The sequence below is a fragment of the Coptis chinensis genome, chromosome 9 (genome assembly GCF_015680905.1).
Source record: "Coptis chinensis isolate HL-2020 chromosome 9, ASM1568090v1, whole genome shotgun sequence".
In the NCBI taxonomy this organism is placed as follows: domain Eukaryota; kingdom Viridiplantae; phylum Streptophyta; class Magnoliopsida; order Ranunculales; family Ranunculaceae; genus Coptis; species Coptis chinensis.
The window spans coordinates 44,580,006-44,652,094 of record NC_141464.1 but is presented as its reverse complement, the minus strand read 5'-3'; the positions used below and the strand labels follow the sequence as shown (position 1 = coordinate 44,652,094).

The 72,089-nt window shown below is 36.2% G+C and overlaps 4 protein-coding genes and 1 long non-coding RNA gene across 8 annotated transcripts; 2 read left to right on the top strand and 3 right to left on the bottom strand.

Annotated features, from left to right (window-relative positions):
- Positions 1–7,897: 7,897 nt before the first annotated feature.
- LOC147476209 (uncharacterized) lies at positions 7,898–10,461 on the bottom strand. Its single transcript, XR_015207297.1, has 3 exons — positions 10,072–10,461; positions 8,831–8,915; positions 7,898–8,040 (listed from the first exon to the last, which is right to left on the bottom strand). It is a non-coding gene; the product is annotated as an uncharacterized LOC147476209 (long non-coding RNA).
- Positions 10,462–14,407: 3,946 nt separating this feature from the next.
- Positions 14,408–24,907, top strand: LOC147476208 (choline transporter protein 1-like). The gene is made up of 10 exons (XM_086582219.1): positions 14,408–14,893; positions 15,556–15,914; positions 16,226–16,371; positions 17,798–17,981; positions 20,930–21,003; positions 21,095–21,208; positions 21,624–21,980; positions 22,794–23,054; positions 23,597–23,824; positions 24,524–24,907. The coding sequence occupies exons 1-10, from the start codon at positions 14,712–14,714 to the stop codon at positions 24,716–24,718; spliced, it is 2,100 nt and encodes a 699-aa protein (XP_086438345.1). The 5' UTR covers positions 14,408–14,711; the 3' UTR covers positions 24,719–24,907.
- A 215-nt stretch (positions 24,908–25,122) lies between these two features.
- Positions 25,123–29,011, bottom strand: LOC147476207 (uncharacterized). The gene is made up of 2 exons (XM_086582218.1): positions 25,893–29,011; positions 25,123–25,788 (listed from the first exon to the last, which is right to left on the bottom strand). Exons 1-2 carry the CDS (start codon positions 28,864–28,866, stop codon positions 25,436–25,438), a joined length of 3,327 nt encoding a protein of 1,108 aa, XP_086438344.1. The 5' UTR covers positions 28,867–29,011; the 3' UTR covers positions 25,123–25,435.
- Positions 29,012–32,059: 3,048 nt separating this feature from the next.
- LOC147476206 (uncharacterized) lies at positions 32,060–33,244 on the top strand. Its single transcript, XM_086585657.1, has one exon. It carries the CDS (start codon positions 32,060–32,062, stop codon positions 33,242–33,244), a length of 1,185 nt encoding a protein of 394 aa, XP_086441783.1.
- Positions 33,245–37,683: 4,439 nt separating this feature from the next.
- SDE5 (silencing defective 5) lies at positions 37,684–49,166 on the bottom strand. Of its 4 annotated transcripts, none has more exons than XM_086582100.1 (12): positions 49,027–49,166; positions 48,183–48,742; positions 47,326–47,351; positions 46,410–46,487; positions 45,190–45,263; positions 44,765–45,000; positions 43,828–43,910; positions 43,628–43,684; positions 41,098–41,165; positions 40,853–40,959; positions 40,707–40,774; positions 37,684–38,334 (listed from the first exon to the last, which is right to left on the bottom strand). In XM_086582100.1, exons 2-12 carry the CDS (start codon positions 48,730–48,732, stop codon positions 38,215–38,217), a joined length of 1,467 nt encoding a protein of 488 aa, XP_086438226.1. In that variant the 5' UTR covers positions 48,733–48,742; positions 49,027–49,166; the 3' UTR covers positions 37,684–38,214. The 4 variants fall into 4 exon arrangements, with proteins under 4 accessions (XP_086438226.1, XP_086438225.1, XP_086438227.1 ...); XM_086582099.1 differs by having other exon boundaries at positions 48,183–48,737; positions 49,027–49,150; XM_086582101.1 differs by having other exon boundaries at positions 48,862–49,143.
- Positions 49,167–72,089: the final 22,923 nt, after the last annotated feature.

Below are 72,089 nucleotides of genomic sequence, written 5' to 3'. Positions count from 1 at the left end.
AAAAACCAAAGCTTCACTCTTTGTTAATGGTAGTTAGTTAATGGTAGATAGTTAGACCTAGATTAGATTTAGATTAGTTAGCCTCCATTAATGAATTCTAGATCTAGTTTTTTATGGAGATTAATTAAGTTTAGTTCCATTTCAACTATTGTATTAGATTAAACCTTTGAATCTTGTTCTTCATTTTGATTAGATTAATAAAGTAGTATTTTTTATCAATTTCGATTTTGTCATTTCCATTCCTAGATCTAATTTCAATTCCCTGCCTTTATTTCAATTGAGTCATTAAATTAGATTTCATTATTGTTTAATTAAGTAAATTTCAATTCTTTATATCATGTTTAGTTTAAATGTAATCGAAATGATTAGCGTAATGATTCTCGGCTAAACCTCCATTAGAGGGGTTGAGAAGCCTTGATGAAAGCTTGATTCGAATATCGTAGAATCGCCGTAATTTTCTTTCCACTCTAGAAACGATTAGTTCACCATGAGAATGGGTTTAATCGCTCACATGCTAGTTATGAATTGGTAGGAATGCCATGTGTAATTAGGGATTAGGAAGAACCACTTGTTCTCACGAAGCGATTCAATTCGATTAAAACGATTATTCGCGTTAATAGGATTAAGTCGAAGTTAAGGTGGAATCAATCCCCTCTAACTCCTTATCATCGAATCAACGTAGTATTCCCATAGTCGACTAGTTGCATTTTGTGGGTAGTTGCATCGTAGTCTAGTTGCCTCATTCGTAAATCTCTCATTGACTTTAAGTAGAGTACTTACACGTGAGAACATAGCATACGGAAGGACTAGGAGTGGAACGAATCACTCTACTCCACTATATCTCATAGGATTGAGAGTAGAATCTTTGATAAATTAGGCACATAAATTAGTTTTAGTTTTACTTGCGTTTGTAAGTTACATCGCTTATTTCGTAGGTAAAACTATTCATTTTACATTTATCATGCATTTTTGTCTTTTCATGTGCTAGAAAAAAAATATTTGGAAAGGTATCTAGCTGCCTGTTTTTAATTAGCAATATTTTAGTACTTGTGAAAGGAACTATATTTAATTAAAAAAAACTTAATATATAAAATAAGGGGATGAGAATAAATTACTCGAATTGACCTTGATGCTGCTGCTGGTATAACTTGGTTCTTGAAGTTGTGCATTGAACTGAACAAATTCATTAGATTCTAGTGAATCAAAGTCCAGAAAAAATGTTAATAGTTGTTTGTTTGTTATAAATTCATCTTTTTTGGATGTACATTGTAAAAGATGTATATGATGAATCATAAGAACCACTTTTACCTTATTGTAGTTGAAATGATCAATCGAATCTATTGGTTTCACGATTAAGAATGTCAAACGAATCTCACCTAACCAGCAGAAGCGTTGCAAGATGTTTGAGAGTTAAGGAGAAAAAAAATTGTGATTAGAGATGGTTAAGATGAAAAAATAAAATATATTTGCTAGGACAAATTATTGATAGTTTGTTCCTTGTGGTATATAGGTTTTTTTTTATGTTTTTTTGGTGGAGTTGCAAAAGTGGGCATAATTTATTGGGTCAATTTTTTTAGTGTTAATGATTTGGATTAGCAAAGGGAGTAGCATATTACCTAACCGCTTGCCTTCCTGTTACAGTCACGACTTTGCGCTTGAACAATAACCGATATGACAGTCTCTAAGATCCCTTACATTGTTTAAGCACACCATTTTCGACAACCTTGTGAGATCATCTAACATGGAAACATAAAGGAACTTGGTGTTTTGAGGGAGTAAAAGAGCATGGGAAGGCATGCGGCAGGAGTAGTTGCACATAAATACACCTCTCTTCTTAAATGGTTGGAAAACTTTGTTTACATTTTCTACATCAAAAAAGAAATTGTTCAAGCCTTTAAACTTGACAGATCCGACATATCTAGTGAATTCAGCCAAGTAACATAAATTGATGGAAAGATTTCCCAAGTGTGTTAGACACTTAGACTTAGCAATTCATCAACAAAGTTAGTTCCAATTTCTCCTCCAGAAATATGTACATCATCCACACAGTATAGTTGTAACTCTTGGAGTAATGGTAACTTCAATATTAATCCAGCGGCAATTTCTCTCAGTTTTGTATGTTGGATATCAAGGCGTTTGAGATTAACAAAGGCTTCCATCCCCTGTGGCAATAATGCAGATCGTCTGACTTCGTTATCTGCACCTTACAAATCTAGATCGAGTTCCTTTGACCGTGCTTAGCATATTGGTCCTGATAATGGGTTTCATTGGTAGCTTGCGGACCACGTTTCCAGTTTGGACATGCTTCATAGCATACCTTCTTTATCAATTCTCTTTGATGTTTGTCTATGTTCTTGATTACGTTTTTGGTTGGTCTTAAGAACTTTGAAATTGTCTATTAGAGTCAATTACTGTCAAATATTTCCTTTCTTTCTTAATAGCAATTGGAATGTGTGATATAGGCTATACATTCTCATTTCCATTTCAGTTGGTGACTTGGTGTAACTAAGATCATAACGTCAAATAAAGACACCAACAAAGGGCTTCATATACACTACCTTTAGGAGAAACATTTGCAACTGGCTCTGGTCATGATTAACTTTTCGTCAGGGTGGTGTGTCAGGATTGGAAATACACTCTTGAGTGTCAAGTACATAATCAATAGCATAAATATAGCATGCCTTTTAGTTTGTAGGGAGGAAAGAGAACAGGGATCTAAAAGGGTGTTTGCACTTATGGGTGTTTGGACCTATGGGTTAGTACAGTAGTGGAAAGCAAATTGTACAGATGGAGTCGAGTGGACGTTTCTTGTTTCAATGCCTCTTTTTTTAGAATCTGGGCTTGCCCTTCATGGAACAAAAACAGAATAGGCCAACTGGGACTCAAACAATCTCTTCAATCTGAACTCATACTGTCAAATGAGGAGACCAGAGGAGTTAGGCTCGACAACTGAAACTTACTGCCTAATATAGTTAGGCGCTGCCATTAGAAGTTCTTGCACAACGAGACCATTTCAGTAGAAGCTCTTGCTAAAGAGGAAGGCTCTGTGTAAGCATGAGGATTTGAGAAAGCTTGTGCCTTGGCACCTCTAGGCTATAAGTTAGGGAGGGCGACTACAAATTTACACTGAAGGCAGTCCCAAAAAAAATAATGAAGAGGATAAAAAATTTCATCAATCAGGACTCAAGACTGTCAGAGCAGCTTTCAAAATGAACAAAATCAATAAAAATAGTTGGAACAAATTTGAAATATTTAGAATGAACTAAAATACTGCTTCATCCAACAAAAAACTATCTAATAACCAAATATAGTCATAAAGTTTGATTCCAATTGAGTTGCTACCATCACTGTAATTAATAGTGCACAATTAACCAAAGTGAAAAAAGAACTTTAAAACACATACTGCTAGGGCCCTCATCACTTGAGAACTAATTCGAGTTCTTGCTCAGAGATTGATAAAGGCAAAAGAACCTATACCTACTAATTTTTGCAGACCTTTCTAATGTCTTTTACATTGTTTGTAATGAAGTCCGTTGACATGTTCCAATCCATCTCCAGACTTCAGTCCTATAACCACATATTCTTTGGTCAAACTTTGATTAAAACTAAAATTCACAATAGATGGAAGTGTAACAGTCTTTTGACCATAACTAAAGTGTCTTACCCGGTAAAGTTTGCGGATTCTCTTAGATGCGAAAGTCGTGTCTGAAGGTTGTATGGTTTCGCACGTGATTGGCGGAGGTCTATAATGTATCCAAATATTGAGGGCAGCTGCTAGTGGGTATTTACTAAAAGAAAAAATAAGTACGGTAAAGACTTTTACAATCTGTCAGTCAGGTAGAGAGTTTGAAACATGCTTATAAGGTTATTATTATGTCGTTCATAATTACGCAGTCCCTATTATTCAAAGAGAAATAAATCAAGAAAATATGAACATGTACACCTATTCCATAGTCCACATAGCGTGACACGTACAGTTTTCCCATAATGTTATTTGAGATGGTTGCATGTGCATAATGACTTCTATGTCAGTGTATTCTCGTCGAGTGGGCTCTGGAAAAAATGATCGAGTAGGCAGAAAACCATGGTAGATTAAAGCATGAATAAGTTTGAAGTTGTTATTCTAAAATGGAAGGCCTGCCATATAATAAATTGATAATAAGATGCAATCAAAGGTAATAGGTAATAACAACATAAAAAGTATATTGCAATTGCATTATCAACCCAGTTTTAAATACAATGTTATTCCATTAACTATACAATCCACCATCTGTCATTACAACTCCTCAATTAATATTTTTGGCAAAAAACTCACTTCAGTCATTGTGTCATGAATCCTTTTCACTTTGCAATCTCTGTCATGTTCAACATACCATAGACTTGTGCTCATCAACTAAGAACTATCCAGTGTATCACGAAGTCATCAGATATTAGCAACATATGACGAAGATAATAATATTTACTACATAATAAGCACTAAATGCAAATATCAGGTGAAAAATTAAGCCTTGTTGCTACATCAGTTGGTGGGGACCTAGTATGAAGCTCTTCAGGTTTTTTCTGCATTGCTTCTTTAAGATGGAGGGCTTTGAGCTGTTCTGATGGTACATGTGCTTCTTCATTCCCATATGTTTTGTTCTACGAAGAATTACACCTTGTGATAACATCACTTGATGGTAACTGAGCATCAAGTTCTTCCCGAATTTCTGAGTTGCTTCTTCATGATAGAGCGTGTTCAGCTCTTGAGAAAGTACAGGCGTCGCTTTAGTTTAAACTGTTTCATTCTGTAGATATGCAAGGGATTTTAATAGAAATTCATACATATTCTTAGCTCTAGATTCAAAATTTATTTTCTTACTTTGCTTGGAATCTCGGAGTGTTCAGAAGCTTCATTTGAAGAAATAGCTTTATGAGGAATGCTTGTTGGTGGAGATTGATCATAAATCCCCTTCACAATTTGATTTGGTGTTTCTGAAAGATGGAGTCTTATGCTCTTGCAATGCTTTTGCTGTACCACCGAGGAACTTTTCTTCTTCTGGCAGGTCAACTGCTGTTAGAATCCATTCTCTTCCATCTACTGTTTTCTAAAGAGATGCAGGGTATGTTAGAGAAATAAAGAAATGCACTTCAGTATAGCTTATCAGCAAAATACAAATGTACTGCTCTTCTGTTTTCAGGCCCGGATTCTTGATCCTTTTAGTGATTAATATCAGTTGACATCATATCCTTTTTAAACTGAAAGCGAATAAGAACTAAGCTAAACATCTGCTGAAGTCAGTGGACATCTACAATGAGTAAGCACCCACTGGAGCTTAATCGGGCTGTTCTACGGCGAACCAAGGAGAGCCACTATCTGACCAACCTGGAACAAAAATCTTCGGTTACTTGGAGATCAACTTCAGTGACATCCATATTTGATCCTTTTTTAAACATTGTGTTTCAGAGTTGTTTTTTCTTTGAAATTTCTCTTAAATATCTCTTCTCTATCATTTCTTTTAACCGAATTTGCTTTTCTTATTTTGCAAAACCAGATGGCTAAGGTTTTGCACCTTAAGCAAAACAGTTGTTCTATGATATACCTAATGGGCTATATATGCTCGTACATCATAACTCTTGCACAACAAACTTATCAAACAAATCATGAACCAAAGCAACACACCTTGGAAAATACATAATCAAAAATTAAAAAAAAAAAAAAAAAAAAAAAAAAAAAAAGAACATAAATCCCTAGTTTACCTCTGTCGTGCCCTTGCCCTCGTCTCACCAGGTTTATTTCTGTTCTCCATTGCAAACACAACTGTCAGGTCCTGGCCATGAAGAACTTGTCCATCCATTTGATATTTCACTTCTGAAGCATCATCAGGATCCACATATTGTACAAAACCAAAGCCACATGGCTCCTTGCCACAAAGTATAATTTAGCAACAATAAGAAGTTTGCATAACCACACACATTACTGAATCAACAATACATATGAGCACCAAGTAACTTTTCACGCTAAGTTCACCAGAATAAGCTTGGAATATGGGAGGGTCCAGAGATGCACAGTCAAGCTATTGGTATTTTATTATAAGGTCAAAAGTAAAAGCGGTCATCCAATCATGACCTTGCAAATGCAAAGGTTTAAAGATAACTTCAAGTTCTTCATGACATGAACATCTTCATAACCCTTCTTCTCATCTTCACATAATTAACATCATCACCAACAAAACTCTCACTACTCACATTTCGTCTTGAACTTTATTTTCACCCAATCTAAAGATTTTTAAAAATGCATCCAAGTAATAACACAAAAACAAGACTCCATTAAATAAAAATTGTTATGTGAAACCCCAACAACCAAAAATAACAATGTATGTGGGTCCAATGTTCCCTTGGCATATGCGGAACACTTATTACATATTTACCTACAAAACCGGGATGTGTTGATAAATGTAAAATGAATAGCCTAATAAAAAAAAGTAAACTATAACTATTTTGATTGCTATCTTGTTTATCAAAGAATTCTACTCTCAATCCTATGAGATATAGTGGAGTAGATAAGTTCCCAAGTGCTCTAGCATGGATGTTTTCTAATCTAACTATAACTTTTTAAGTCTATGAGGGTTTTACGAAGGAATTATACTATGATGCAACTACCCACAAGATGCAACTAGTCTTAATAATTATGGGAATGCTACGTTGATTCTATGATAAGGAATTTGGCACCTTAACTCAACTTAATCCATCCACGAATCCATCGTCATAATCCATAATCGATGAATCGCTTCCAGAACAATTGGTTATTCCTAATCCCTAATTATACATGGCATTTCTACCAATTCATAACTAGCATGTGAACAATTAAACCCATTCTCATGGTGAACTAATCATTTCTAGAGTGGAATAGAAAATACGACCTTCAAAAGTTCACAACCCCCCTCTAATGGAGGTTTAGCCTTGAATCATTCCGAATCATTTCCATTGAGATTAAAACTAAAAGTTTACTTAACTAACAATAATGAAATCTAATTTAATGACCAAATTGAAATAAGGACATGAATTGAAATTATATCTAGAATTGGAAATGACAAAAATCGAAATTGATAACAAATACTACTTTATTGATCTAATCCATGAAGAACAAGATTTAAGGTTTAATCTAATAAAGGATTTGAAACTAATTAAATAAAACAATTAAATCTAGATCTAGAAGCTATTTTAATGGCTACTTTCTATTCTAAGCTATCTACCCTAATTCTCTACTTCTTAATCTACCATTAACAAAGACTTAAGCTTTTGTTCTTATACATTCAGATCCAAAATTCGTGCATGGGCTTGGAGCCAAGGTTTGGGCGAGAATCGGGCCCAAAACCCATTCTTGAAAAAGGCCTCTTCAGCTGCAGTTGACTTCCACAGACTTTTCGTCCACTTCTGCTCCTCTGATTGGGTCAAGGCTTGGACCATTACAAAGCTCTTTCCGAGCCGGTCGTTTTGACATAAGGTATGCCCAATTCGAGGTCCGAAAAGATGTTTTGCTCCTCAGATCTCATTAAAGTGGTACATTTCTCGCACCTTTCTTACTTATTATTCACATAATTGGTCTAACAAGATGATTATTAAGGGTTAAAACTACAGTTTTGGGCTCTTATCATGTGTGCATTCCATAGCCTTCAAAGTCTCTTGGCGAGTCATAATCAAAGTTCTTGGATATGTTTATACCCCTTTATTGAGTCCTTTGCTAAAGGACCGAGCCCCTAAGAGCTTGAAGTTGCAATTGGAAAGGCTGAATGTTGTTCCAGACATTACCTTTCCATCTCATAAGACCGTGTGTCATTGCTCTGTCATTGAAAATACATCCCCTTTACCAAAAGCCGGTGTCAAGTAATCTGATAATGACATCTTTACCATATGAAGCTGCAGGCCATAAACCAGGACTGTGTTTTACAGTGTCCGTATCCATCCTCTGCGACACCATTGACTCTATTGGCCTCTTCAGAGTCACAATTGATTGTTAATGTAACAAAAGTCAGACGTGATGACTTGTATATCTTCAACAAACTGCGCAAGTTTAAAAGAAAGAGGTAAGCACGTGATAATATCAGGAAAACTGGTAAGATGATGGGGCAATAGAACTATACTCACTTGAATTTCAAAAGAGGTTCGTCGACAGATCGAAGGGAAAATGCATAAATGAAATCCAAAAACAAAATAGACTTGTACAGATTTAAATTCTTAAATCCTAATCTTATATACTGCCGAACCCGACAATTCTTCATCCGTATACTCTTGCTGATACCTATTTCCAACTCCCCCTCCTTGTCCATTTCTCTCATTACCATTCCCTATTGTCTCCCTCTACGAGCTAAAATATGAATAAACAACGTCACTAAAATAATGTGGCTTTTTCGATATTGAATTCATATTCTTCTTAGCTAAACCATTAGTAGTTATACGTAGTGTATCATTCTGCGGCGAAGAATCCAAAGAATACCGACCACCATAAACTTCCTCCTCTGAGTCTGTAGTCTCATCTACATCACTCCCAAACTCACTATCATCTAAATCCTCAGGTACAACACGAGTTATAGGAATAAACTCCGGGGGCAAATGCCCACTTCTAAACTTTGCAGGGGGTGGTAAATTTGAAGTTGCTATTCTAAAATGGAAGACCTGCCATATAATAAATTGGTAATTATATGCAATCAAAGGTAATAGGTAATAACAACATAAAAAGTATATTACAATTGTATTATCAACCAAGTTTTAAATCTAAGGTTATTCCATTAACTATACAATCCACCATCTATCATTACTACTCCTCAATTAATATTTTTGGCAAAAAACTCACTTCAGTCATCATGCCATGAATCCTTTTCACTTTGCAATCTCTGTCACGTTCAATATACCATAGACTTGTGCTCATCAGCTTACAACTATACAGTGTATCACAAAGTCGTCAGATATTAGCGACATTTGACGAAGATAATAATATTTACTACATAATAAGCAATAAATGCAAATATCATTTTGCATAGATATGGTACAATTTATAGTAGAAATCAAATGCTGAAAATAAATTTATGTAACATACTCTATCAACATTTTTATAAACTACAAATTTTTTCCAAAAATGAATATTATTATTATTTGAAAAGCCTATATATTTCGTAGTACGCTGGACTCAACTAAGAGTATGTTCATAAGGTGATATATATGTTGTCAATACATAGCATGATGACATTTTGTTTTTCCATAACATTCAAAATCTGTTGAAATTTTAAAGGTCATGTGTGCCGTAGTGGAAGAGTGTAAAGGAGGTAAAAGAAACTTGCAAAGATGTGCATATAATAATGCTTTATACACCTAAAAAATTTTCTGTGTTTTTATCAATTCAAGTAGAATCTTGTTTCGTCCACAGTTCACGTTGTTAAGTCATGTTGAAGGTGATTGCACTAATTGCTATACTTCCCTTTTTGTAAGGGTGTGTCTTGATGTTAGCAGTATTAAACTTGTGCATGAATCATTCAATGGCGGCAACTTTGATATCGAAATGGTTACTTAGGGATTGGGGTTTGGGCCTACTTGGAGGGCATTTGCATTTTTCCTTTCTCAGATCTGTTGAGTTTCGAGGGAAAAAACCCAAAATTTTCCACAATGGAAGTGTCACCGGTGAATGTTCTCGTGTTGTGTTGTCGCCATTTGGCGGTGTGTATCCCTACCAAGACGACCTTCTTTGCATGAATAACTCAAGCAGTGTGTATGCCTGGAGTTGTTGGGGATGCTTGGGCCGACGGTATGAGCGCCATCCTAAAATTTAGTAGTCCTTTAAGTTTATGTATGTCAGATGGAACACTTCTATGGACATGACTGATACATTCCTAAATCAGTTGTTAGTGGTCACTTGCCCGTCAAACTAACTAAGTCAACAGCTGTGACATCTCTTAAGCTGACTCGACAGTTGTGATCTCTGTTGGTGACCACTGATTAAATAGGTCCTAAATGATTCATAAGATGTCCATGTGAATTTATAGTGAGAACAGAAAAATTGCTTTGCCCTTCAAAAATGCAATATACTGCAAGTTGACTTACGTTCTCAGTTTAGGGATGTAGCCTTTCGAACATACTTCGCTGCTTCATAAGGTTCATAATTTGACATTGGTGGATCACCTTCAAGCATCTACAAAGAGGTTTAGGAAGCCATAAAATTAACGGAAAACCTATGCTGCTTTTTCCCAGAAGGCAAACTAAATGTGGAAAACATCAACCTTCTTGTCATACTTTTGATGTTTGAAGACCTCAGAAGCCATGAAAAAGAAATATGATAAGATTTCAAACATGCAAAAAAAAACTATTTCCTTCACGAGAATGTTATAGATATTACTCACAGCTTCCAGTTTCTCCAGTCAGTTTGTAGACATCATCACAATTTTGAACCCTGATGAGCTTCCTTAATCCAAGTCAAAGCAGAAATAAACGTTCAAAACAAAGCAAAATAAAATATGATTGTTGAAAACACCTCTTGCATTATATATAAGATAAAATAAATATTTAGTAAACTAAACGAAACCATATCTATGATTTACAATCAATCATTCATTCAGGGTAAGGTCAAGAATGGAAAGACAAACCTTTTCTTTTTTCTCCAATTAGGATAATCCTAAAGTGGTGAATAAAAGACAAAAAGAGGGATAATGGTGAAGTCTTATATAACCATAGAACCGAAGAAAATAAAAGTTTTAAATTGTAACTTTTTCGATTAAACGGTAAATAATTTGGTAAGTACAATGACCAATATACCCTTTTGTTTAAAGCTCTCCAAAAATTTAATGGGTGAAACATATCTATGCCCTTTTAGATTAAAAAAGTTTGGTCTAAAAAGAGAATACAATCAATCATATAAGAAGTTCAATTCCCTTTTGTTTAAAGCTCTCCAAAAATTTAATGGGTGAAACTTTTGGGGTACCCTTTAATTAAAAAGTTTGGTCTAAAAAAGAATAATAAAACGGTGGAGAATAATGACTAAAAAATACATTTACATATATTCTCACAAAAATCAAACTAATTTCATTCCCAAAAATTACTATGTAAAAATATCATTACACAAGAATAATACAAAACCTCTTTTGACTAGATGTTTTAAAAAATCTCCAACTAAAAAACATAACATATAAAATCCAACATCAGGAAAACAAGTTTAATCTCTAAAGAAAGCAACATCAAATACTATCAAAGAATGCAAATTCAAAAGATAGTCAAGGTTGCAAAAGGCCGAGGTAAAATGTATGGTTCAAAATGGTGAACAAAATTCCCCGCACATCTATAAAACCCAATCCTTGAAGGTATTTGTGATCTTGGTGCCGATGTTGTATAACATCATAATCTGCGTACAAAACCTTCGAAACAATGAAAAAATAAAAGTAGAAAACATAATGTCGGGTGTTAACATCCCGAGTTTTAAACAGTTAACTCTAAACTATGATAAAATTTAAAAGCGAAAAACATAATTAAAGTAAAACCTAATTGAAAAATGAGAAACCACCAAAAAATCAAAATCAAAATACCTAATTGCATGCGATTGTTAGGAGTGTTTGTGTATCTAGCCCGTCGACGATTTGGTAAGACGCGATTAAACAAATGATTGTCATTAAACAAAGACCTCCACCCACAAGAGAATTTGATTAAAAAATTATGTTGTGTGAATTTGTGGTGTTTGAAACCGCTAACACCGATTACAATGAACAAACAAAAAATAAAATGATATAAAATAAACAAACCTTTAAGTTTTAAAAAAAGACATGTGTAAAACTAACCCGAAATAAGAGGTAGAGAAGAGAATATACAAAAGAGAGAAGATAAAAATGAAATTGGAGTTTGTAATGGGAGTTAGTAATGGATTTTAAAATATGAAAATGAAATTGGAGTTTGTAATGGAGTTTTAGAAGTTAGAGATGGAGAAGGCAGAGATGGGAGATGCGGTTGAAACGGTGTATTTTGGCTCGCGCATATTTTGAATGGAGAAGTTACCGTGTTTTTCCGTTTTTTTTTTGGTTTTTTAAGTTTGTTGTTGAATGACAAAGATACCCTTACACTTAAAGCCTTTCTAAGATTTGGTGGGTGAAACTTTCGGGTACCCTTCCAATTAAAAAGTTTGGTGTAAAATGGAGAATACGGGGACTAATAACGGGGGCAAGTTTTCCCATTATATATAAGATAAGATAATGACTATGTAAAAATACATTTACATATATTCTGTCAGGTGTCAAACTAATTTCATTCCCAAAAATTACTATGTAAAAATATCATTACACAGTAATACAAAACCTCTTTTGATTAGATGTTTTAAAAATCTCCAACTAAAAAACATAACATATAAAATCCAACATCAGAAAAAAGAAAACAAGTTTATCGACATCTCGTTTTTTATATACGAGCAACATCAAATACTATATCAAAGAATGCAAATTCATCGACATCTTGCTTTTATATAGGAGCAACCATAAAAAAATAGATAATTAAATCGGTGCAGAGCATGTTGTAGGAGTGGAGCCCACTTTTGGGCTGCGGTGGCCATAGCAAGGGAGCTTGTTCTTTTGCCTACCTCTTGCAACACCCATGCTTTGCTTCCGTTTCTTATCTGGTCTCCTTATCTTCCTTTTCAAATCCGGAGGTAGTAAATCAGACACACTTGGTATCTTAACAAGTATTTTACTGTTCTCCACAGGTACTATAGCTCTTGAATAACTATCGCGGAATGTCAGAAAATAGAAAAAAACTATCATAGTAGGTATACACATTCAATCCATCAGCCAAAATGGAGCGCAGTGTATGCACACAATGGAATCCTTCGATTCTCCACCAATTATAAGAACAGTGACTTATATTCAAGTCAACCAAGTGAATATGGGTAGCATGCACCACGAAAATACATTCCCTTGACTTGAGAACCACCCAACTTCTCCCCACCTCAATCCTCTTAGCCAATAAAGTTTTTATAGATGAACATAAGATAGTAGTCTAACTCCTAGATGACTCCCACCGATCAGACATCATTTTCATACTTTTCCCATGAATCTTGTCCACCATTGCAATGATAAGCAAGTGGTGTTCTAGCAAGATAAATGGCAACCAAATTTGTAGAAATATAAGAAGAAGCCTGAAGAGAGACTTTGGAACTAGAACCAGCGTCGCGCAAAGCAAAAAATTCTCTCGACGATGTCGTTATCAAGAATGTATCAAAACCTTTAACCAAATTGAAGCAAACAAGGGATTGAAGCTCCGACTCAGTATTTATCACAATACGCTTCGAATCCTTTACAAAAAAAAGTTCTATAGACAATGGAATAAGGTCATATCACTTTTTAGAAATTGTACGCTTCAAATCTCCAATTATACCATTAGTCCCAACACGAACACTCATAATTTGTGTCTCGTAGATAATAACAAAAATAACAGTCTCATCCATGTCTGCATTTACAAAAAACAACAAAGAAAAATTGATGAATATATGTAAATGTATTTTTACATAGTCATATATCTGTAAATCTATATTTGCATAGGTATATATGCAGTAATTTCAGCAGTCATATATCCGTTAATCTATATTTACATAGGTATGCAGTATTTTCAGCATTTAAAACATGATAATATCACCAATTTAAATTTTAATGGCATGAATCTAACGAAGAAGATATAAAAAAAGTAAAATTAAAATAACGAAGAAGATTAAAAAGAGGATAATCAGAAGTTCAAAGAAGTGTATTGAAAATAGGTTAAAACAAAAGTTAAAGGAAGAAAATTTATCTCATGCCGAACCTTATTCTTGAATGATGTGAGAATAAAGAGATAAATTCGTGAAAATCGAAAATATAATTCAACTCCGAGCTGAAATTGGTGTGTTTTTTGTGTCCTTGTTGGTTAAAATTGGTGAGAATAAAAACCTCAAAACGATCAGTTGTGTGCTGGAAAAGAAAAAAGATAAAAAAGAAAATAAATTTCATTTGAAATTTAGAAATAGACCGAGATTTTATTACTTTTACAAAAACATGGAATTTATTTTATAAAACCTTAAAAGTAGGGGGATTAAATGGGTTGGGCCGACATGGAGAGATTTAGAGTAATCGGTTAGGAAAGCAGGGGTGTGAGCCACATTTCTTGGTCATAAGATATGTGTTTCTGGCTTTCTGCAGATGTCCTTACTGTATTAGGGACTTAGGGACCACTGTTCCACCACGAGTCCACGACCATTCCTGCTACTTACTTTGAACCGAATACCAATGTGTTTAAACTAAGACAAGCACTATATCCTCTTGGCCTGTTACTCTTCCATTCAACCCTGGTACGTCATACTCCCACATTATGACCCGTTGGATACATACAATAATTTAGCTACAGGACACAAGGAGATGGTGAACGGGTACATTACAGTATTACACAAACTGATTTCAGCGCGTACACAAACTGATTTGCGCTGAAATCAGATTTTGTATATATTCTAAAGGAGACCCGTGATGAATAACCCTCCAATATCTTGATGTGCATCAGAACGAGCTTCAAAAGCGTGGAGCCAAGCTGAGCTGAGCTTTAATAAGCTTAGTGTAGTTAAAGGCGGCTTAAAGCACCATCAACTAACTTTACTAAATCTTGTCTTTACCTTGAAAAGTCCAAAACTCCTTCACACTTCATCTCTCACTCTTTTAAGCTCCACACTCTTTTCATTGCCCAGAGAAATAATGAAAGAGACATGCATAGGGAAGAAGAGCTCAAATGAAGATGTTGTTGAGAGTAGTAGTCAAGTGTTAAGGAACAAGAACAGGAAATGTAGGGACATAGTGTTCTTAGTCATTTTCATTGCCTTTTGGATAGCAATGATAGTGAACTCTAGCTTTGCATTCAACAAAGGAAACCCATTAAGGTAAAATTAACAACTTGCCCCTTTGTTTATTATACTCTCATTTTATCATGTTGGGTTTGTTGCATTTACTGTTGTAATGTTGTTTCTCTGTGTCTTTGAAGCAGTTATCTGTTTTATACCTGAGTGAATGTTAAGGAAATTTTATATCTTTTTTGTTTTAAGTAGTGTGTAGAGTTTGGAGTTTCTTGGTAGTTGAAGTGATTTCTCTTGAATGTGTTTAAGAAAGTAAACATTTTTATGCTTTTTTTGTGTCTCCCAATTTTAGTTCTAGTTGTTTATATATTTTTGTTCTCATTTTATTCTATCATAAATATACCTGGCCTAGACTTAGAAGCAGCAAGAAACTACTGATGCTTTAAACTTAATGTCAAGACAATCGAAAACAACTGCAATAAAATGATGAATTTATTATTACTATGTGTCTGGGCATATTGGAAAAATGGCAATGTACTTGTCTGTTTTCTTCTTAATTGTTATTTGGCATTCTGCAAATAAAAACTGTAAATGATGTCTTACGAATTTCAGTTTTACCCTTTTACAAACTTCAGTTGTTCTTGTTCCCTTTGTTTGCTTAGAGTTTTTTTATATACGCCATGAGCAATTTAGTTTATTCTCTCAACCATTCTCTCTTTTGATGGAAATCTAGTCTTTATTTAAAGCAGGTTAACATATGGGCTGGACTACAAAGGAAATGTTTGTGGGAACAGGCATGCAGATCCTGATCTTCGTGAACTGGAGCTGCAATATTGGTTGAATCCCAACCAAGTATATGAAAGTGGCCTAAAGAGCAGTGAATTTAAGCTCAAGAATGCCAGGAGTATCTGCTTGATGGAGTGTCCTATCCCATCTGATGACGCTCTCAATTGGGTGTGTGACTATCCAGAGGGTGAAATTCGCATATCAGTAGATGACTGGATTGATAGGAATTATGATTATTTTGAATATCTAACACCAGCTATGAGAAATAGTTCCCTTCAGCTTCAAGGTCCTTGTTATCCTGTCATATTTCCAAGTGTAAATGGTAAGTGGAGCATATTTTTTCAAACTGTAGCAAACATTAAACACGATAATTACATGCTTCCAGCTGTTTGTTAATCAAGGGTGTAGCTAAAACTTTTCATAGGGAATATGAGTGTATGACCCATGGAGATGAACCTTTATCTCTTATACTGTTAAAATAGTTGTTTTTCTTGTCTTTGTGATATCATTATCTTGTGTCCTGCATCCTGTGTGGCTGTACTATTAATTTCTCGATTTTTATATCCAATCTTATGGTATATTTAGCCTCTTACACTTACTTTATGTGTTTTCCTTTTTCTTTTGTTCCGCCAGTTCATTGGAGCTGTCAATTTATTGCACGTGCATCAAACATGTCATTGAAGCATTGGGAGCAGATGGGTGGTGCTCATATAGTTGAGGACATCAGAATAGATAAAGATATTCACAGATATATCAACTCCCGAACAGCCGTTTTGAAGGTTACAGTCTTTTAATTTAAGTTCCCTGTATCTTTTTTATTTGATAAAACAAATCTTACGAGTAGTCGATTATAAGATCTCCTGCAAGAAGTGGGGTAATATAATCCCCATTGTCTCCTGTATGAACTCAATATCATTTGGAGCCGTGAAGTGGACTTGAGCTATATTTTAGTCAATACTAGACACAGATAAATGACTAAGTTACATTGACACGGATACATGTGTCCTTATCTGACACGGAGACGAAGTGTTTGACGTGGCGAAATATAAAAAATCAAGGTATACTAGATTAACTGCTAAGTAGTGGGGAGTGAGCGGAGCTTGGGGAGAGGGAGAGAGAGGAGTTTTTGAGGAGGAAGAGTTTGGGGCGAAGAAGAAGATGAGTGTGTTAAAGAAAAAACAGGATAGACAGACGGGGCCAAGTTACATTTTGGACCCCCCCCCACACACACACACAACCGTTCACTCCGCTCATTCGATTACATACAATGTGTCTGTGGCGAGTCCGACATGGACACGTGGATACATATCCGACATGGATAATTTTATAAAATATTGCGTGTCCATGTAATATAGATAAAGGATAGATATCAGCTGAGGAAGGTTCTCAACATGTATGTACGTTTAGTCAAGACTAGAATTTAACATGGCTTATGATAGAGGAGACTGGAATTAGAGAATTCATGTGTCCAACCCTGTCTGTACAGGATTAAGGCAATGATGATGACAATGACTAGACAAACTTGATGCTCCTACAATCTTCAGTCCTTTTTCTCGAGTATCTATGTGTATCTCATGATCTCCATGCCAAACTTTCTTCTTCTCTTGCACTGCAATCAATCTGGAATCACCACCAAGTTAGAAAATTCAACCATATAGGTCGTAGGCTCGTAGCACTCATAGTGAATTGGGGAATTGTGGGAAGGTATTTCCTATCAGCCCTATCTTCATTGTTGACAAATCACAGGAAATGGGCAGAACAAGACTGGAAAGCTCTCATCGAGCGGAACTTGTATCTAGGGTTTTTTTGCTTCCAAGAGCTTAGTCTCCAGAAATCTATGATAAACACATGAACAGAACTCATCATTGAAAACTGTCTTACACGGAGAGGGTCCCAAGTGGTGGTGTTTTCACTTTCTCTGTTTGGTGTTTTTGATAGGTTGTTTGTAGACTGTATAATAGTTGTGTCTTGCATCTAGGAGATCTCCAAACTCTGTTAATTAATCATTCCAAACCCAAATTTAGGTGTGCATAGTCAAATAGGCGCAATGGTTTCCCATTTTCTCTTTGTTTTACATTTTGGACGATTCTGTAACCCCATATAACAGCTCCCATTTGTCATGCATATTTTTCTTGTAATAGAACATATTGGTATGTTTATGTAGGCTAAATTTCTTGTGATTGATCATATACCTATTGTTTGCAGAGGTATGTTGCTGATGTTGGGAAGTCTTGGCCAGTATTGATTGTTTGTGGAGGAATCCTACCACTACTTTTGTCGATCACCTGGCTATTGATGATTCAGTTTTGTGTTGCTGGAATGCCATGGATAACAATAGTAGTTTTTGATATTCTTATAATATCAGCGACCATGTTTTTCTACCTAAAAGGTCAGGTTTTTGGAATACATCATTTTGATCTCTGACATTTCATATACATCTTGTAGATGACACCCACATTGTTATTAGGTCTGTATTGCATATACCTTTGGTGGATTTTTCTTTCATTTTTTTAATTTTAATTTTAATTTTGTGTTATTTTTTTGGGCATGACTTTTTTAGTTTTCTATTGATTCTGAAGTTATGTTGTTAGCTTTAGGCATCAAAATGCATTTCATTGGGGAAAATGAAAACAATAAATCCAAAGGGGTGAGATGAAAAGTCCATCATATAAATTTTTGCATGTGCCTAGATACAAATGGTGGACCACTTAATAAATTCGATTGAGAAGGGGCTCAAAGCACAAGTTTTGTGAGTTGAACTTGTAGTTTAATATCCAGAGCTCTCCAATCTGGTAGCTTGCTAATGAAAAGTCCAATATATCACAACCATTGAAATTTCATACCATTAGTAGCAACTAGCAACAATGGACCAAAGATGAATAACTCTTCAGTTATTTCCTAAAACTAATATGGCTATTCTAATACATTAGGTTCTTTTTTATCTTGGCTTGGTCTGCCAGGTGTGGTACAGTGGTTTCGTACTTCATTTGGTTCTTAATAAAGTTATTAAACCTATATGTCATGGGTTCAATTTGGTTTATTAAATGTTTTGGGAAGTATGGGGAGGGTGGGAGTGCTTGGAGTCCTAAGATACCAAGGAGGCCATATGGATTCACTTTATGGAGAGGCATCACATGGGATGGAAGAATTTCATAAAAGGAGTCAATAACCAACCAGGGTATGGGAGATCTCTTTAGTTTTGGCACAATACATTGTTGGTGTTAGGCCACTTCCTGAACAACTTCCGGTATTGTAGGATATTGCTTCTAACAAAAATGTTTTGATTTCGTATTATGTAGTAAGAGAGGAGAATTGTAGTGTGTGAGAGGTGACTTTGAGGAGCCTAAATGATTGGAATGTGGATATTTACCGAATCCTTGACACTCATTTTGCAAGAAGGTGAAAATTTTGGAGTGGTGGATAGTAGGGAGTGGCTTTGGGGTCATTCTAAAGACTTCTCGATGAAGTCTTTTTATCGGGTGAGGCTTTGGGATCATCATGATTATGCTATGTATGACAGTATTAGGATATAGGTCACCTCTAATCCATTAAAAGTTGCGTTGTTTAGTTGGATAGCTTACCTAAGGTGGACTCACTATTGACAGGCTCAATGCTAAACGTTTGGAAAAAGCTGACGAGTGTGCTCTATGTGATGTTAGGAGTCAAAAGACAGACCACCTTTAAACTCAATGATTGGTAGCAAGACAGGTATGATAACTATTCTGTCCTCTTTTAACCAGCCATGGGACCACAGGAAAGCGTCAATGATGCACTTGATAAAGATATTATCACACATTATCTTTCAGCAGGCGCTAAATGGCTCTTGGAAGCGTGTGGACGAATATCCAAAAGAGAAAGAAAGAAAGAAAGAGGAAGAAGAAGAAGAAGAACATTATAAGAATGTGGATCTCACCCAAACAAGTACCGAGGCCTTTTAAGATAAAACCCCACCCCTAAAGCCCAAGGTGGTTAAGTTGGGGACAATATCAGTGCTAGTGAGATCCATGGTCCTGAAGTAGGCCTAATAATTGGTATCATAGCCAGGTTGGCTGCCATGACTCATGAGACTCAGGTGTAGTCCAGTTGACTTAGACTCAATTGGAGTCTGAAGTTGGACATAAAAATGAAGGGGAAAAAAAGAGTTTGGTCCGACAACCATTTTTTGGGTTACCTTGAATGAACGGAAAGGAATGCTCTTTGAGCTAGGCGAAGGAGACACAAAGATCATAGAGTAGCTCAAAGAAACATTTTTTGATTGGACAAGGAAAGTTGCTATATCAAGAGGCTTGAGATACCAAAATTTATTGTGTAATTGGGATACTTCAGTGTCGTAATTTTCTTTGTTCTTGTGTTTTTCGAGTTAAGACAGTATTCACTCTCAGAGTCTTGCTAAGGGTGGTCCATTTTTTGTGTACTTGTAACACTTATAACCTATACAGAAATTGCATTTTATAGATACTAAAAAAGGTTCTATAGGTTTAAATCCAAATTTGTTTGACCAGTTAGCTGTATTACTATGCTTTTGTGTGTTGCTGTTGTGGTTTTCTTTAGAGTTGGGATGTGAAGAATCTGTGGCTTTCCAATTAATAAACTCATAGCCTTCTGATGTTAATTTTCATTCCCAATGAGACATGTTGTTTGTTTGTTTTTTAATTTATAACCTCTTTGTATAAGATGCCATTGTGTAGAATCTAAGCCCCCCCCTATCCCCGTGTAAGTGGGTACCGAACCCTAGAGCTCATTGTACAACCACCAGGGTCCTGATCTGCCAAGCTGCTAGACACTTACTTCCGACACAGCTTAAATAGTTAAATCTGCAACTCCTCATCCCACTTATGAGTTAAGGCGCTGAAGAAGAATGATGTGGAGTGATCCTTCCATTTCACCAGGGAGCCGTGAAATCATAACATCTTATTTTTATAAATTTTAACTCGTGCTAGAAGAAGGATGAGGTAAGTTATGTCAACTGATTCGCAACAATTAGGTGTACAGTTAAAGTCTTTCTTGGTTGATATTTGATAATTTACGAGTATATAACTATTGGTTTGATGAAGTTGATAATACTAGTTAGCTGTTGCCTGTTGGGTTAGGTCCTAAACATGATTAGGTTGTGTCGACCAAACCTTCAATCAACACCCGAGACTAAAAGGAGTTCAGTGGTGATCAGTATTGTGTCTCAGGTTGTCTGCCATTTTTTATTCGTTAGTATGCGTATACTTTAGCTGTGGTATTTTAATTAAGAGACCTGTTTTTCCAGCAATTTAGGTTATGTGAAATGTCAATAAATGCATGATAATTATCTTAATACTGATTTTATTTTCCAAAATTTACATTCAGCTGGATGGATAGGAAACAATGCCATCACTCCTATAATTGGCGAGCATGATCCGTATGTTCACATATCTGGAAGGGTGAGTGACTATCTGTAAGTCATCAACTAAGGGATGTACATTTTCGAGCTTGTAATTACTTTATTTAGTCGGTTATTGATGTTTTTTTCAGGAACAAAATCACCTTCATGCCATTGCGGTTCTTATGACTGCTGTAATGATAATTGCTGTCCTCTCATCTATAGCTATTGCCCGTCGCATCCTTATGGCAACATCTGTACTCAAGGCAAGTAGTGATGTCAACTGATTATTTTTGAAAATCTGATTTACTTTAATGTGGAATTGTGGGTCAATATATGGCAAAGGTTCACTTTTAGCCACGGGATCACCATCAGTGATGCCACTGCTAAGCAGGAACCTAGTGACACCAGTACATATGCCTAATTGTGAAATATGTGACCACAGCTAAGAAATCATGCTAGCCTACTCTTTCCATGCACATGGGCCATGTATTATATTGTATCTTTGCAGTCTTGAAATTTCATTATTAGGCTAACTTTATATTCACTTTTTTGATGACCTCTAATTTTAAGTTCTAGAAATGGTCTGCACTGCTATTTTGATTAAAAAGTTAGTTATCCTAATAACTTTCGATAAGAAGTTACCTTATTCTTACATCACTTTTTCTTCCCCACATCCAGGTTGCTGCTAAAGTCATTGGAGAAGTTCAGGCTCTAATACTTTTCCCTGTTGTACCATATACTCTCCTTGCAATCTTTTACATGATCTGGTTTTCAGCAGTTCTTCATCTGTTCAGTTCTGGCCAGATCCTGCGGAATAACTGCAAGTCCAATTGTTGTGCCTATGACCTTGGCTCTAGGTTGGTGAATTGTGATATGTGTTGTGGTTACAGCATTCATTACACTCCTCATATCGCACTATCCATCCTTTTTCACCTATTTGGATGTTACTGGGCTACTCAATTTTTTGTTGCATGTTCTTCAACTGTGATTGCGGGATCTGTGGCTTCTTATTATTGGACTCGCGGCGAAGCATTGGTAAGCAGTAGCTAATAGTGTTTATGTTGTGAACACATTATAGATTATTTTTAGCCACACCAATAGTTTTACCATTCATTCTGGAGAGTAGGAGTTGCATGGTTACTAAATTTTGCAGTTTCTAGTCTAAAATGTGGGTTCTAACATTTCATACTTGCATTCATGACAATACAAAGCGCCATGGAATGCAATTTCCAATTTTTTTTTTCTTTTCTCCTCCCCCCACCAAAAAAATAAAATAAAATTGGGGAACATCTCCTGCTTCACAATTTTAGTTATTACCTATCGTTTTGGTGTTGGAAACATTATCATTTATTACATGAAAATTTATAACTAGAACTAGGTATTGATAAATGTGGTTTTAAATAGGTTTATTCTTCTCTGAATTGTGTGATTTCTTCGTAAGAATCAGCTAATTTTGGTGGGGAGTAGTTTCCCAATCACACTAAAACTCGTATGTTGTAGGGAACCAAGCAAAAAAAAAGTATGTTGTAGGGAGCCATAATGCATTGTCATGATTCATGAATGAGCCAGTTAGGATGACTTTAAACTCATTTTTTCCACCCTAGTTAGACAATTGATTAGTATCGACAGACCATGATGCAAACCTGCACATTCTATCAGGATCGATGGGAAATAACATATGGTCGCAAACTTTACAATTCACTCAAATTTTGTTTGGAAAAAGATTTGTTTGTCTTCTCAAATACAAAATCCCCTTTGAAGAATCGTCTTGTTGGTTGGGCTAAATTGATTTTAATAGTCCTTGGGGTACTCTATGAGTCTGATATGTTTTGGAATTTTTTTTTACAGAAGGAAATTACGTATCTTCCAGTGGTTTTGTCACTGAAGCAGCTCATGCGCTACAGCCTTGGCTCTGTTGCTCTTGGTTCCCTGATTGTACCATTTGTCAAATTCCTACGATCTCCACTTGACTCAATTCGCCTCAGGTTGAAAGGTGCTAATATTACATCTGAAAGTAGGGTAGGGAAGCTGGCATCTGGTTCTTCTCGGTGCTGTCTTGGTTGTGTTGGTTGGACAGGAAAATCAGCAAATCACAATGCTTATATAATGGTAATCTTATGCAACAATTCTTTAACTATAGATATTAAGTAACAAAAATAATAATTGTTTTTGGATCAAGTATCTGACCCATGCTAGGTAAGGGTGGCAGGATAGAAAATGATATCCTCTCTGTCTCTGTTTTGTGCACAGCTCATAGACTGTCATAGTAGCAATCCACCATTTGATAGGTCACATGCTAATTTACTACAAATGTTCCACTAGCAATTAGTTGTAACTTTCAGATTTTGAGAATATTCTGGTCGTTTTGATTAATCTCTTTAGTCAAGAGAGAAAAGAAATGGAAACTGGAAAAGAACTTATGCAGCTTTTTATTAAATACAAAATCAGAAATTCAATCAGTAGTCTTCATACAAAAGTTTGGATGGGAACCACCATTTGGCCGCTGTCTTATAGCATGTAGTAACATCATAGGCTGTAGTGTTGATTTTTTCACATCCACCCAACCTAATTCAGAGTAACTTTTGAAGTCCCTCCGTTTCTTGGTTGATCACTAAGACTAGGTTACTGAATTTTCATCATTTTACTTGCAGATAGCCATTACAGGTAAAAGCTTCTTTAGTGCTTCTGCACTTGCAACAACATTGATCATAAATAACATTATTCGGATAGGGAGGGTAAATGTAATTGGAGATGTTATTCTCTTTCTCGGGAAATTATGCATCAGCCTTTTCAGTGCTGTGTTTGCATTCCTAATGTTGGATACTCATAAATACAGTTCTGCGCATAACAAGATCTCCTCCCCGTTATTCCCAGTTCTGGTAAGTCCTAAGTTATCTTTCATTTTTCTCTGCAGTTAAATCGGAATCTTAGATTCATACTCAGTCGAACTAACTGATTTAATAAACTAGGTCTAAACTATAATTGCAACAGCAGTTAGTTTTGAAACTAGATCGAGCGTATACAATAGTTGCCTTGATATAATTTTGTTCGTACAATGAACAACCATTTATACCGTTCAACTGTCCTAAAGATGAGAGATGCTTCTCAAGAAAGAAAGACATAATAACCTAGGGCTAGTTACCCCCTATTTCTAGTTGTAATTAGGGATGACCACCCAGTTGCAAGATCCAACGGCTATGAGATGAAGTTCTTTTTTCAGGTGAAGAAACATGACTCTAAACTTCAGATCCTTGTTTCTTTTAAAATCGATTTTTTGGACAGAATCTTGTAATTATTATTTATTATGGAACTTTGTCTATGCTATATATAAATGAAAAGCTCATTAAAGAAAATGTTGTAATTGAAGATGTTTATTTGCAAAAATTGGACAGGATCTTGTAATTACTATTTGTTTGGTAGGTCGTCAACACCTAAACTAGATCTATCTATAAAAGACCTTTGTGAACCATGTCTCATCTGAAGTTGAAATCGGATAGAATCTCTTTAGTCGTTGTTAGTACTTTATACAAAACAAATGGTATATAAATGATGGTGACGTCTGATACTTCTATATGCAGGTCTGTTCGGCTCTTGGTTATGTTGTAGCCACCCTTTTCTCTGCGGTAGTGGAGATGTCCATTGACACCATCATCCTCTCCTTCTGTCAAGATTCTGAGGAGCATCAAGGGACTGCCCAATATGCACCTACCCTTCTCATTGAAACCCTCAATGATCAAAATGATACACAAAGACTTATCCAAGGATCGTCCTGAAGCAATACCTCTGTGTGAATGTTTTGCCATATTATTTAGGTCAGAATGCAAAAAGTTTATGTAAGGTTTTGTTTCAATCCATCTCTTGTATCGTTCAAAATTTGAACTGTATATAGCATAGGCCATTTAGAAGTTTTATGAAACTTTTGTGCTTTGGTTATCATCAGAATATCAAAAAGTTGGAACCAATTATCTTGTAGTGACACGCTTAAGCTGTCTGCATATTCAGCTTGCACAGCCTAGATGGAAGATATAATTATATAAATAATTTGACGAGGTGTGAAATATTATCAATGAAAAAGCTACCACCTCTTTAAAAATACAATATCGGCCTCATACTACGAACATGAAAATAGTCCCCTGAGAACCAGAAAGGAGGCAACTCGAGCAAAGAGAGTGTAGAATGGTAGATAAACATTCGTATTTTTTATTAATCAACATTCAGTACATGATTTGAGTTAAAATAATTGTATACTCGTATTTATAGTGCCTACAAAGTACACCAGGTTCTCCACTAGTCTTTCCATTAGCTCTATATCTTTAGGGCATATGATCCTCCAAAACCATTAATTTAATAGGAATAAGTTGGACATGACAAAACATACCATGCCCTTCAAGTTCTTCAAAAGATCGGTTTCAGAGAACAATTTAGACTACAAAGCTGTGCAAGTTTCAGACACGACCACAAAGTTGCAAATAACCACACTTGACAAGAGTTCAGACACCGGCTCTGTTACTTCCAGCTCTGGCCTTTACATCTACTAGATGCTTCACCACATCTCTCATTGTGGGTCTTTCTGTTGGTTTTCTTGCTGTACATCTCAAAGCCAATAAGAATACTTCAATCACTTCTCTCATCTCAGTCGATTCAAAGACTTCCATTAGACCTGAATCCACGATCACCTCAATCGTTTTGCTCATGTCCCAGTTGAAGCAAGCCCAACTCACTATGTCCATACCTTCCGGAAATGAAGAACTTAAAGCTTGCTTTCTGGTTAGTAGTTCGAGTAGGACTACCCCATAGCTGTACACATCCGATTCTTTACCCCATATTGTTGTAAATGCAGTCTCTATATATCACAAGTGAATACAAATTAAAATCTCACAATAGTCCAGATGAGAACAGTGTTAATATGCAAAGTAACGTCAAAAGAAGGACTAATGTATTGCATACCTGGTGCAACATATCCAATGGTTCCTACAACTGAAACCGAATCAGCCGACGCTGAAGACTGATCCATGAGCTTGGCAATGCCAAAATCAGAAATATGAGGCTCCATTTCTGAATCCAAGAGTATATTCTTCGGTTTGATATCTCTGTGAACTATAAAGGGATCACAATCATGGTGAAGATATTCCAATCCTTGAGCAATTCCCAGTGCAATTCTATAACGAACTTCCCATTTGATAACTAGTGCCGGAACGATCTCATGTAGAATATCGTGAAGGCTACCATTCTGCATGTACTTGTACAGGATTAACCCATAATCCTTTTTGAACCAGAAGTCTTTCACTTTCAAGAGATTGCGGTGCCTGATCTTTCCAACAGTTTGGAGTTCTGTAACCATGCTTGCGCTTGCTCCTTTGCTGTTTTCAAAATCAAGCTTCTTTACAGCATACAATTTATCTGGGCCTAATGCTACTTTATAAACTGTTCCATGTGCTCCTCTCCCAATAATAAATCTCTCATCCAATCCGTCTGTGGCCTCCATTACATTTTCTAGTTGAATAGATGAGCCTAATCGAGCAATATCATACTCCTGATCTTCTGCACTTTTGAATGGAAGAAACTTACAGCTCAACACAATGCAGACTATAACACATAACAGGAATGATCCAACAGCTATACTCACGATCATTACTCTATTGACACCTTTCTTCAGCTCACTTGATAATTGTGTACATGGACTGAGACCCTTGTTCTCGCTGCACGTTAAATCATTTCCTGACTGACAAGAAAAGCAAAGACCTCTATTACCCAGGAATGAAAATGGAGAAGAGTTTAGAAACTTCAGTAGTGTATCTGGTATTGGGCCTCCGAAAAGATTATATGAAACATTCACTTCAAGTAGTGAATGGAGTTCTTGAAGTACTGCTAAAGTTCCTGTCAAGTTGTTTCGAGAAACATCAAGCCTCTCTAACATAACTAAATTTTCCAGTTCCCATGGAAGTGGCCCTGTTAAATTGTTGTTGCTGAGATTCAATGCATAGTGCAGGTTCCTCAATTGTCCAAGAGACGTTGGGATACCCCCACCAAGAAGATTCCCCCCAAGTTGTAGCTCCCAAAGCCTATTAAGTTCCGAAAAAATGTCAGGGATTTCCCCTGTGAACTGATTTTGTCCCAGTATCAAAACTGATAAATTCGTTAAGTTCCTTATATCCGCTGGAATCGAACCATTCATCGTGTTGAAACCAACGTCTAGTGAATACAGTTTTGCACATTTTGATATCTGTGGAGGCAGAGAACCTTGCAAATTGTTAAAAGAGAGATTCAAAACCTGTAATCTGACAAGATTGCCAAGATCTTCGGGTATGAGACCTGTAAGATTATTCTTGGAAAAATTAATTGTGGAAAGACTAGTACAATTCCCCAAGCTCGATGGTATTGTTCCATTTATACTGTTTCCACTGACGTCGAAGAATGATAAGCTTGAACTTTTGGTGAATTCTGGAATGAACCCTGTGAGACTATTGTGTCTGAGAATTAACCTTCGCAGGGTTGAACAGCTTCCAATATCTGAAGGCATGCGACCATGAAGCTGATTCAGACCCAAATTCAAGAATCTCAATTGTTTTCCAAAGCAAAGATTTGGTGGGATTTCGCCGATAAACTTATTGCTGGTGAAGTCTAAGTTCTTTAAACTACTGTTAAATCCCAGTCCTTGAGGTATAGCTCCTGAAAACTGGTTTTCATAGAGAAGAATGATATTTAGTTCACGAAGCTCAGTTATCTCCGTAGGCAATTCTCCAGAAAGATTGTTTCTATAAATAATGACACTTTGTAATGTTGAAACTGTCCAAATGACTGCAGGGAACTCTCCACTTAAGCGGTTAGAATACAACAAAAGTATCCGCAAACTCTGCAACATACCAAATTCGCGGGGGATCACCCCTTCGAGTTGATTTTCATATAATTGTAGTTCTTCTAACGAACTACAGTTTCCAATCTCAGGCGGAATTCTCCCCGACAATGAGTTCCCAGAAAGATAAAGAAGTGAAAGTGTGCTTAGTAAGCCAAGTGAAGATGGTATCTGGCCTGTTAAGCTATTATTCACTGCTGCAAAATCTTTCAAGCTAGTACAATTACCCAACCCTGTTGGTATCTCTCCATCGAAGCGGTTGTAACTCAAAACCAAGCTACTAAGCTTCTTGCAATCACCCAAACCCAACACGATCTCGCCATCTAGACCATTGGAGCTGACATCCACATCTGAGAGGAACTCAAGATTGTTCAAACTAACAGGCATATTTCCAACTAACTGATTATCATTCAAATACAATTCCTCCAAATTAGAACAATTCCCTAAAGAACCAGGGATTGTACCTGAGAGCTTATTATTATCCAACCACAAAGATATAAGCTCTGTCATATTACCTATATTTGATGGGATCAAACCTGTGAATTGGTTTTCATGAACTAGAATATATTCTAAATGAGGAATCATAAATAATGACACAGGTATTTCTCCCCTTAACAGATTACGATACAGTACTAAGCTTCTCAATCGTCGAAAGTCTGTTAAATAACCTGGCATCTCTCCTGTGAAAAAGTTCATGGACAAATCCATGTTAACAAGCTTACTACAATTTCCTAACTCAGGTGGAATCACACCAGAGAAGTTATTGTTGTTGAGATCGATGTCCTCAAGATGTTGTAATTGGCCGATTTCTTTGCCTAGGATACCGACAACATTGTTACTTGACAAGTTCAAGGAAATGACATTTTGTTTAAGATCACACTGTATGCCTTGCCAGTAACAGGGAGTGGAATCAGATGAATTCCAGCTCGATACGATCGATGGAGGTACCGTTAAATGCTTTAAGAGTAAAAGTAGAGTCACCCCATTGGCATTCAGAGTGAAGACTAGAGGAATAATATCAAAGAAGAAGATATGAAAGAACAAGTACTTGAAAAGAGTGGTCCTCATTACTCAAAAACTAAATGAACAGTAGAGATGGAAAAAGATATGTACCATTTTACGCTTTGTGAGCAAAGTAAGTGAAAGAATTTTGCTTCTCATAATTGCTTCTTTTTCAGATGAAGAAGACGCACGAAACTGGGCTATGTTTGTGGCGGCTGTTCTTCCCAGTTTTGGTGAATTTTTTACTTCAATATTCGTTTACTTTGCGTAGTTTGACACTACTTTGACATGCCTAAAGTACAGTTATCCGCATTGTTTGCTTTTAATATATAAATATATATATATATATTCGTTTACCGATGACTCATTTTGTCAGAGCGGTCATTCTATAATTTCCTTTAACTGGTGACCCAAAGTAATACTAATAACTTCTGCGGCTTAAAGCAGATCTTACTTCTCTCCTCCCCCCTTCTTCTCGAAGTCTGAAACTGTGAACACCATTTGTTTTGGCAATCTTGGTAGTAATAATTTGAACCATATATAGAATACATTTGTGAGAAAGGTAGGCTGTATACAGCAGTTTGCCGTTGGTGAGCTGTTAGTTTGGTGTACTACCACCCCCCTTTAGCTTATCTCCCCCCTCTTGTTCTCTTATTTAATTTTCTTAGTTTTCTTACCTTTCTTTTTGGCTTTGAGTTCTCCTCCCAACCCCCTCTTGTTCTCTTCACTTAGTTTTTTTCCTTTCAAGTTTTGTCCTTTCTGTGTTTGTTGGGATCTTTACACGGAGACATGGCAAGTTCTTCAGTGCAAGGAGGACCAACTAAAGAAAAGATTGAGGAACTCCAGTTTGAAATGCAAAATCTCTTCTGTTCTAAAGAGAAAAAGGTGGTGGACATTGGCTGTAAAAATATGATAGAAAACATAGGAGAAAGTACTACACTGCTCGGTAAACTGTATGGAGGTAAACTCATCTCTTTACAAGACCTTGCTGATGAACTACACAGGGGATGACAAACTAGGGGTAACACAAAGGTGGAACTGATATCAAAAGGCTTCTACAAGATGGAGTTTGAAAATATGGAAGAGCTAGAGCATGTCAAAGCAAATGGCCCTTGGTTGATACAAGGGTTCATCTTCTCAATAAAGAAAGGGAAACATCTACAGAATTGGGCTACATCACAGAAGTTCGATCTGGTGGATTTTTGGATACAGATTCATGGACTCCCAAGTGACCGTATAAATGAGGAGAATGTTAGGAGTGTGGGGCAAAACCTTGGCAAACTCGAGGTTGATCTCTGCTACAGAGGGGAGTTCAGAAACCCAGTAGCTAGAGTTAGAGTTCTAATGGATATTAAAGAACGGCTGCTGAAAGGTCTAGACCTCCGGACTGAAATGGGGGAAGTTTTCCCAATCACTTTCAAATATGAAAAGTTGGAAATTTTCTGTTACTTCTGTGGTTGCATTGGACATGATATCCATTACTGTAAACAGAGGGATCAATACAGCATGGATTTGCACAAATATGGAGGATCCCCCAGAGACATAAAGAATAACTTCTCGTTCATGTTGAGAGCAACGGTTTGTTTCAACGGAGTGGCCAACTTCGTAATAGCCCTCAAGAATAATATCGAACTCCAAAACCAAGATCCACCAAATGCCTAAGAAAAAAGGGGTTCTCCGATACGAAGACTATGGGCTGGGACAGGCTTGTTATCAACCCCGGCAAGAGATACGTCGGTTGGAAATGTGTCGGATGTCAGGTATTGGAGTACAGAAGAAAGAGAAGCCTCAGAGTTAGAACGGCTAGAAAAGAATATGGGGCTGGTGTGTCAGTTACCGTTGGAGGTTCAAATTTGGGTGGGTCTTTGCCCCCAGATAAAGTACAGAGTTGGGTTGGACAGGGAAAAGGCCAAGGTTTGGGTCCCCAAGGCTTTTGTCTGGATAAACGTGGTGGACCTGAGGCCCATGGAAAATCAATTGTGGTTTGGACCCCAGTGTTGGGGGCTGCAAATATGGATCTAGATGGGGACCCAAAGGATGTTGAGATAAGACCCGAACCTATACAAGATGAAGTTTCTGGAAATCATCGAGATATAGAATGGGAACAAGTGGGCTGCAAAGCTGGCATGCTAGAGACAATAGCTGTTGGAGGTGGGTTTTTGGGAACTAGGGAAAATCTATTGAAGGATCACGCCGCGACCGTATTTTGGCTCTCCCTCTTCCCAGGCCATCATTCCTTTTCTAGAAAATAACGAGACTGATGGGAGCTATCAAGCCAGATTACATGTTGAGGGTGGAAATCCCACTTTTCGATTTCTTGGGCTACCAGCACGTGGTAGGGGGTATAAAACCTTTGCCTCTCGAGGATCCAAAAGAAGAAGAGCTAAGAGAAGTTTGCAAACAGAGAAAGGTTTAAGAGTGGGAAGCAAAAGGAAACAGCTGAGTTTAGGAGGAGATTTGGAAAAGATGGATGACGGTGGCTGGCGTAGACACAGTTTGAGGGTGGCTGAAAGACTCTCAAAGAAAGCAAAGAGAGAGGCAGATGACTTAAGGGCAAAAGGATTGGGACACTTGTTGATTCCAGAAGAAGCTCAGATTGTCTCCATCTCCAGTGACTCTAGGAACTCAGTGGAACCATCAATTTCAAATTAATCACTGGACTCAAGTGTTCACTCAGATCAATGGGGACCAGAGATACCAGAGGAGGATATCCCATAAGATGCTTTCACTGATGAGGAAGAGGAGGATCCTTCAGAAGAAGAAGACTTGGACATGGTGGTTTTTAATGCTGACTCTCAGGAGGAAGTATCAGTGGGTAATGCGCCTTTGGACCTCAGTCAAGGTAGTCATGATGAGGGTGAGTTTGATTCTGATGTGAGTATCTCTCAACTTGCACAACCCTGTCCTCCGCGATTGATGACTCAACAAGAGTGAAACAACAACAAGCAAACAAAAAAAAGCAAATGGGTTCCGAGGTAAGATCTAGGAAGAGGAGAGGTTCCCCAAGTGGGTATAGTGGTGATGGAAGTTCTAATGGTGAGAGTGGTAAGTCTGCAAGCAGTGGAGGTCTGTGTGGTCTTCCTCCAGGGTTCGCGGCAGCTGTCCCCAAACAACTGCCTCAACAGAAATGATACACGCCTGGAACTGCCAGGGAATAGGTTCCTCCACGGCAGTTCAAAATCTAAAGAATCTTGTGAGGCAACATCAACCGGATATCATCTGTTTATCTGAAACCAAAGTGGGGGAGAGTAAAATTAGTATGTTAAGCAAAGTGCTAAAGTTAGATAACCATTTATGTGTTCCTACTGCTGAACATCGAGGTGGGCTGGCACTTTTCTGGAAAACAGGAGTAGACCTTGAGGTGCTGGGAGCCACGACAAATCAAATCACAGGTAAACTTTCTAATTATCAAAGTAATAATCCTTGGTTTTTCAGTTTCATCTATGGAGAGCCAAATGCTAGTTGTAGACATAGATTCTGGGCTGAGATAAGAGAAACTGCCCCATATATTCCTGGGCCTTGGCTGCTTTTTGGGGATTTTAATGCCATTAGATCCCTAGATGAGAAAATTGGGGGTCGATCTTCTTTTAATAAGTGCATGCTTGACTTTAATAATTTGATTAATGAGCTAGGCTTGGTTGATCTGGGGTATAGGGGACCTAAGTTTACCTGGAACAATAATAGGAAAGTTAAAGATAATATTCTTGAGCGTCTTGACCGTGCTCTGGCCACAGCTGATTGGCTGAATCTTTTTCCTAATATGCTTGTTAAAAATGTGGTAAATGCTACCTCGAACCATTTGTCTTTAATGATAAATCTTATGCCCAAGATGGAGGTTACTGATAGGCCTTTCAGGTTTTATAATATGTGGCTGAGGGATAAGTCTTGTAAGCCTGTAATTGATCAGGCTTGGAAGGCGGTCACTCATGACCTTCCTGACTGGAGAGTGGTCCATAAGCTCAAGAGTGTTGAACAATGCCTGAAAACTTGGAATAAGAAAACCTTTGGTAATATCTTTTATAGTATAAATAAAACTCAAAAAGATCTTGATAGAGTGCTCCAGAAACCTTTCTCTTACCAAAACCATGAAAAAGCTAAACTACTTAAGACAAGGCTGTTTGATTGGTATGACAAAGAGAAAGTTTTCTGGAAACAGAAATCAAGTCAACATTGGATTAAAGAGGGGGGCAGAAATACCAAGTTCTTCCATCTGTCCACTGTGTATAGGAGAAGAAAGAATAACATTGATAGGATTAAAGATAGTGTGGGTGTGTGGAAAGAAGGAAGACAAGGGGTGGGGTATGCTGTTAAAGAATATTTTGATGATCTTTATGCTTCGGATAAGCCTTCTAATAATGATAATATCTTTAACTTGTTTTCCCCTTGCATTACTGATAGAGAGAATGAGATCCTTACAGCCTGCCCCTCTAAGGAGGACATCTAGCATGTGGTTAAGAAGATGGGGGCCTTGAAAGCCCCTGGACCAGATGGCTTCCAAGGAACTTTCTATTAGAATTGCTGGGAGGTGGTTGGCCCAGCTATTATAGATTGTGTTAAAAATTTCTTTGAAAAAGGCTGCATGAACCCTAGATTTAATGAAACCTTTCTAGCTTTAATTCCTAAAGTTTCTAATCCTGATCATATGTCTAAGTTCAGACCTATTAGTCTGTGTAATTTCTGCTATAAGATTATTGCTAAGATCCTAGCTAATAGGCTTAAGGCACATATTAATAAGATAGTCTCCCCTTTTCAAGCAACTTTCATAAAGGGTAGGAGCATAGGTGATAATATTGGGCTTGCCAGTGAAAATTTTCATAATATGAAGAGCATGAAAACAAAACATGGCTTTGTTGCTTTGAAGATGGATATGACAAAAGCCTATGATAGGGTAGAATGGTCTTTTCTTGACAATATTTTCAATAAGTTGGGTTTCAGTGCTAAGTGGAGACAACTTATCTCCCAATGCATCTCTACTGTCTCTTACAAAGTTTTGTTGAATGGTTCTCTCCTAGAGAGCTTCAGTCCTGACAGAGGGCTTAGACAGGGAGACCCTCTCTCCCCTTACCTGTTTATCATTGTCTCTGAAGCTCTCTCTAGAATGATAGCAAAGGCTGAAAATAATGGGGAGATTCATGGCATCAAAATCAGGAGGAATGCTCCCCCTATCACTCATCTCCTATATGCAGATGACCTTATCTTATTCACTAAGGCCAGTTTGGCTGAGAGTGGCAAGGTAAAACACATATTGGAAGAGTATTGTGTAGCCTCTGGACAGAGGATAAACTATAACAAGTCTAACATCCATTGTAGCAAAAATGTGCATAGAATGCATAAAAAGATTCTTAAGAGATTCTGGAAGATGAGAATCTTTGACAAGAGAGATAAATACTTGGGAGTACCCATTGTCATATCTCAGAGCAAAAAGGATGACTTTGATTACCTGATAGACAAAGTCCATGGCAAAATAAAATGCTGGAGAGCAAAAGTCTTGAGCCAAGCTGGGAGGAAATACTCTTATCCAAACTGTGGCTCAAGCTACCCCTCTCTATGCTATGGCAACTTACAAAGTACCTAAATCCACATGCAATAAGTTAGATAAAGCATACAGACAATTCTGGTGGCATGGTACTGATGACAGCAAAAGCCTCCACACCATTGGGTGGGATGACATATGTAAGCTTAAAGCCTTGGGAGGCTTAGGATTGAGGAAAACTGGGGACATGAACAAGGCTATGCTTTCTAAGCTGGCTTGGAAAGCTGTCAAGGACACTACATCTATATGGGCGAAGACCTTTATAGCTGTGTATGGAAAATAGTGGTTTGATAGTAAAGAGGAACCCCCACCCTGGGCCTCCTGGTTCTGGAAAGGGGTGCATAGAACTGCACGTGGCATTCTCCCAGGGTTTATATGGAGTATTGGAAAAGGGGACAAGGTGAAAGCTATGAAACAACCTTGGCTTCTTCAAAACAAAGCCCCTATAACACTGCAAGAAATGCTGCCTACCAGACCTGAGTTGGAGGATCTAAGAGTAAGAGACCTAATGCTAAGGGATGGGTCAAGTTGGGACTATCAAAAGGTGGCGTCTCTATTTCCACCTGAGATAGTGACTATGATCAAACAAGTGGTGATCAGACCTAACAGTAGGGCTACTGATGAGATCAGATGGGTGCACACCTATAATGGACTCCTAACAGTCAAATCTGCCTATAAGTTTGTCACTAGAACTAATTGGCAAGGAGGTACCTCCTCTTTCAATACCAAGAGTATCAAAACTCTGTGGGGATTGCAGATGCCAGCTAACACACAGATGTTCCATTGGAAGATGTATATGAACATACTTCCCACAGGGGATGTGTTGGAAAGCATAAATATTCAGGGGGACCATACTTGCCCCTTATGTTGGTCGGCCCCAGAAGAACCCATCCACCTTTTCTTCCAATGTGAGTAGACAAAAATGGTTTGGTTTGCTTCTGAGTTGGGGTCTAGAGTTGAAGAACATGCTGACCATACTATAAGAGACTGGCTGGATGTCTTCCTAGAGTGGACACAAACAGCTGACCAAGGACTTGTAGAAAAGCACGCGCTAGCGTTCATATTTTACAAGATATTTGGGGAGTAAGAAATAAGGCTAAGTTTGAGGGTAAATTGCCCAACAGAGATAGCCTGCTGAGAAGGGTTTATGCTCAGTGGAACAGGAGCCTGGAAGCATATAGAGAACCTCAGGGAGTAGTTTTTTCAAACTCTTACCTTTCTAAGACTTGGCTTGATGAGAAAAACAATCCTATTTTTCCTATTGTGGAAGTAAATATCAGATTAATCCGCTTTGATGCGCCTTCAGAGGGAAACAATGGTGGCAAAGAGCAGCAAGGACTTTGGCTTGGGATAGAGAAGGAACTATGGTGGGAGCAATGCATTATGGCTCTTTGAAGTCGGGTCCGAGAGGCAGAGATGGTGGCACCGAAGTGGTTGTTAAACTAGCTAGGACCACGGAAGCACATCGGCCTGTTTGAAGGAGAGATCCGTCATCAAGTTATTTTGGCTGCACAAAACTTGAGTGAGCAGCAGTTGATAAATTGGAAACTATATTCCATTAGATGTAATATTCAGGAGTTATGCCATATTTTCACTTTTTGTAGGTTTAGTTGGATTAGTAGGCAAGTGAATGGTGAAGCTCATGAGCTAGCCAAGTGGGCTTCTAGATATCAGGATCTGAACTCTCTCCCCGGCTTTTTGTTGGACACCAGTACTGTACCCCTTATGCTTTGAATTTTATAAGACATATTTTCAACGAAAAAAAAAAAAAAATGACTCATGTTGTCGTCATAAGATATGGGTTGACTTGGGAAATAAGGGAATCAAAATCAAAATAGTGTTTATGGAGTATGGACTAGTCTGAAATCTGGCACTTTGCGTGCAAATTGGTTAAACTTGTCAAAAGTGTTTCGATTTCTCTCCTCTCCTCGCCAAAATGACAGTGATAAAACCCATCAAGAGAAAAAGGAAACAAAAAACAAAAGAAAAAGGAAACCAAAAAACAAAACCCAAAATCGAAATGTTGACCCAAATCGAGGTGATCGAAAAAAGACTTGATCGCCGATACATTGAAATGGTATATGGTGTGTCACAGATCACTGGGTCTGGAATTTATTTTCATCTTCTTTTGTTTTCACAAAAAATTGGTCCAAGACTCATTTTCAAGTGAAAACCACTCTCAAAACCAACGATTTTTTCCACTCTCAAGTACAAATTTCGGGTGAAAATAATCTGGAAAACTAATTTTCGAGTGAAAATAACTTTTAAAGATAAATAACCTATATTTGAAATAAATATTTTCGATTTTACCCTTTTCTGTCGTTTTGTTATGAACCCTTTCTGTCGTTTTCTATCGTTTTGCTATGAACCCTTTCTGTCGTTTTGCTATGAACAATGAGTGTTCATATTTTATGTTGTCCAAATAGATGAACGTACCTCATACAATATATTGATATATGAACAATGATTGTTCATAGTTCATGTTGAGGTATAAACAATGATTGTTCATATTCCAATAGGTGTTCTTACTAATCATACATTATGTTGAGGTATGATTATTAATTGTTCATATCCTAAATAGGTATGAACAATAATTGTTTATAGTTTATGTTGATGTATGAACAGTGATTGTTCATACTTGAATAAGTGTTCTTATTGATTATACATTATATTAAAGTATGAACAATCATTGTTCATATCCTAAATAGGTCAATTATTGTTCATAGCTCATGTTGAAGTATAAACAGTGATTGTTCATACTCCAATAGGTGTTTTTACTGATCATATATTATGTTGAGGTATAAACAATGATTGTTCATACCCTAAATAGGTATGAATAATCAACAATGAGTGTTCATAGCTCATGTTAAAGTATAAACAATAATTGTTCATACCCCAAATAAGTATGGACAATCATTATTCATACTATATACACGGGGTCGTTTCGGTTGGGCCAGACAGTTTATTATTTGGTACCAGGAATATGCTTTACCTTTCATCTATCCGAGCCATTTTTAATTTTGCATCAAGAGTATACTCGACTTTTTATCTACCCGGTCTTATAAGTGATTAAAAAAAATATCCTCTAGAATTACTTTTTCTCTCGATCTGTCCTATACAGATTCCTCTAGAACAAGATGTAATTTCCCATTGGAAGAGAGTTGGTTTAATACCAGTCAACCCAACAAAGTATAGGTAAAATAAGGATACATTTTAATGGTATCTCAGGTATGGATCCACCTCCGTTTGAAAGGAAACTGTAGCTGTTAGCCTTCCATTCTTTATAGTCTGCTCCACGTTGAGAACCTTTTTACATATGGTAGTGCATTGAATCAATAAGTCCCTAAAGATAGAATAAACACCATCCCCATTAAGATGGGAAATTCTTTTCTTGCATCCACAATTAGAATGAAAATGCCAAAAGATCAAATTAGACTACATATTGTAAAACCATAAAAGACACATGCTAAATATAGGATGATCTTTTCTTTTATGGTTTTACACATATTACACCATGATTCTAGTACGGTCAAAAATCAAAATAGCAGCGGCAGAACTGGCACCAGAAAAAAAAAAATGGGGCTGAGCTTAGACACTGCAAAAACTAAAATCAAAAGAGAGATTGCATTTGCCACCTTTCTTTAATTTCAAGTGAACCCACCCTCCAAAATCTTAAGCCTATCTCAACTCTAAGGAGAATTCACAATCCCAAAACTTCACTTCTTTTATTCATTTTCCATTAATCTTCTTTTCACTTTTTTCCTGCTGTTGTTGTTGTTGTTGTTGTGTATGCACTGATGAAAAGATTTTCGAAGGTTGGTCATTACAGAAAATGTTAGAAACCATTTATCTATTTTTGGTTAAATTTGCTCTGCCAACAGTCAGTCATCTGATTTTGGTGCAAAACTCAGGAGGTCTGGATCAATTTCAGCCAGTGGAATCGTAATCGTTCCACCTTCCTCAGTCCACTTGATGGATTCCCGCTCTAGAAACTTCAGGACCTGTTAGAAAGGATTCAGAACGTAATTAAATTTGTAACCATGGTCAACCAAGAGATATACTACACAACTCTGGAGTAAAAAAGCTTGTAAGGTCAATCCAGAAGATTGAAGCTAATACTTTGATTAAGTACGTTTAAACCAATTGACTGGATGAGTAGAAAACTTGACCACCCTGGAAAAAAAAAGTTCAATCCTAAGGGCAATGAAGACTGTAATCCAATTATGCTATAAGACCACATGAGTATACTTCCTTGTTGGAAATACTTCTCACAGAATTCGCACCTAAAGCAGGGTGCTTTTTGTTCTTTTTTCTTGTTCACCTATACCTGGGTGTTGCAGACACTCCAAATGACAACTACTTTCTTAGCAAAATATCTAGAACTTTAATAATTTGAATAACAGTATCCCAGTCTATTTGGATAGCTTCAAGATAAAACCTTCCTACGTGAGCCTTGCAAACTTACTCTCTCTGGAGTTCTTCATCAAGAGAATTTGATCCGTCAATCTTCAGAAATAGAAAGAGAGGGACTCTTTCTATAAAAAAAGTTACAAGATCCTATAGAAGGTTTCTCTTAAACAAACTGTCTGTTAACGGACATGTTATATAGTGTCTTGAGCAGCTTATATAGTGTCTTGCACAGTTTATATAGTGTCGTATATAAGTTGCCCACGAACAAGTTAATAAGCGTAAATTAAAAAGTTGTTCAGCCCCACGAACATGTCGGTTTAAGAGAAAGCTTGTTTAAACTAATAAGTAGTTCAAAAAGTGGGAAAAAAGAAACCTATGTTACTTGGACAAGCCATAATTTAAAAATAATTCGTATCGGAAACGTATCCATGTGTCCGACACTTCGTATCCGTGTCAGAGACGGACACACATATCCGTGTCAATGTACTTATAAAGAAACAGGTAAACTGGACTATAACAGCTTTAGAATAATATATATACAGCCTTCATTTTATAAAATCTTTGTTCAGCTACGAGCTATTTAGAAAAGCTTGCAGCAGTGTAAAGGTCTTTTGTGGAGATATAGCGTTTTACCTGGCATGTCATTTTACAACTAAAGGAAAACCATTTCTGTTTACTTCCTAGTTCCTACAATAATTACACGTTTTATATTTTTCATAGAATAAGGTGCGAGAACGACCTATGCCATGTGCAGTTGTGCACAATATATACTAATTGGGGAATATATTATTTGCTAAACTAGTAAACTTTTGCAAGGTAAGTATCAAATGCACAGACATAAGCACACAGAAAAAGTAGTTACAGAGCTTATTAGTTATGGGTAGCCTTTCTTAAACTGGTACCTTTTCTCATTAAAAAGGTTTTAGAAGATAGTGATCTCAAAATTTTAAATGGAAAACTTAAAATAATAAACCAAGGTTGACATTAACTTAAGGTGAAAACCACCAATAGTAATTACCCTTGGAAGACCCTAATTTCTACCTAGTGCAAGGTATTTAGACACACTTTGACACGATGTGGAAAACAAATTCAGGGCAGCTCACCATGTGACACAACTAAAAAAGAATGTTGTGAATCGGCACCACTCAGAAGAAATAGAAAATAAAATTTGAAAAAGTAAAAAAGGAGAAAGTTACAGAGGAACCAAAACTGGAGAAATCAAAGACAATTCAGGCATTGTTATCTAGGACGACTTCCAAAGATACAACATCTAGACTCTAGCTTCAACACAGGAAAGACACCATGAAGGAAATGAAAAGGGAAACCAGGCAACGCCAAAAGTCAACAGAACAAAAAGTATTTATATTGTTCAAAAAATCAGCAAACACAAATGACAAATCCTGAAATCCACGTTCCAAATGGGTAAATTGTGAAAACATAACACTTCAGGCAACCCCTTTCCTACTTCAATCCAAATTAAATTAGATCTCAAGATGCATCAATGGAAATGGCACTTGCCTTCTTCTGATTATGTACTTTAAGCTCTTGCTAAAGCAAAAGAGCGAACCGTTAAGGACCTCTTGAAAGTTGGAACATTAACTCATGGAAAGACAACCTTATCTCGTTAATCAATTCTAAGGATTTTAACGATTTCAAACATTACCCTGTACACTTTTTGGTAGAGGTGTCAATTGCAAAAATAATGAAACCATCTTGTAGTAAACTAGCGGTTGATCGTAGTTCACCAAACTAAACTCAATAGAACCATTGGTTTACCACCTATGAAAATTACAATATTGTTGGTGTCAGGGTTTCAGAAAAGAGTCAAGTTTAGGCAAAGGAAAAAGTAATTATTCTAGCAAAGAAAATAAGTTTATTGCAAATACCAAAACGTAAATAGTCAATCCTATGTAATTCAAACAAATAATATAAAACTAAAACAGCTCATTTAACTAGGTCTTACCCGTCTTTTTCTGGACCCTTGAGTAATATCTTCACCAGTCTCAACAATGACCTTGAGTTTCTGAATAGCTGAGTAAGGAAATTGGTTCAGTGTCATGTCATATAAATCAGTTCAAGAGTATCGCAAAGGGCAAAATATTAACATACATTGAATACCAGAAAGCGAAGAAAGATGGACTTTCATCAGGCGTATTGCTTGTTTCACATCATGATCATGCACATCAAGAACCACGTCATCTGGACTCTCCTTATTACTAATTTACAAATGCAAACTAGTTACAAATATAGACATTTCGAAATCAAGTAGGAAAAGATGAAGAAACAATAAGAAGAGCCAAATGGGTAGGAAGTTCAGACGGTAAACCAATAGTCTAATTAATACAAAGACCAACCTGCATTCGAAAACCTTTTGAGAAGATTTAGCATCTGCTTCTCGGGCCTTGTTATTGTAAAATTGTCCCTAGATATCCAACACAAGTTATCAAGTTAAAAACATTCAAATCTATTAAGACAGTATTAATTGGCTGAAACATTGGACCAAGACTGAGGTCAACAAATGCATCTTAGTTCACCAATCTACCATGTCATTTAGATATTTCCACCTGCAGAAAATTATTGTTTTCTCTTTATTTTAATTTTGATTTATTTTGATTAAACTAACATGAAAGTTATCAAAGATCCCAAGCAAAACACAGAATTGTGGAACTGCCAACAGAAGCTGTCCACTATCTGTCTTTTTTTTAGATAATCTTCTTACATCTGTCACCCCTTAAACCCAAGTACTGATTCTCCGAGACCACATTGATGGCTACCATGGACATTTGGAAAATTATTGCTTAAAAACAAGAACATCCCAACATGAAGGGGTAAAACTCCGGGAGTAAAGCCCTACATCACAGCCAAATTAAAGCTGCTCAAATCAGGCCACGAGAGAGTTTCACAAGAAGATCAGGCCTGACATCTTATCAAAAATGATCTCCATTGGTGAATCCTAATAAATATCTTTGATATTGAAATAACCGCCAATAAAGTTTTGCACCAACTTCAGAGTATATGTAAATATTCAATATAACTCCTTATAACAAGCACAGTGTTATCTAGATGTACCTTACTAAGATTCTAGTTTCTACTTTATTGTTTTAATACCCTTAGAGTTGTAACTTTCATTCATATCATCTCCAAAGGGTCATACCTATTCCCTCTTTTCATAAGCATCAAAGTTGTATGAAACAAACAAATCCAATTACCATGCTTTCCTTGGAGATCAAAAATTAATATATTATACACCATCCAACTCCTATGTCTCCAGTTACCAAAAACAAAAACTCTATGTCTCCAGTTTAGGCAATCTCTAATCAACAACTACTATGTATCTACCTTCAATTCAAGGGAACACATGCAATTATTATGGTTTTACAGATTCCAGACTTAAGGCATCACAATTGCTTTCCTAACTAACTTCCCTGTCATTCCTACCCAGTGTCCATCTTCTGTTCAGCCTTTTCATCATATAATGATAGATGTATGGAAGATGACAAGGAAACTGTTACCTAGGAAAAACCTTACCATCTATTAGTAACCAAAATCAATGGGAGATGGGAGACAGTCTAGATGTCATCATTTGTAAAAAGTAGGGAAGGCTCTGTGAAAACAAAAACCACAAGTTACAATAAAATGCAGGTTCTTTTTAAAATCGGCTAATATACGCCGCTCTACACCTCAACCAGCCAAGTTACCCTAACACTAAAATTGGGAAGTCGCAGTATAAACAGAGCCTTTCGAAGTTGCTGAACCATCTTGCTACTTTTGTTTCCAGGAGCCTATAGGAGACAGGATCATCTGACCTCCTCTGAAGTGGTACACCTATCTCACATAGGTCAGTACAGTCTATAAAAGTAGGGACTACCATTGGACTCTGCTACACCTACTAGGCATACCATAGTAAGCCATGGGTATATCATAAGAGCTCCATAGAGTGACACGATTGTAACATTTTTCTTATCAATGAAATGTTGCTATGATCCCTCCATAGGCATTACATGGGTTGTCACTCCACATGAGAACAAGCCAATTTCAGTTATAATCCTATGATCCCTCACTTGCAAATTAACTTACCATCCAAGGCAAACATTTTAATACTGTGGTACTTGGCTCTTCGTTAAAAGAAATTGTTTCTATAATAACTTACATTGTTATTATTCCTTTTAAAAATATTTCGTGCATACAGGATGCTAGTGAAGTCTTCAAATCTAAGTTCCCTAATAAGATTGACACTCCTGGACCAAGCAAACAAAAGCTTCTTGATATCCTCCAAAGTCTTATAAATTAAATACTAGTTTAGAAGATTTTTTGTTTTTTATTTTTTTTTTTAAAAAAACACCTTTTTTTCATTCCAAAGTTTAAATTTACCTCTGAAGTACAAAAATAAATGGCATTGTATTTTTCTCATTTATGGTTCAAACGTATAAAACCATAGGCATACCCACCTCATGGAAAAAAAAAACTTTATTTCACAGAATTTACCGTCCACATTTCACAATTTTTACCAAATTAACCATATGCCAATTTTTCCGACTTTGAACAGCACCACCATTAATTCATGAAACCTATTTCCGTACATCACAAGACCAATTGACAAAGTATTGAAACTATCTCATATTTAAAATACCTTGTGTCATTCCTAACTTCTAGGGAAATGTAACTGCATTGAATTCTAGCTAACCACCACGTAAGTACACAAAATCCTGGTACATCATCCACCTTCAACATTTTGAGATCAATAACTCCTACTGATATACCACACCTTGTAAATACCAATAATATACTACTTCCCAGAGATAAATATTAAGGTTGATGTTTATGCTACTAGTAAGGTAGTTGTATCATCTGGAAGGTCCAAAACACAGAACTTCATAACCTTACCTGTTGAAGAAGCTTCTCAGCTAGAGTGTGATTTCCTTTTGAAAACGCCTCTACAGCCTGTGAAGGTAATGGCATCAGTATATATCATCTAGAATTAAATATTTTAATCTTTGTTTCTTTTGTATTGTGTGAGTGTCCAAGTGTATGAAGAGGGAATGATGTGCATGGGAAAGAAAAAAAAAATGGAAATTGCTACTTACAGCTTTATAATATTCCTTCATTGTAACCCAATGCTCTCTGGCAGTTCTCCGAAGGACCTGATAGCTATCCTCTTCTTCAACATCTGTTTAAATGATAGAAGAACGTAAAAGAGGTCAAAAAGACCCTAGTTACAGTCTATTCAAAACTGTTATCATCCCCATATTTCAAAATTTCCCAAAGTAAAATCCACATCCTCCTTATTAAAATCTGTCACGTTGTAAATTCAAAGATGCAAAAATTGTTACAGTAAGTATTAAAGTGTGCTGATGAAAGAATGGTCAAACTCTTGGAAAATGACAATTCCAGTTCTCCAACCACGTCTTTCTTTCTCACTTTTTCTCTTTATTGGTAATCTCCAACCCTCTCAAAGAGGAGTTGCACAATGAACTTTCAAAAAATAACTCTCCAATTTTTAGAAATGAAAGACTTGTATTCCTTTTACACACATCCTTTGAAGGATAATGAGTACTATATCCATCTGCCTTTCTTGCATTACTTGACTTCAGATTTCAATATATAGCTGAAACTTAGAAATTTAAATATAGGACGAAGTTTAAGACTAGGGACAGCTAAGATTTTTTTTTATTTGACCTAATTATGAGATAAACTCACGTTAAAATATTCTAATTTATTTTGATTTAAAACATCAAGTTTTAATGTGTTTCTAGTACATCTTGAGTACATTAATTGGCACACCCACCTATGTTATTATATTTTTGAAATTCCCAGTGTTAATATGTTTTGTTCAAAAATTATTTCCATGTGTTTTAATTCACAGATTCTTTGGAGAAAACTCTCACACTGCGATGGAGAAACTGACAGTAGAGGGAGCAACTTAATAAAATGTAACCGAATGTCAAAGCACATGAACTAAGTCTACAAATTTAAATATATATAAATGATCTAAATTGTGTTATCCAAGATAAAAGTCCGCACCGTCGTCTGTATCTTTTTGTGGTTCTATAGAATATGGCAAAAGTGATGGAGTTCTGTGAATTCTGTCTTCTAGAGGTTCAGACACAACTGTTCCATACGATCTCTTGTTCTTCACGGCTCTACTTAGCAGGGTTTTTCTTGGTTGTTCTTCAGGTCTATCAGGGGCACTGAACAATGAAGTTAACACTTCCCTTGACAGGTTCCTTCTCTCTTGGGCAATTTGTTCTGCTTCATTTCTGCATACAAATGTAGCCCCACCAGCATAGTGTGAAAATATAGAATAAAAAGAAAAAAGAACCTATTATCAGATAATGTTAAGAAATAAAAATCAACTTCCTCTAGTTCTTTTTGAAGAACCTATTACTGGTCAAGTAGCAAGCTCAAAATTTCTTAAGAAGCTTTCAATTCAAATGGAGGAAACATACCGCAGAGGTAATCCTGTTGATTTGGACGCTTTTTTAGGAGAAGAATATTGTTGATTTGAATCCTCTTCTGCAAACTATATATAAACTTAGATGAGAAGCAAAAGAGACAATCAAAAGACATCCTATCTTCATTTAATTCAAAGTGGACATACAATGAAAACAAAATAAGAAATATGATAGTAGACAATCTTAACAGCATAATAGACCTTATAGGCTCATACTTCATGGGAAAAAAGAACAGTGGAAGATAAAAGATGCAAAATTGAAAAATCAAATATAACATCAGCAGACCATGTTTCTTTTCATTTTAGTTAATCTCTCTGAGCCCTAAGAGCATCTCCAACCCCTCCCCCTCCCCCCCCCCACCCCCCCCAAACAAATTGCATTTTCTTTTGCTCCACCACCACCCTAGAAGGTCAAAACAGGCCCTTCACCAAAAGTTAACGTATAAGAAGACAAAACTATAAATGTATAATCTTAAACTGTAACAAGCTGGTGGCATTCTACACCCTTAGGAGTCAGGTCTCGTATAGTCCCTTAAAGTTCACAAATGCATGTTTTGCTTCATTTTAATCATCATACTTTTAGTTTTTCACAAAGTTGAAATCTAAAAACATCTGACTCCCAAACACCTCTCCCCCCCCCCCCCCCCCCACACACACACAGTCCCTTTACAAAAAGTTCATTCAGATAAAGGACAAAATTAAAACTTAAACTGTACCAAACTAGCACATTGCATTACTAGTGCCTCCCTCGTATCTAAAATTGTCCCTTCTTATTTCACAGAATCCTCATGTAGCTTATGGTTTTAATGTTTTATGTAGGACAGCCAGTCAGCCAGATTCAGATTTTTGGTTTGTTCAGAATTTGTGATATGATTATGTGAAGCACATCTGGAGATGCCCTAATGATGAAATATGAGATACTGTAACACTAACACCAGGAAGACCTGTTCTACAAAACTTTGTTAAAACATATTAGGACGAAAATATACTTCATGATTTTTATTTAACAATGATAAAGAAGCACTGAAACCAAAAGCTTCATGTTTTCAATTTTATTCATACTTATCCAAGAGAACTGAACACTCAGTAATCACTAGTAGACAGAAGTAAAGGAAAAGGAAAGAAAGCTAAAATAACATAGCAATTTTTTCCCATTCATTATACTATTTTAGGAAGAAAATACAATCATATTTGTGCCTATTTAAGAATACTTACTTTTTCTGCGAAACCACCAATAATGTCATCACTTTTGTTCAATGTTGAAGCAGATTGATCAACTAGTTTCTCTATGCTCTGAAATGCAAAAGAATATCATACAACTATTAGAAGTATTACCCAGGATCCATAACACGTACACAAGCAAGGAAACTTTGTAATATATATAATGAAAGCAACATAAATTCTCAACCCTTGATCAAAGAGAACTACAGAAACTATTATTTGTTTGCAACTTCAACTTGCAGCAGATATCATAGAAAAAATTCAGGGAGAGTTCAGTATCATCTTTTCCCTTTCTTTTACTCTAGAGCAGTTATATATTAATAGCACACCTTAAGTAACTTGCATACCCCCTGGTTTTCTGGAACAACAAAAAGGAAAATCACAAGATGAAAAGCTTTCCCTTACAACAGAGGACAAGGAAATGTTTCCTAGAAACCACATCTATAACAATCATGTATTTCTAACACATGAACTCAATAGTCAGCCAAAATGGCAGCTAGCTTAGTTGGTAAAGTCAGCGGGCCTAACTGTCACAGACCACGTAAAGACCTAGAGATACTCACCAGCAAAATTACACGGTTAAATATCAAATTGAAAGAAACAAAGAATTAAGAATCCTGAATGCTATATAACAGAGCCTCAAAATAGCAGCGCCAGCATTTTAAGTTAACTATAAATATTCTGGTAGCGGTGTCCATCAATCCGAATCCAAAAAATATAATGATGAAGTTATTGTTTGTTTGACCGGTGAAGGTTAAATTAATAAATTGTAATAGATCAAACGTAATGATGAAGTTATGAAGACAGGATGAATTATATTAATACCATTTTACATATTGAAGTCAACAAAGATAAGATATGAGGAAGTTAAAGAAAATATACCATTACAATGAAGAAAGAAGTTATATACCTTATTTGTATCATACCCACATGAACCTGCAAATCAATTAGCAACTGATTAGTAGATAACCATTTGTACATCTGATGTCATCTCTATTTTATCAAAATATTCCAAATATAGCCAAAAATACTTCCACTTCAGAGAGTTGCTTTTAGATCGGACTAAGGTCATTAGGGGACCCCGAGGGTGGGAGACTCTTGTAATAGGGAGTTATTTCTACGTAGTCATACTGGTACAACTGAGGTACTCACTCACTAGTTGTACTTGCTGTGCTTTTGCACCCCATTCTAATAAAGTTTACTTATAAAAAAAAAAAAATGCACAGAAACCATAAATTTTCACAATTGAGATTTTGGAATTTTTAAAAGCCTGACCATGTTTTAGATACCAAACAGACACATTTTAAATTTGAACAGCAAAGCTTCTGGACTTCATGCATTAAATCTGGGCAGTCTAACAACATGACCACTCATTTCTTCAAAGTGAAACTGAAAACTAAAAGTGCAATGCAAATTTCTATATTATATAAAGACCACTAAAAAGCAAATCAGATCTATAATATGTATGTTTAACCATTGGGCAACTATATGAGCTTGTATATCTTAGAAAATTAAATGTAAGAGTAAGACTAATGGTAGGGATATCCATCTAAAATGCATACTTAAACAATGTAGAAAGACTACATTCATTTGACAAGCAAATCAAGATAAATTGATATTAAAAAAACAAAACACATAAACAAAACATAACCAAACCCAAAACAAACAAACAACCGAACAAACAAACAAAAGAACTCAAAAAGGACACAATTCAGCTAGACAATAGGCGCAAAAATTATTGTAAGAAAATTAAAATAAAATACGTACCAAGAACATCCCGAATCACATCCATGCTGAGTTGAAATCCCTCTCCAAGCATTTTGAATAAGAAAAACTCAACATCTTTATCTATAGGTTGCTGGCTTGTGGAAGAATCCAATAAAATGTCGTCTCCCTCAACCTCATTCATTTGGAACTCAGTTAAATTTATTTTCAAAGGTTTGGATGTTTGATATAACCCATTTGATGCTGTTGTGGGTTTAGAGTAGGCTTTACCAAGAACACTCGACACCGTACCAACAGAGGCAGATTGCTTTTTATGTTTCAATGATTTGGAATTCCCATCTGCATTAGTCGAATTCTCTGATGGAACTGCCTCCGTCGACCGCTCATTGGATGTTTGACTAGTAGAAGCAGAAGAAGTACATCCATTTGATTCAGCCAAAATTCCTGCAGCGATTTCAGCATTACGACCCGCTTTGCAAAATGCCGAAGCAATCTCCCTTAGAGAAAATGCAGAAGCAAAAATATCAAGTAACCCCGCCAAGGCCCTTGTTTCATCATCATGCTCTAAACTGCCCAGTTTATGTACTTCCATTTCCACTATTCTTCAAAATCCAGAATAAGACAGAGCATCAGACACATTTCATTATTAACTATATTCAACAGTCAAAGCAAGGAGAAATCTATCTAATTCACCAATAATACAATTATAAAAAGATGATACCTAACAATTAAACCGATTTCAGTTTCATCAAATTTCCAAGTAATCCAAACTATAACAACACTAGAATAAACCAATCAAGTGATTTAAACTTTAATGTTGAATCGTATTCACGTTTGATTAAAGTGATGATGATTAAAATAATATGGAAAAGCAAATGCTGCTTACTTTAAAAGCGAGGTGTCTACTCGTTTTTTACTCTCTCTCGTTTTCTTTTCTTCTTAAGGAAGGAAAGAAAGAGGAGAGAGAAAAACAGTATGAGGTGTGGGAAGTGTGTTTCGGGTCGGTATTTATATAGTTTGTTAGAGCATTTGCAATGCCAGGGAAATAAAGGAGTTTGTGACTTTTTTTACTTAGTTGGGTCCAAAAGCGCTCTGCAATGCTGGGTGAAAAACTCGGTGACTATTTTTCCCAGTTCAAAACAAGGTGAAATCTTTCATCGAAATAGTCACTGACTTGTTAACTTCGGACGAGATGTTGGATTCCGTCTGGATTACAAAACTCACCAGACGGAATCCAACATCCCGTCCGGAGTCCTAACGGCTAGTTTACCAACGGTCAAAAAGTTAAAACGGTCAAAATAAAAAACTTTGATATATATACAACATTTGTTTCATTTCAACTCACACTTTCAACTAGGGGTGCAATGGGCCGGGTCGGGCTAGCCCGGCCCTAAACATTTAAAAGCCCTTTAGATATTAAGGTCGGGTCAGCCCAGCCCTAAAGTCAGCATAGGGTCGGGTCGGGCCGGGTCACTAGTCTAAATCTCAAGCCCTGACCCTACCCTAAGCCCTCTTTAAAGGCTTTAGGGTCGGGTTTTAGGGCTGGGCCTATATATTTTCTTCGTTTTACAAATGCCATTTTTCAGACAAAGGTTGTTTTTTTGGTTTCTATGTTACAAATGTCTGTTATGTATTTCGCTTTAATGGTGTGGACGGAAACCTTTAGTTCTAGACTTGGTTTGGATGTGAATAAAAATATAATTTATAAGAAGTAAGTGGGAAAATAAATTGAGAATAATAAGTTCTAGACTTTGATTTGATGATCAAAGGAATAAAGTCTTATTTTTTTATTAGGCTAGTGCTCATTGTTCTTCATGGCTGCTAGATAGGTTGACAAGTTTTTGTTATATAAGACAAGTTATTGGAAGTACCTTTGGGTGTAAGTGATAAATTATAAAGGACAATGTTATTTTAATTTAAAATATTTAACAAAGAGTTGGACAATTATGGTACTTGTATTTATAGTGAAAATGTAAAACTATAACTAGGGCTTGGTTAGGGCTGAATTAGGGTCGGGCCTATGTTTCAGAACCTTAGCCTTAGCCCTGCCCTAGAAGGCCTTAGGGTCGGTCCTGCCCTAAACTTTGTGAGGGCTTTAATTGTGAGGGCTTTATAAGGCTTAGGGTCGGATCGGTCAGGGCCGGGTTAGGGTCGTTAGGGCCAAATTCCCACCCCTACTTCCAACAATCATATATCATATTTCTTCTTCTTTAAAATCAGTTCTTAAAAAAAACCAAATATCAAATGGCATCAACTCAAGCAAGTGGTAGCACTCACTTTAGCATGTCCGATGATCAAGCTCTATGTCTTGCTTGGATAAAAATTAGTGAAGACTCCATTGTTGGTGCTTTCCAAAATGCAGAAGGATTTTGGAATCGTGTAACAAACGAAGTTCAATCAAGCACGGGTCGGATAGGTCTTCCGATTCAATTAGTCAGTAGGTGGAAATATATTTCAAAAATGATGAACAAGTTTGTTGCAATTGTGAATCTTGGAGAGGCTCGACATGCAAGTGGTACAACAATACAAAGTCGGGTAATTACAACGTTGTCAATTTGGAATTTATTGATTATCTTAGTCTTAGTCTAATTATTTCCATCTTAGTCTAATTATCTTAGTATATTTATTATTTCCATTTTAGTCTTAGTCTAATTATTATCTTAGTCTAATTATTATTTTAGTTTAATTATCTTAGTCCTAGTGATTATTTTAGTCTAATTACCACCATTTTATTTTTTAGTTGTTTGAGGCAAGGATGACGTACCAACTACAAGAAAAATCGGCTTTTTCACTTGATCATTGTTACATTATATTCAAGGATAATCCAAAGTGGAGTAACGTTTTTGAGGCAAGGTCAAGCCGCCCCACAAAGGGAAAAGGTCGCAAAAATGATGGTGAATATTCAACTTCTAATTCACCAAGTGTTGGTGGAGTTGAATTGGAGGGTTCTCAAGAAATAGAGCGTCCAAAAGAAATGGAGCATCCTCTTGGATCGAAGAAAACCAAGTCCAAAAGGAACCAAGAAAAATCAGTTGGTATGTTGGAGGGTTAATTTACACGTTTAGAGGATACATTTTCACAGGATGCAAATGAAACACAAAAATGCTTAGAACTTAGGAAAATGGAACTTGCATATGGTTAAAGAACTGTGATGGCAAGAGAAGAAAAAAATCGGATTCAAGCAGAAAAAAATCAGATTCAATTGGAAAAAAGTCGGCTTCAAAAGATGCAATATGAAGCTAAGATTTTAGCGACCGATACAAGTGTCCTCCGTCCCGATACCGCTTTTATAATCGAGCAACAACAAACTGAAATACGTGCTGAATGGGCAAGGGCTAGAGGTGGTTCTAGCTCTAACTAAGCTTATGTAATATCTAGTATTTTATTTTAATTAAAGCACTATGTATTTTAATTAATGCACTATGTATTTTAATTTCACTGTCTTTTTAATTAATGCATTATGTATTTTAATCTAACTATTTTTTTTAATTAATGCACTATGTATGTTCTGTCAAATATAATTATTTTCATAGAAATACAATTACCAATAAAATTAAAATACATTGTAATATAGTTCATTAAAACACAACTCATTAAACACATAAGAACTTATAGAAATTACAGGAAATACATAGGAAATATATTAGAAAATACATAGGAAATACATAGGAAATATGTTGGAACTTAATAGTTCACGTTAGGAAATACACTTTCATTTCCATTTTAATTTTCGCCTCCTTCTCCCTCATCTGGATCCGACCAATTTGGATCATAAATTGGTACCGGATCTGCTGTTTCTTCAATGCCAGTCCAATTAAAAACATGATCAACTAAGTCCTTTTGAAGATTAGTATGTGTAACTTCATTTCTGATCTTATTTCTTGCTTCAATCATCTGATAGACAAAATGAAAACCATCATCTTCCTGAAAGAGCGCAGGTATTGTTTCTTTCCTCTGACCTTTCAAATTCAAAACTCCACTTTCACGTTCATTCTCAACAATCATATTATGCATTATAATGCATGCCTTCATTATGTCTCCAAGAACAACAACACTATGACAACGCGCATAAGCCTTAACAATATGCCATCGTGCCTGCAAAACTCCAAACGTCCTTTCAACATCCTTTCTTGCAGCTTCTTGACGTTAAGTAAAGATCTTTTCATGCTTATTTCTTGGATAACGAATGGCTTGAACATGCAAATGTGCCCCATTTTGGGTAAATAACATCAGCAAGATAATATCCCATATCATAATCATTACCATTCATATTAAATGCAACAGCAGGAGCCTCACCTTGCTCTAATGATTAAAAAACATGAGAACGATGAAGCACGTTAATGTCATTATGCGAACCTGGTAAGCCGAAAAAGCAATGCTAGATCCAACAATGTTTGTCTGCAACGGCTTCAAGTATCAAAGTTGGTTCCTTCTTGTACCCTACATGTGTTCCAGCCAATCCACTTGGACAATTCTTCCACACCCAGTGTATACAGTTGATTGATCCAAGCATTCCTGGAAAACCCCTTGCCGCAATTTCAGCTAATATCCTAGCAGTGTCTGCCTCAGTTGGTCGTCTCAAGTACTCTTCCTCAAACGCCGTGATAATTGCCTTGCACCAACGCTTCATAGATACATTTGCTGTGGAATCTCTAATTTGTAAATACTCAACCGTTGAATCAGAAGAACAACCAGTTGTTAATTGTACAACTGCAGCTAGTCCCTTCTGTAACCCAGAAATTGCTTGCCGACCCAATCCATCCACCTTGTCTTTAAAATAATCGTCGAATGATGCAACATTATGCAACATATACATAAAAAGCTCTCTTGTCATCCTGTACCTTTGTCTAAACTTATGAGGAGGCCACCTACAAGGTGTTGTGAAGTAATCTCTCATTATCTTTTGTTTACTGAAATCACCACCATCTCTAAACGTGTACTCTCTGCCCTTCACAGATCCACCGCGTTTGTCTGTATCCACATCTTCAATTTCAATGGCTGCTTGAGTCATTAATGCCCCAAAGAGTGGATAATAATAAGCTGCAACCTCCTCCTCCTCCTTCGCCTCATCATATCATTATGCTCATCTCTTACTCTTTCCATGTAGTCATCTTCAGCAGAAGTACCAGAAGACGACCCGGTGAAACCAGAAGGCGAACTATTACTACTAGATCTTCCCCATAACCTTTGGTTATATGCAATTCTTTCTTCTCTAGACATTTTTCCTATTTTTAGCTTGGTTGTGGGGAAGAAGATGGATGTTTGTTTGTTTAATCTAAAAGAAAGAAGAGTAAAACGAAATATGAAAGGTAAGGTCACATGTGATAAGGTCATATATGATACTTCAATTTTGGTCCACTTACCAATTGACAACACATTTTATCAGATTTTTGTTCACTCTCCAAGTGACAACACATTGTATCCAAATGTATCCTCAATAATTCCAATGGGCCACCATCCCCATCCATAATTCCAATGTTTGGAATAGTAAAAGGTGCAGGGAGAAGGACTGAAAAACCAGACGGGATGTTACATTCCGTCTCGGTATCCCCATACACTATTCCTATCAGAACCTGTCAGAACCAAACCACCTGCAAAAATGAGTGATATTCCATCAAAATTTTCTGTTTCAACAAAGACAGAAATGAGTGAAACGAATGTGAAATTTTTGGAAACATCTAACTTATAAATTTTAATTTTTTTTTTTGCCATAACCTCATTTGTTTTATTGACATATTCATATAAAAAACCTGTTAATATACTTTGAAAATAATAAATAAGACAAACAACAATCATGAACAACACCCAAGTCTAACACAAAACTTGGTAAAAAAAAACTAACTTATAATTTCTAAAAAAAATTGGACATAACCTCCTTTGTTTAATGACATATTCATATCCAAAACTCATCAAAGAAAAACCTGCTAATCAAAAATTCATTACAAACAACAATCCCAAACGCCATAAGACAAGTAATGGCGCACAGTTATTACAAACTACAAAAAAATATCTACTGAGATCTCCTCCCCCTACGAGAAGGCTCGGTCGAAGAGCTCTCCCCCCTACGTCATTGTCGCCTCTCTGGTTGAGGTTGAGCTTGAGGTACTCCACTTCCAGCATTCTCCAACTTTTGCACACGTCTCTGAAGCTGCAAAGTTTGATTTCGCTCTTCTTGTAAGTACTCAAAATTGTGACGAGAGGACTCCATGAAGGACTCACGCATGGCATAACTGAGAGAGTTGTAGTTAAGGAGCTCCGACCTTCCTTCATCCTGTTTAACAAAACAAATGCATGTTAGGGGTTTTAGTGAATACTAATAATAACAAATCATGAATAAATTCAAATCATACTAACCTCGACTAACTGCTCAAACTGTACTGACAAATCTGCTACCACTGCGACATCTACTGGTGGAATAGGTATTCTCATATCTTGCCCCTGAGAAGTAATCATGCTCCAGTGCCAAAGGTCATCATCATCAAATATCTGTGGAGTTCTTTGTGGCATCTGAATGTCATGAAACACCCTGGGCTGTGACTGTGGCAACTCCACTCCTCCTGGGAAATGAATGTGGGGCCTCAATGCTCTAGAAGTAACCCCTTCAAAATTGGTGCCCCGGTATAACGCACCTAGCAAGAGACCTCGACCAACCCTTTTCCAATATAAGTCATAGTCGCCAAGTAAAATGAAAGCGATCGTCCCGCCACTCATTTGGGTTTGCTCTATAGTGTGAAAGAACAGCAGGAAGAATATCAGAGGCTGTCATATCTATGGGTGGTGGGTAAGGTATAACAATCTCTCCACGAAGAATAACATCTGTCCCCAAGGTACCATGCAGTGACTGACCCTATAAGTATCATTCACCGCTGAGAAAGAAACCTTGCTCTATGACACATATATGATAGTCTACGGTACTCAGTGTTCTCTGGAACATCTGATATATCCGCATAAGGGGTCTGAAAGATGAAGGACTCGGCCCAGGGTTGTCACTCAATTCGGGTAGCTCCTAAAAGCTTAATCTGCTGACGAGTATTATGAATATTATGCGATAGGTCCCCATACCCCCTCTGCCTACGATGAAGCCCCCATGCTTGAATATGTGGAATCAGGTCATGAGTCTCATCCTCTTCCAACCTCTTCAATACAGGATGCATCACATGAAAATGTTCGTATCACCAATACTGCCATCAATAGATAAAATACAATATCAATATATATATAAACATGTCAACATTAATAATTAGATAAATAAATGAAATGAAACAATAACTTAATAAATAAGACTTACCGGTATAATCCAAACAAAGCCGCACAAATTGCCTTTAGCGGCTTTCGTCTCAACTGCGAGGTCTAGCCAGCGGTAAAGGTATGCCAAGTTGGATTAACCCCAGTCATAATCCCACATCCTCTCTACGTCTAAGACAGCGGCCATCCACCCGATACGTAAATAACTATCAGCATATCCAAATAATACCGCACCAACAAAGTAGAAGAGGAAGGCACGTACATACTCGTGGATCGACTCCTCACCAATATGATAGTCTTTCGGCTTCTCCTTGAGTCTATTCAAATATCTCGAAGTAAACCAACTCATATTTATAACTCCTCCCTTAAACTGCTCAGCCGATAATCTCAAAAACCCATCTTGCTCATCATCTTCAACCAAATCAAAACCTTCAAAGAAACTCATCGCCGTAGTAAAAACCTCTAAAGTTTCATCAAAAGGAACGACATCTCCATAACCAATTGGGATACCCATGAGCATTGTGAAATCAAGAGGGGTAATCCTAGGAATGTCCAAATGGGTACCTGACCTGGCCCAAACCCGATTTTTCGGGTTTTGAATGGATATCGGGTTACCCGGGACCGGCCCTATTTTTTGCGAGTCGGGTTCGGGTTTAGGTATTTGTTGGATATATGTGACCAAACCCTACCCTAACCCTATTTTTTGGGTACCCGTCGGGCTCAGGTTCGGGTTTTGGGTATCATAAAACCGAATATATATGAAACAGAAAAATTATCTATTTCGTGTGGAGTGTTTCTGGCCATATCAATTCTCTCTAAATCACGTCATTTTTAGCTATTATAACAATCCAACCTCTTTCTTTTCCAGTTTTCCCACCTCAAGATCTCAAAAAAAACTCTTCAAATTCATCAACTAACTCTTCAAATCCATTGATTGATCACGATGCCGATTTTTTAAGATGATGGGGTTGTTGTTGTTGGGTGTGAATCCGACCTGTTGAATCAGTGCATGTTTTCGACTAGTGCAATGAAGAAACATTTTCAAGGATGCAGCCAACCTATAAGTTGTTACTCACAAGAAAGTGGATTCGTGACTTTGTGTTACCCAATGATTACAATAGATATTCTAGCTCTGTATTGAATAAAAGTGGATTCGTGACTTTGGGTAATGTGAATAGAAGTGGGTGTAATTTGTTATTCTCTTCAGTTGCTTATGAAGTTATGATGAATTGTCAAGTAGTAGCTCAATTGCTTTTGAGTTTCAAAGAATGAATCTAGGATGGTGGTTAGAAGGAAATTGTAAGTGTTCTGATCATGCATGTACGAAGGTTATTTCACCATTTAAATCTATATCCACTACTAAAAAAAATGTTTATAAGCTCAGCTAAAAGGTGAGATATTAGAGTTTTTACCTCGGTTTTCTAGTACACAAACAACCGAGGTAACATCCACCGAGGTAATAGAGTTCTCTAAAACCGAGATAATAAACTACTAAGTTATCTCATATGTCTGACATCTTATCTAAATATATTATCTCGGTTTTCTAAATAAAATCGAGATTATATAGAATAAAACCGAGATGAATTGTGATTGAAACAAAATATCATAGAGGAAAACTGAGATAATTTGTGATTGGAACCGAGGTAATAATAAAAATAACCGTGATAAATTCGTTTGGATAGGCGATCTTATGTACAACCTTTTACGTCCCCGACACAATTTGTCATTTAAAAAAAAATGTGGTGGTATGGTATTATTCATTTAATTATGATAACCTGCAGATAACAACCTCTCCTAAACAACCACATTCACCTTCATATTCATAACACATTAACACCAATCAACAAACGCGGTCCAACATAAGTAAATTTATTTGAAGAATCAAATTTCATAAAGATAAGAATTGAACGAACAATTTCAACATGAACATAACTAATAGTTACATCAAGGCATAAAGTGACTAAAGCTCAATAGTTATTTACATAAAAGTTATCCTAATAAAACTAATAGAAGCTCCAAAATCTTCTCTTTGAACGTGCCACACGGAACCTACCAAGCCAAAATGAAGATATTAAATTATTAGTTTGACAATTACCATATTTTACTAATCCAAATTGCAAAGTAACTTTCATTTCGGCTCACTCTTTAACAACAAAGGAATGCTAATAGTATAGAAGAAAACTGTGAGATACTTTTAATAACCAAGATTTATTCTTTGGAAATTGATGTGCGTAAAGAGCAAAACCGTGTAAGAAATACTCACCGTGAAACCAAAGGTCTATCATTCCCAAACATCTTTAACCACTTTAAGAACTTGGTGGAAATTGTTGAATAAAGTCAAGCAATCCAAAACGCGAAGTTGTCTTATCTCTTCACTATTGTATGCTTGAATCTTCTTTAACTCTTGGATCTAAATTAGGGAAGGATATAATGTACCTAAAAGATCTAATGGAAGCTTCAACTGTAGTAAGAATGCCTACACAAAGTACAAGTACATTGATATTTCCGCAGAAAAAAAAAAAAAAGAATTCCTCATTTGGATAACGCTTCCCATACCATTCATTTAGTCAAGAGTTACATTGTAATGAAGGGAACCAAATTGCCTCGACCGACTAGTTCTAGATAACGTTCCTTGAGCTATGTTTGAAGTTTCAGTTGGCATTTGTTTTGTGGCATTTCTCTTGGAGGCACCAGCCATAGCAAATGAACTTGAAGGCGCAGGCATTTTTCCAGTGAAATTGCTTGAAATTTGTAAAAAGGAAGATATAACATGTCAGTCTCCATATTAAACGAAGATATAACCAACGCGTAGCAAGAGAATTCTAACTATATTCCTATTAATAGCCATTCTAATTCTATACAATGCATTTATGCATCCACGATACTGTGAATGGGAACGAGCGCAAAACATGAGAATACAATTAGCTTACAAGGAACTATGACCGCCATAACCTCAACAGAAGCCATAAAAGTCATGCACAGGTCCTATTTAAGGATGAATATTTTTTTCTTATCTTCTTTACTCTCTAGAAGAAGAAAGCATAAAACATTTCATTGGATTGTCTATATTTAAAAAAGGCGAAAAAAGTATCATCGAGAATTGGCTCTCAACTTAAATAATGAAACTCAAACAATGAAGTTTACAAGTTTGGTTCTCTAGTCTCAGATAAATTTTCTCCTAAATTAAGTCCAGAAAACCTGGCGGGGGTGCCTTACCCCAGCGGGGCCCAGCTTGCTCTTTGAAAATGAAAGATAAATAAATGACATTAATGAAGAAGGGACATTATCCCTCCGTTTACCTTTTACTATATACTTTGTTATCCAACAGGACTAAACAAGTTGTACACAAAAGGTTCAAAACATGATAGGTCTAGCTAACATATATTGAGACTTTGTTATATGTATATTATTCATACATCAGTTTAGTATAACTTACAGTTTTATCAACCGGATTGTCAGGCCCCAATCTCTGGTCTCCTGATTTAAATTGCATGCGAATGCCAGTGGGCGTTACGTGGTCCCAAACACTCTGTGACCTCAGCTGAATAAGATGCAACAGAACCACATGAATTCTTTAATAAACCATAATAAAGAATGTACTTTTAGTGAAATGCAAAAACATCCATTAAGATTTGCATCATTAACGGATAAAATAGCATAAGCCCCACCTCCTGGGAGTCGAGAACTTAACATAAACTTCACTAAGTGCAAGCTTGTGTCAAACCCAAAGACAAGAAAACTTCTGCAACCTGAGTAAAAGTAGGTCCTTCTAAACGTTAAAAGTATTTAGGCAAAAAGCTCGAAAGCTTCCTACAAGACAACAAAATTGCAGCCGTAGTATAGCATCTCCAATGGACTGCTCCTAACGAGTTGATAAGGATAGGAATATGAGAAGACTACATGGAAACAACATTCACGCTCAGGGAGTAGGTAGTGGTGTAATAGAGGTTGATCAGATTTAATTTCAGGCTGAGGTGCTGGTGTTACAAGACTCATATGCTACTAGAGTTTTACTTGATAACAATCATGTTCCTGATGTGTAAATGACTCCCAAGCATCGGGTACGACTATATCTTTGGTCCACTCAAATTTGACAAATGCATTGTATGTAAGTGTACCCAAAACAATGTTTAGAGGAATGGTTAAACTGATTCTCATACCACTGGATTAACGATAATAGTACAAATTAAACCAATTATGATAGGGGAAGAGATATACAAATTGAACCAACGAAAACAACAATTACTCGGAAAAAAAATTAATGGATCCAAACAGCCAAGCAGAGTTTACTTTGTTGAACACTACGTGAAAAGTATTTTCTATTTCCAAAATCCTCAATACTAAAGAATCACACTAGTCAAATCCTACCCACACACCACAAGAACAAACAACCAAATCACACTAGACCTCATAAAAACAACCCACTACCATTGAGCTTTCTTGCACAATATTTCCACTGAAACAAACCATTTTCTATTTCTTTCATGCATGCTATATTGTTTAACTCTAACCTACACAAACAATGAACAGTAACACCAAGTTCATTAACAAAAAAAAATAGAAAGTAAAACAATTACCAAAAACATTAGTATGGGTTTCACCTCTCTGTTGGATTCCATGCCACCAGTTCATTATGCTTAGCAATAATCCAAATCCATTATGCACAAACAATCGAGATTATTTGTCTTGCAGAAACATTCACAAATGTGCATACAACTGAAACAGACAAACATACCTAAAGGTGAATCAATTAAGTTAAGAACCCCATTACACACCCTACACAAATATATTAGTATTTGAATTCAACAAATTCATATATGTCCTTCACCTATGTTTCTCATGGCCTCATGGGTTTCTACCCACATGAGATGTGACTTTTAAACTAACAAATAAAACCATCAATGTAAGGCTAAAACGGTGTACATAAAATAGTGATATCCATCATCAGTTCATTATTTGTATCATTGATTGAGATATGCACACACTGTGGAGCTATAAAGAAAACAACTACATCAGCTGGTTGGATTCGATAGGCCTGGGCTAGTATTATCCATCCTAGAATCTGAGGTACTAGTGCACTACATGGAAGATATTGCACAAGGCAGTGGCTGCTAATGACGAAGTTAAGAAAAAATTTATACGCTTACCTTCAAGATGCAGATTTTAAGCAATAGAAGGAAACTACCCCACAATGGTTTTGGGAATGCCCAGTTACTAGAGCTCTTTTGGATTGCTTGTAGAATGTGTATCATCTCAAGGCATTAGAATACATATTTAACATGATAAATGTAGCTATGGCAAGGTTCACTCTAGTAAAATATTTGTGGGATTTCATTGGTTCTAAATCTAATAGAGGCCGAGACTTATATGCTATTTTAAACGTAAGTCTGAAGACAAAATGAGACGAAGAAAGAAGTACTTAATGGAATAACGCTCTCGGCCTCCTGACTATTCTCTGTGAAATTGTTTCAACCCCAAACAACCAAACATTTACACTTTGTGGAGAATCAAATTGAATAAAAATATGAAAAAATGATGGATGCCACTGTTTTATTCTCTCATGAAATTCATCAAACAAATGGCAGTGAGATGACTCCAGTCATATTTTTTTTCACGAAGAGATCAAAATTCGAAAAATGAGATTCTTAATAAGAAAATTGCAATAATTATTTTCCAAGCAAAATAAATAAAAAATAAAACTGGAGATGCTTATGAATAAAAATGCCATCAACAGAAAAAATTGGGAAGGAAAGCTTACTAGAGATTGGGGAACCGATGGTCGTTGATTTCAAGTTTCCAACTATATTTGAGGCTTGCTACTTCACTAGTAACGATTGGGGAGAACAATGAGTGGAGATTAGAGTTTTTTCGAGAGTAACGACTGAAGAGGATGGAATTCAATTTTTTTTTAATTCGTTAATCGTGGAAGATTGAGTTTGAAGAGACCATGACTTAGTAGATACTGGATATTAGATCGTGTTTTCTATTTTTTCGCTCCCTCCTATTATACAAGTATGCAAACCATGCTGGGCATTGGGGGGTTTTTTTTTTTTCTAAAGTCTCAAACTCTTGAAACCCGTCCCCGAGTTCGATAGTTAACATGATTTTTTATTAGAAAGGGTTTTCTAAATTATTAATAAAAGAGAACTTGTTCTGCGAGGAAATTGAAAATAATTATATAATATAAGTGATATTAGGGAGGTTTTTCTAAATTATTAATAAATAGGGGGTTTGTTCTAATTTTTGTGAGAGAGGTGTTTCGAAATTGAGCAACTATGGAGATTACAAATTGCTTACTCGACACTGGAGAGGAATTCCTAAATACCCGGCTATCATATAGTGTAGAGATCAGTCTATTCCAAGATATTCTAAAAATTGATTATCTCAGATAAAGAAATAGCTGAGGTAATCGAAATTTATTTTAATTCGGCTACTGATGAACCGATGTAACTGAACATTTTTCATCTCGGTCAAGAGTCAACCATGGTAATAAGTTCGTTTGTTTTGGAAAAAGCAGTCTTAAACCTTATTTAGGTGAGTTATTATCTCGGTTTTGAGTACAACGGAGATAAAGCAAAAATTGGAACTGAGATAACAAACCCTCTTTTTAGTAGTGATCATTCTCTCTTCTTATACCAAGTATTTAATTTTCTCTACTTAAGTGCACACTACAGGTCTACAACCTCATTTTTTTGAAAAATGTTCATGAGATACTGAAATATACACGAAGTTACGTGCAATTGCACACAGATTTAATAGACATTCTGGATTTCGTTGCCGGTGTATAGATGGGTTTGTTGGTGATGGGTTTGTTAATGGAAATGGTTGACGGAAAGGTAAAGTGGATTTTTTTTTGGTTAATTTTGACTTTGACAAAAAACTCTCATTATTGAGTTATTTCCTGGTTGTGGATAATGTGTTCCTTAAGTTTTCATTATGGGATTGTGTTTGACATTAGTGTAATCCAATAGTTAATTTGTAAAGAACATGTTATGGCTTTTGCTTTGTCTTATGGCTTTTGTAATCAATAGTTTTTGCTCTGTCTTATGGCTTTAAAAGAGTGTAACTTGACAAATGATAATAAGAAACCCCATTTTTCATTTTTTTTTTTGGATGCTTGTAATCAGCTCTCTAAGGCTGGAGGCTAGGCATCCACGCCCCTATTACAGAAAATATACATCTCAAACTCTCAAAGTACCAAATTATGGAAACCATTTATAAAATTTAATATCACCCCTCCTGGTTGCTCGTTGTCGTTTGGTACTCCTTCTTCGGCTATCCACCAATTCTTCAAACAAACCAAAGCTTCTAAGGTACTTGGAAGTAATTGTGACCTGTACTCGGACATAATTCTTCCACCTGCACTAAAAAAGCAGACTTCGGAAGGAACTGTGAACCGCAGGAACACATAATAGATCACGCGCAATTACCGAAAGAACTGGAAAAGTCTCGGCGTAAGTCCTCCAATAATCTAATACATTAAATTTCTCGTCATTGTAAACATGAATAGGATCAGAGTCTAAATATTTCTCCAACTCATTCATTTCCCTTTGATTGGTAGTGGGCAATTGCAATTGTCCTATTGACATAAACTTTGCTAATTTTGATGTAGATGTAGATGATGATGAGGCTATGTTGGCAGGTCCTCTACCCAATTTCCTATGGTACGATGCAAAAAGTGTATCCAACTTGTTCCGATATTCTTTCAATTTTGTTTCATAAGTAGAAGAATCATTAGCATACAAGAGATGCTTTAGCACTTCCATCTTATATCGTGGGTCCATAACAGATGCAAGTGCTAAAGGTAGAAAATCCATATTGTTCCAATATTTGTCATACTTTAAAAGCATTTTTTCACAAACTGAACTTTCAGGGTTATCATTGAGAAGATTTTTAAGATGCCCAATTGTCAAACAGAAATCACTAGCAGTGACATATGATGAACCGGAAAAAAGCTTTGTAGCATCAGCAAATACACCAAAAAAATCTTTCAAGTTTTCAGCTGCTTCCCATACTTCTTCATTAGGCAAAAACCCAATATTCACCTCTTGCAACATGTGATTTATTGGTTTCTTATGCTTCATAATATGCTTCATCATTTCATATGTTGCATCCCAACGATGGGGCACATCTATTGGTATTTTATTTTTTTCAAACCCATCCATCTCACAAAATTGACAATATCTTTGATATTTTCCAGGTGAATATCTCAACATTTTGACAAAGCTTCTAAATCCAGCAAGTAAAACAGAAAAATGCTTAAGCCCATCTTTAACAATGAGATTTAAAATGTGGGCACTACAACGCACATGAAACAAATTACCGTATATCTCTTCACTAAATAACTTAGGGATAAGTTCATCAACTGCAGCACCATTATTGCTAGCATTATCCAAAGTTATAGTGCTAATTTTGCCAACAATCTCATACTCAATAAGTTTTTCTATCAAAGCTTTAGCAATATATATTCCATTATGTGGTTCTGGATGCTCAAAATAAGCAATAATTCTTTTGTTAATTTTTCAATAATTGTCAATCCAATGTGCTGTGATACACATAAATTGAGATTGAACTATTGAAGTCCAAAGATCAGAAGTAAGAGAAATCTTTCCAGGAGCATTTTTCAACAATGAAATAATATCCAATTTTTTGGACTTGTACATTTTTTTGAATATCTCTACCAAGTGTTTGTTTAGAAATATTTTCGAAATTTGGAAAGTAAGCACCCTTAATAAATTCCGAATAATATTTATCTTCAACCATTAAGAAAGGAAGTTCTCTCATTACAAAAAATTTGATTGTGTGATAGCGTTCTTGTGTTGAATTATATGACCAAGTTGAAACTTCACCCATACTACTTCTAGACAAATTAGTTTGGTTAGCATTGGGTGCAATATTTTGTACACATCTTTCAACGTGCCTTCTAAGAGCAGTAGTTCCATTTGATGCAAAATGAGCTAATGGTTTTTGACAATGGTTACAAACTACTTTTAATTTCATAACCCCAAGTTTATTCTTAACTTCCATCTTAGTAAAATGTTCCCAAACACCCGACCTTGCCCTTTTAGCCTTAGTATTATGACTATTATCAGTTGATGGGGGAGCACCCATATTATTTAAATCACTTTCATATCCCAACTAACTGTGGGATCATTATCATCATCCATTTTTTTTTTCTAAAAATATAAATAAAAAAAATACTACAACCAAATAATATATAATACTTAATAACAAGAGAGTGGGGTTTGTGGAAAGAGTAATAAGTACCTAATTATATAATGAAAACTTAAATTGTGAAAGAAGTACTAACCGAATTAACTTTGGAGAAGTTCTTGAAGTATATTTAAATCACTTGTTAATATCAATCTTCATTCTTTATCCTTGAATTAGCACTTGCATAGTTGCATGTAAAAACTTGCTTGTAGTTGTAGAGAGAATATGATAACTAAGTTTATGATTATAATTGGAGAGAGAATAAGATAACTAAGTTTATGATTAGAATTGGAGAGTTTGAGGTATAGAGAATTGTATTTATAGATTTTGTTATTCACAAAAGCCATTTTCACCCTCAAAATAGAGTTATTAGGAGCCCAACAATAATAAATTAGGGACAAATATGTAACCTTGTATTACTAGATTTTGTTATTTACAAAAGTCATTTTCACCATCAAAATAGAGTTGTTAAGAGCCCAACAATCATAAATTAGGGACAAATATGTAATATTGTATTAATAGATTTTGTTATTCACAAAAGTCATTTTCACCCTCAAAATAGAGTTGTTAGGAGCCCAACAATCATAAATTAGGGACAAATATGTAAAATCTCAAGAAAAAGTAAATATTCCCCTATATCTACAAGTCTCCACGTGGTGTATCCTCCCATTTGCACTTTCTATCCGAATTCAAGAGTATCAGCAATTGTAAAGTTGTAAACAGACAAATAGTAATCATCAAAAGCCAAAAGTTGTTGAAGACAAATGGTCAAATCGATAATAAATGGAAATTGTTGTTGGGAATTATGGGTCAAGGTCAGGTTTGGGTTTTGGTCGGGTATTTTTACCCTCTCTAATCGGGTTTTGGGTACGGGTTCGGTCCAGATATGGTTTCGGGTTTTTAACCCTTTTAACGGGTTTAGGGCCAAATTATCGGGTTAGGTTTGGGTCGGTCCGGGTTTAGATAGTGTGACCAAACCCGACCCTATATATTTCAGTCTGGGTTCGGGTTCGGGTTTGGGTTTTGTCGGGTTCGGACAGGGTTCGGTGCGGGTTTTTTTTTTTTGGGTTTCGGGCAGAATGGACATCCCTAGGTAATCCCAAGCTCACCCCATGGGAAATGGAATGTGTGGTTAGTTTGCCATCACCGCTCAACTATCCCAAACAATAACGCCTGATCATTTTGTCCCAAATTAGAATTCAAAAAGTTTCCAAATGGTGTGGCGGATATAATATCGGTAACCATGATAAAATTAGGATCCGTTTTTGATTTCATACAACGCCACCACGACACAACATTTGAAAGTGCATAACGCACCTTCCATAGGTGTACTTCCTACATTCAACCAACACGCAATGCGATATAATTACAACTATTTTTTTTTAAACAATGCGACAAATTCAAACTAATTATACAACAACACACTTGATATAAACTAACATAAATAATAATAATTAACATAAAAAAAAATCAAAAACTTACTTGAGACTCCGCCACTCGATTTGCTACGTGTCGGATTGATGTTGACGCTAATGGTGGGTGTTCCTCGATTTCATTAACGGTGGAAAATTGAACCCAAGTTCAATTTAGATCCTCCTCGCTCACATTACGCTGTTCTCGGCGACAATCCTTTTGCCCCTTTTTGGAAATTTTAACATTTTCAAACCATCGGAATGCTCTTCATGTGGTGAGGTTGGTGGGGGATGCATTGGGGGGGGGGGGGGGTGGAGAAGTCATTATGAATGGAAGTTTGTGTCAAAAGGTTGTTAATGGAGGCTAGAAAATTGCAATTTTGGCTGGAAAGGAAGTGAAAATGGAGCCTGTTCACGTCTGTTCATATTGAGTCATCAGATGGGATGTTACATCCCATCTCGTTATAAAATACCAGACGGGATGTTACATTCTGTCTCGTATCAAAAACCTCCAGACGGAATCTAACATCCCGTCCAAGATATATTATTTACCTTTGCATTGCACAGCTTCACCTTGTTTTTCACCGTTTTGGTGAAAAGGGGGTGAATAAGTGATGAGGTGGCGGTGAATAAGGGGGGGAAAACTTTCACCTGCATTGCAAGTGCTCTTAGAAACAATATTTGTTATCACGTGGTTAACAAATATTGTTTTCTATCTTTACTAGCTAACTGGCTCGTGTGCGGTCAGTTGGTTTGGCCCGGGCAGCACAAAAATACAATTTTTGGTGAGTCGCAATTTGAAATTGTTTGTAAAATTAAGAATAGTGTGATAAATCAAGAGAGAAGTGTCTGAATTTTACTATACAAATGGACGGTTTTACCTCTCCCTCACATATGTTATTACAAACGTCAGTTTTAACATAACCGTAATAATCGGAAATAAATAGGGTATAATCGGAAATAGTTGTTCACCGAATCATTCTCTTTAAAGTAGTTAGATGTTTTTGTAATTTTCATGTTTTTTAGATTATTATTATTTTTTTTCATTTTTATTAGATTTAAATAGTGGTTCACCTTCACCAGACCCAGATGAGGGAATCCAATGCATTTTCATGTGTTTTTTTATTTTGTTTTAATTTGATTTTAGAAATTGGATTTTTCCTTTATAAGTTTTTATTTTAAAATTTTGTAACTGGTTTATTTATTTAGTCATTTGCAATTGTCTTTTTTCTTAACAATTTTATTGGTTGGTTGGTACTTGGCATAACTTTTCAAATTAGGACATGTGGTACTATACTTTTTTTTACATTGTTTGTTACAAAAGCGTGTTTGACACAGTTTATTTTAACGGATATTTCACTATGCAATTCTTAAATATCATTTGTGGATGATGGTTTTTTTAACATTTATGTTTAAGGGTTTGTTTCATTTTTATTATATTATCATTTGTTGTTTTTCTCAATTTAAGATAAACACAATTTCCTTATATATATATCCTTATATATATATATGGATCCCCACCCCCCACCACACTTTTATTACATTTTTTACACATTCTTTTTCGTCGAACAATCTATTTAAACCCAAAAAATATATTTATTTTATTTATTTATAATTTATCGTTTAAACTTGTCTCGTACTAGGTGACAATGGTGGCGTCTCATTGCATTTTGATCAACACAACTAAGAGCAACACCAGATAGCCATTCCGATGGGGGCTGCTAGAAGAGTCTTAAATTTGGCTGGTGTGATTGTGTGAAAAACCAAGTAAAATTTGTGGGCTTGTTTAGAAGTTGCTAAAATTAAGTTTTGGGAAACGAGCGACACAATTTTTGCCGTCTGTCACTATTAACTATTATTTCGTTGTTCAATTTAAAGTCAATAGTGATAGACAACATAATTTATTCCATCCGTTACAATTTAAGACACATACAACAATAATTGTGCCATCTGTCTCCCTGAACTAACCTGGCTAAAAAATGCTCATTGGAACGGTTTGGCATGCCAAATTCGGCTTGCATGCTATAAGTGCTAAATTTATGACGTGGCACCCTTTTAGCATGTCCTTATTGGACTTGCTCCAAGTCATTTTAGTAGTAGTATTGAACTTAAGGGCATCTCCAATGGGAATGGGGGGAATGTAAACTGTAAGGCGTAAAGTTAGTTTCCACCCCCCAATTTCAAACTAATAGCTAATAGCTAATAGCTAATAGCTAATAGAAAAGTAGTAAACTAATAACTAATAGAGTGAGTGAGGAATTCTCCACTTGGATACAAATTGTTAAAATGCTCGGGCGTCACTTGGAGTGATGCGCGAATTAAAAATATGTTTGGATGTCACTCCAAGTGACGTCCCTATCTAGTTCTAAGTTGTTTGATTTGTAATTTTTTTACTCGGACGTCACTCCCATCTTTAAATTAAACTTAGACGGAGTGACGTCTGAGTTTAAAATCCATTTTTTTTTACACTTTTCTATTGGGGACTATAGAGTGGAAGAGCATCTCCAATGGGGAGTGTAAACCATATAGAGTGTAAAGTTTACACCCCAAGTGTCAAAAAGCTCTTTCCAACGGGGGGTGGTTTACCATAGGTAATAACCAATCAGTTGATAGGAAAATTCCCCATCTCTTTATTAGTTAATAAAGAACTCGGGCGACGCTTTAACACTCGTCTCGAAAAAAAAAACGTTCGGATGTCCCTATCTAGTTCTAAAGTCACAATTTGAAAATTTTAAACTTAGACGACACTTAAAAATTTTAAGTGTCGTCCGAGTTTAAAATCAAACTTTTTTTGGGTCTTTTAGGTTTTGGTCCTCCTAAATAATAGGTATTTGGGGTTTGGTCCGCACTAATTGGTTTATTAGCTTTTGGTTCTCCTAAATCATCTTGACCGGTCAGTCCACCAAAGTCCACCAAGTTGATTGTCTGTAGGTTGTTGGTATTTTCATAATACCCATCATACCCTTAGGTGTGCGAGGCACGTGGGTCAAGAGTCAAATGTTGGTCAAGTTGACCTTATTCAGGATACAACTTAACCACAATCTGACGGCAACTGATGAGACACGTGGTGATATTTTAATGGTTAAGATTAAATTGATCTAAGCTATTGTTGTACAGGTACGTGTATCATCAGAATCTCGAAGATATGTTAGGAAGGAAAGCGGGAAACTAACTAAAATCTCTCTCTCTCTCTCAAACATAAAGGAGCTTGATTGGCTTGCTTGGTTAGGTATGATATGATTTAATGAGTGAATACATGCTTTTATGAACTTTTTTGAACGTTGTTTTGCATGCTTGCATATTTTGATTCTTGATTAATATTAGAATTAAAAATTAGGTATACAGTAAAAAAATTAGGTATGTTTGATTGTTTATTGCTATTGCATGTTATTGAATAAAAAAATAAGGTTTTTGGATGTTAACCATGTACTTAGATAGTCTGCACAATAATTGTTTATTTTAAATTAGGGCTTTTGTGTTTGACATTTCGATTTCATAATTGTTTACATGATTTGGTACATTATTTCATGGTAATGGTGATTATCATGTTTTTTTATGTGGTTTGGAAAAAGGAAGTTTGTTATTCATTTGGGTGGTTTATGGAATGATGTTATACCTGGTTTGATATGTTTGGTTGACTACTCTGGTGGATTGAGGAGAATATTAACTGTAGAAGGTGATGAGTTGAATTGGATAGATTTTATCAAGGAAGTTCAAATGTTTGTGCCTAGGAAGAAGGTGTCATCTGTCCAGTGTATCTTAGCAGGGCATTTGTCCAGTGTATCTTAGCAGGGCATTTGTGTGTACTTGGGACTGACCAACAACTTATGTTGATGTGGGAGAATATTATGGTAGAAAGTGATTATAGATTCCATTTGTTTGTTTCTTATGACCATCAGATAATGCATGGGACCACTGATAATTGGGAGAAAGACTCTAGGATCATGGGTATATAGTGCCCATACCACAATCCAATCCAATGCCCATATTTTAGTCCAATCCAATGCACTCACCTGACTCAAGTCCAGTTAACATTTTTGACTTGACTAAGTCAATTAATGAGTCAACTCTAGATGATTATGTAGACTTAACCAAAGAGATTCCTAAAAAGCCAAAGAGAAAAAGAAAGCCTTATAAGAAGAAACAATGTAATGTGAAAGACTTTGAAAGTCAAAGTGAAGATGAATATATTATGGAGCCAACCATGGATCTACATTTGGAATCAATTGGTAAAGCATATGTTACTGATATTGATGATGAAACAATTCATGTTGAAGAAGAGATTGAGTTTCAAAGTCAGAGTGAAGATACACATGATATAGGAGCAAATGATGTTGATGTTGATGTTGATTAGGTAATTGATGTTGATAGAGAAATAACATTTGAACATGATATAGTGGATAATGATAATGGCTGTAATATATTTCATAATGATGTCATGGATGATGCCACTGATGATGAGAAGGATAGATGTTTTGATGTGAGTAATGGTGTTGGGCCTTATATGACTCAGGAAACATGTTATGTGAGTGAGAAAGAATCTGATGAAGAAGATGAGGACTGAGATTATGATGAGGAATAAGCTAGTGAAGCTAGTGATGATGATATTTCAAAATTTCAACTGGTGTCGAAGGGTGAGATGGATGTAGATATTCTGATAGATAAGTTTGCATGTGAAATCTACTAGAAACTTGTATTAAGCAGAAGAGAATGAGAGGATTGAAGATCCAGCATTAGGCACAACAAACTTCAACCTTACAAAATGTATGACCTGGAGAACTATTTTGGAGTGTAGAAAGTTTATGAAAGACATGACAATTGCTCAGAAGTTTAGTTTCAAACAGAAGAAGAATGATAAGACAAGATATAAGTTGGTTTGTAAGGACCCTGAATGCAAGTGCTTTGTGAACTGCAGCAGAAAAGTTGATGGGCATACATTAAAGCTAAAATTATTTAATCCCACTCATACCTGTGAAGGTGATAAGAATAACAAAAATGTGTAAGCCAAAGCTCCTTGAGGTTGCAAATGAACTAGAAGACTTTGCTAGGGCTCATCCAACTTTTGCACCAGTAGACTTGCATAATGAGATCTATAATTAGTATGGTGTACTTATATCTTACTGGACTGTTTGGAGAAGTAGAATTCTGTTGCTAGAGAGAATCCATGGTAATTATGAAGAGAGCTACATGGTGGTGTCAGAATTGAATAATCAAATTTTGAAAAGGAATCTAGGAAGCATTGTCAAATGGTATAAGGATTCAGTAGATGAGTTTGTAGGTTTTTTTGTTGCATTCAAGCAATCATTGGATGGGTTTGTGAATGGGTGTAGGCCAATCATTGGACTTGATGGTTGTTTCCTTAAAGGCAAGTATGGAGGATGTTGTCTTAGTGCTATTGGACTTGATGTTATGAATGGTATTTTCCCTCTTGCTATCTTCATTTGTAGGGGTGAGGATAAATACACTTGGCATAAGATGTTGGAGTTGTTGAAATCTCACTTGAACAAGCATCTATCAGGGCAGCTGACATTCATATTTGATAGGCAGAATAGTCTCATTGAGGCAGTAAGCAATAACTTCCCATATGCTCACCACAGGTAAAATTAACTTGTTTATTTTGAATTACATTTGTAATTATACTTATTATCTTTTAACATGTCATACCCTATTTTTTACAGGTTTTGCTTTAAACATATGTACAAGAACTTTAAAAGTGTTTTTAAGGGTGATTACTTGGAGAGTCTATATTGGGGGGGGTAGCTAAAGCTTACAAGATAACTACACATGAAATATTTATGGAAACACTAGAGCAGGATGAGAAGGATGCCAAAATATGGTTAGAGAAGCAATCATGCTTGGATCCTAAAGATAAGAGACAAGCCTCTATTTCAGTTCGTGGATAAGTACACTCTCACTGTTATGACACTTATGCATGATAGAAGAGAACTAGGTTTGGAACTAATTGATGGTGATTTGGTACCAGCTGTGAAAGATGTAATTAAAAGGTTGGAAAAGAAGTACCATAAGTATAAGGTTTCAAAGGTTGGACCAAATCAATTCTTGTCAACCAATACAAAGA

Excerpts from the sequence above, each read along its gene's own strand:
- LOC147476206 (XM_086585657.1), top strand. The coding sequence starts at position 32,060 with ATGTTAAGCAAAGTGCTAAAGTTAGATAACCATTTATGTGTTCCTACT.
- LOC147476208 (XM_086582219.1), top strand. The coding sequence starts at position 14,712 with ATGAAAGAGACATGCATAGGGAAGAAGAGCTCAAATGAAGATGTTGTT. Across the intron at positions 17,982-20,929 it reads CATGTTTTTCTACCTAAAAG|CTGGATGGATAGGAAACAAT; the intron begins GTCAGGTTTTTG and ends ATTTACATTCAG. Across the intron at positions 23,055-23,596 it reads ATCACAATGCTTATATAATG|ATAGCCATTACAGGTAAAAG; the intron begins GTAATCTTATGC and ends TTTTACTTGCAG.
- LOC147476207 (XM_086582218.1), bottom strand. The coding sequence starts at position 28,866 with ATGAGGACCACTCTTTTCAAGTACTTGTTCTTTCATATCTTCTTCTTT. Across the intron at positions 25,789-25,892 it reads CATTGGATATGTTGCACCAG|AGACTGCATTTACAACAATA; the intron begins GTATGCAATACA and ends TGTGATATATAG.
- SDE5 (XM_086582099.1), bottom strand. Across the intron at positions 46,488-47,325 it reads GTGGGTATGATACAAATAAG|AGCATAGAGAAACTAGTTGA; the intron begins GTATATAACTTC and ends TTTGCATTTCAG. Across the intron at positions 38,335-40,706 it reads AAGGGTCCAGAAAAAGACGG|GTCCTGAAGTTTCTAGAGCG; the intron begins GTAAGACCTAGT and ends CCTTTCTAACAG.